This window comes from Xiphias gladius, chromosome 18 (genome assembly GCF_016859285.1).
Source record: "Xiphias gladius isolate SHS-SW01 ecotype Sanya breed wild chromosome 18, ASM1685928v1, whole genome shotgun sequence".
NCBI classification, from domain to species: Eukaryota; Metazoa; Chordata; class Actinopteri; order Istiophoriformes; family Xiphiidae; genus Xiphias; species Xiphias gladius.
In genome coordinates, this window is record NC_053417.1 from 19,108,932 (window position 1) to 19,176,501 (window position 67,570).

The 67,570-nt window shown below is 39.2% G+C and overlaps 2 protein-coding genes across 2 annotated transcripts; one reads left to right on the forward strand and one right to left on the reverse strand.

Moving 5' to 3' along the window:
* Positions 1-792: 792 nt before the first annotated feature.
* On the reverse strand, positions 793-47,046 carry slc12a5b (solute carrier family 12 member 5b). The gene is made up of 26 exons (XM_040152823.1): positions 46,992-47,046; positions 21,158-21,261; positions 20,820-20,960; positions 18,030-18,176; positions 16,942-16,996; positions 16,717-16,847; positions 15,454-15,701; positions 15,163-15,374; positions 14,908-15,075; positions 14,122-14,220; positions 13,929-13,986; positions 12,260-12,434; positions 11,284-11,402; positions 11,059-11,157; positions 9,952-10,071; positions 9,583-9,687; positions 8,497-8,665; positions 8,168-8,363; positions 7,688-7,857; positions 7,403-7,534; positions 7,118-7,225; positions 6,756-6,872; positions 6,265-6,467; positions 5,975-5,989; positions 5,756-5,889; positions 793-3,960 (listed from the first exon to the last, which is right to left on the reverse strand). Exons 1-26 carry the CDS (start codon positions 47,044-47,046, stop codon positions 3,869-3,871), a joined length of 3,372 nt encoding a protein of 1,123 aa, XP_040008757.1. The 3' UTR covers positions 793-3,868.
* A 16,047-nt stretch (positions 47,047-63,093) lies between these two features.
* Positions 63,094-65,314, forward strand: LOC120803852 (intraflagellar transport protein 122 homolog). Its single transcript, XM_040152825.1, has 5 exons — positions 63,094-63,127; positions 63,873-64,010; positions 64,283-64,447; positions 64,698-64,873; positions 65,177-65,314. Exons 2-4 carry the CDS (start codon positions 63,927-63,929, stop codon positions 64,722-64,724), a joined length of 276 nt encoding a protein of 91 aa, XP_040008759.1. The 5' UTR covers positions 63,094-63,127; positions 63,873-63,926; the 3' UTR covers positions 64,725-64,873; positions 65,177-65,314.
* The last annotated feature ends 2,256 nt before the right edge of the window (positions 65,315-67,570 follow it).

Genomic DNA, 67,570 nt, shown 5'->3' on the forward strand with positions numbered 1-67,570 from the left:
CTAAATAGGCATGCCCCTTCATCCCTGTCTAATCTTCTTAAACCTTATATTCCATCCAATGCTCTCTGCTCTCAGAATACAATACTACTACATAATTTCCTAGTTTCTTCTTAAAAAGAATCATAAAACGAGTGCTTATTTAATAACTGTAGCAACTAACACTTTCTCCATGTATGCTTATAATTAGGACCAAATTGCACTACATAATTTTTAGAAAAAATACCAGTTTATCTTTAGGGAAATTATGATGAAAGTTTCCAGGAAATTAGCTGGAAACTATTGGACTTGTAAAATAAAGTGTTATCAATTAACCTATAAGCAAATACTGTAAGCAAAGATGACACAGATACTTGAACTGTCATTGTTGTATTAAAATGATTTTAATTTATTGCATTTTGTGCCAACATATAAAATGGTTTCTTTAAACCATTACTTGTACATAATTGCATAAGACTTGGTGGAACATAAAACAAAGTTTGTTTACAATTTAAAAGACAATACAAACTGCCTATTTTATATCTATAAAAGCTGTATTGACACACGTTACACGTATTATCTCTAAGCCTAAAACCACAGATCTATTTACAAAATGTCCCATCTACACTTGATATTCATATTCAACTACAAACAGTGTCCTCACTTAACAAGTGTGCCCATAATGTCAGGTTCACACACACACACACACACACACACACACACACACACACACACACACACACACACACACACACACACACACACACACACACACACACACACACACACACACACACACACAGCATACAGGTGTGTAGTCTCAATTTTTACACTCTGGTTGAGGGTGACTCTAAAACTTCTGCAGACCAGTGACTGATATATGTACCTGCAGAACTACACCATCGTCCTATGAATCAAAAGTAAATACAGAACAATTCAGATTTAGAAGCGTAATGCTTGTTTTTTGTTATTGCTAAAGTTATGCACCCACACTTTTCAGAATTTATTCACCAAATATTTACCAAAGAGACATTGACCAAAAAGTAGACATATTGATGTGTGTATGATGATGTAAGGTTCTGTATATGCTACAGCATTAAAAACAATACATGTACACAATAAATCTGCACAACTGTACACATACATGTTTGGATTAAAGCTTCCATCGTAACAAAACTAAACGCTTTGTTTCCATGTGGATATCGTAAACAATGCACGTTCTGGTGCAAGTTAATGTACAGTGACTCGACTCCTACTGGTCACATCCAACAGAATGTTTAGTGTAGACATCTATGACAAAACAGCACATGTGCATGAATTAATGCATGTTCAAAAATCACCAAACCATACACAAATAAAAACTAAACATCCATGGTAGACACACACACACACACACACACATACACACACACACATACACACAAAAACGAATAAATGAAAGGTACCCTACTGGATAATCTGACTTAATGCATAAACCACGCTAAAACTGTTTAATATGCGCCTCATGAGATTCCTCTAAAATTCTTTCATTTGTAGTTATTAGTCTGTCTCTGCATTTTCTGCATATGTCTGCCTTGTCAACATCACAGCGAATTCCTTCACATTTTAAAATTGCGTGCATTAGTGTAGCAGCAAATGAAATAATAATAATTAAACATTTTGGAAGTTCTTATTTGCTTTCTTGCCTATGTCTGTGCAGTAATTATGAAGCTACAGTCAGCAGCCTGTAGATGGATTTGTTTACCTTTAAAGAGAGCCGTTTAGCTGTTTCCCTCTGTTTCCAGACTTTATGCTAAGCTAAGCTAACTGCCCACAGCTACAGCTACATATTTAGCATACAAACCACGTACATGGTATGAATCTTTTCATTGAACTCTCAGCAAGGGGGCAAATAAGTGTATTCCCCAAAATGGCAAATTATTTCTTTAAGACTGTGCACTCACCATGCATAAAACACAACATTTTTCAAATTATTAAAATAAATGACATTTGTAAATCTTTTTATCTGAACCGTACCATTAAAAAAAATAAATTATCTGAGATAAAAACATACAGCTGATGTGTAAAACACAATCTATTTTAGTGCCTCTGACAACTAGAAACATGTTACACTGGTTCACGTTGTATAATATCGTTTACAAACATTGCATAATATAAATAAAATCCTAAGATCTATTAACTTTTTCATTAATACTTTACATTAGATTGTTTTGATTGATAGTTTATTAAGTAGTAGAGATGCCTGGTCTGAAATCTGTTTAAATTTCACATTTAAATTTCAGTTGCTTTTTTTTTTTTTACCTGTCAGACTTTCTAAAAGAGACTTGGTATCAAAAACATTTTTACATCATACATTGGCACATTTTGTTTGCAAGTAATCATTAAGGTTTATTCAATAAAGAGTTGTGAAGAGGATTTTTATCTGAACCCAATAGTGAATACCAAGTGACATAACCAATTGTTTTTTAGAGATAAAATTTTTTTAGAGATAAAATTCAGATTTCATTTCAGAATCTACACCAGGATGTTTTTTGGGCATTTTCTGGGAAACATGGCTATACAACCCCAGAACCTGGGACGTAGAGCATATCAAACAATCGTTGGATATGCTCTATGTCCCAGGGGAAGGTGAAGGTAGATCATTTAAAGTGACCATTGCTGAGCTCAGAGGCTGAGTATATACTGTATTACAGCCTGTCATTGAGTCCATTCAGTCTATATGATCCTGTCTAACTGTGAGGGATAATGAAGTCAAACAATCAGGTTTGGGATCATGATAATCTGCATTAAATCATTTATCTTCTGACTTTAATTTCTGTCAAGCTGTCTGCAGTAATGCTGACGAATAAATAAACCGATAAATCCCTGCCATATCAACAAGGATGAGTCAGTGATTTGACTATTGTTCTCATGATGCTCATAAACTGCAAATTGCACATATCCCCCCTGCCTTTTCACAGACGGTGTAACGTTAGACTTAGGGCACTAAAATAAGTGCAAACTACTGGTAAATCTATTTGATCCAATTGGTCTTTGTCCATTTTGGGGATTTATATTCATATTGACTCCCACCTCTGACTTTTCAATACAAAAATGAATTAATCTGAATGTTTCGCATGAACATAGGAAGATCCTCATCAAGCCTTTTCCAAGTATGAATTAATATCATTGCTAGTACTCTAATATTATTATTTGTGTGCTTCCAACCATACAATGAAATACTAAAAACAGACCAGGACAAAGACAGACATGATTAGATGAATAGATACATAAATAACATCAATAATCAATTATAGCTAATAAGAAAAATGATAAAGGGAAAAACATTCCTCTTTTACTAATGACCTGGAACAAAAGCAAAAGAACAGAACGATGATAAAACATGTCAGAAACGGGGACAGAAATGTTTGACAGCCTTCCATTTTCTTGGGTTTCTATTATGCATTTTGTTTTCTAACCCCACATTCTTTATTTATTTTATTGGTCCGTATTTGCTTTTGTAATATCCATTGTTACTCAGCTTTACTATCTGTTGTGACCACAGTTTGATCAAAAGGAAAGAACAGTGAAGGCTTTTAAGTCTTATTGCAATGATTACATTGTTTGAACAGTATGCTCCCCCCAGCTGTATATCCCAATAAAATAAGAATTTCAAACAAAAAAAGAAAGCCTTCCATTTTTCTAGGATATAACTCTTTGTGTATCCTAATGGTTAGAAGGTAACAGACACAGCTAGGTCTACATGAGTAGATGTCCCCTGGAAACACTGGAGTCGGAGCTCAACATGTGGTGGCAGGTGACTGGACGGGTGTGGGAGGATTTTCCGGGAACAATACAGAGAATGGAGAGGGTAGAGTCCGTGTGGGCGCTGTTAAAAGACCTTAAAAGGCCTTCAGGAGTAGATGGTGATGACCTCCCGTCCACCTCCACGAACCAAGAGGACCCGATTGAGACCCTCAGTGAGCACCTCAAGGAACTCCATGTCTGAGGGACAATCACAGTGAAGGAATCTAATTTTTTTTTTGTTATATACGTGACATGCATATGTAAAACCAAGCGATACGTTAATACAACATAGCAGTGGTTCCCAACCTTTTTTGTCTGAACCCCCCTCACAGCCCTGTCAGATGAACTCAAGTAACCCGACACATCATATGATCCAAACATGTTCATTTGACCTTTAAACTAGATGTTGTTTAACCCTATTAATTACATAAAAGTGGATATTTTTAAGATTTGTTTTTTCATTCTGTTGAAATGTCAGTGTTTAGCTGTTTGGTCAAGGTCAGTACGGTCTAGTCTGAATTCGTACTACAACCGCTGTGAGTGGTCAAAGCTGTACATTTCAACCATTTATCCATTACTTTTAGCCAATTATTTCAAGTGTTTATCCATAACTTTGATCTACCATAACCATTTATCCATTGCTTTTAACAATTTCAACTGTTCTTCCATTTAACATTTACCCTATGTCTTTTTACTCCACTACATTTATTTTAGTTGTTACTTTGCAGATTAATTAATTGCAGATTTTACATTAAAAAACACAGTGCAGTACATATATATATATATATAATTTACTGTATCAGCTACAAGGGCCTTTTCTCTGCAGAATGAATGCTTTTTACCTTTCAACACCTCTGCACTTCAACTGAAGCACACTTTTGAATGTAGCACCTTTTCCCGTTTGTTCTGCTTGCTGTTGCTATTGTTGCGTATAGTGGATACAATTCAAAAACTGGGGTCCAGATTGGTTCACACAGCCTGCTATAAATTTCTCAAGGTTATTTGGAGGTCAGATGACCTGACAGCACCACGTCCACCACAGATATCAGATGAAAAAAAGACCATCTTTGGTGCAAAGTTACGTTTGTTAAACAGCTCACAAACAGCTCAACCAGCTGACTTTCTGTTGAAGTAGCTGTTTCTATGGTGAAACTTTTCAAGAGCTCTGACGCTAAGTTATTAGAAAAATGATGCAGCATATTATGTTATTAACATTATTTACATTCTTCACTAAACCAGCTGATTTTACATTGTTAGACTGGAATCTAATTTATAACCATGAATTTAAAAAAAAATCTTTACACTATGTAATATAATGTATATTTTACCGATAATATCATTTAGAACATTTAGCTTATTACACAATATTAAGCGCAAACTGGACTATGTGTAATAGTGTAACTGACCAGTTGAATCTCCGCTGTGACTCTGTGTTTGGGATGAAGAAATTTTATTAACACAAATTTTGAACAGTCACTCAGTCAACTTTGGTTATGATATCAGATTGTTATAAACACATAATAAAACACAAACACAATCTGATCAGTCACCAGTGAGATGAGCAGCTGATCCCAGAGCTGTGGAGGAGAACTGATCAGTGGATGTTTGTCAGACGCTGCAGGCGAAAGTCTCTGATAGTCTTTCACGCTTTACGTTAGGTTATAAAACTGCTCAGATATTTGATAAAATGTAGGGGCAATGTAATCACAAACAGCGGGTGTCTATCCAAATAACACGATACATTCCCACTCTTGGTGTAGAAAGGGGGTTTAAAGACAAAACAGCAGGGTCGGAGCCCTTCCTTGTTGCTGAAATGCACGAGGTTAGCACTTTTCTTCAGTTGTTTTATTGTGTTTTGATTGTGTTCATGTTAAATGTTTTTATGCTGCATCGCTACAAAAAGAACTTCCTCTTGTGGCACAATAAGGATCTGAACTGAAGTGATCTAAATACATAAAGATAAATTAAATACAGCATGTAAGGTGTAGGATACAGTTTTCGTTGCCCACGCGGTTCTTTGGTGGTCCAGGCATGTTGAGCAGGACAAGTTTTGCCTCCTTGGACTTCTTCATGATAACCTCATTGAGCCGCATCGCTGTATGCATGCGCCTCACATCGATCTGGTTCCTGATGCAAGAAACATTAGGTCACACTGAGTTTCGTTTACAAATCAATCTCTCAGTACGTCTCGCTACAAAATGTTAATACTTACAGGCTCTCCCATTCCCTTAAGCAGTGTGTTTGGAGGAAAATAATGAAAATAATAATAAGTGAATTACAGGTAGGATATGTGCTCACATAGGAAACTGCATTTGCTGGTGGTTTAGGTTCAAAGTTTTGTTTGTCACGTGCGCAGGAACAACACATATCTCTTCAAACCCTGGAACATGGGTCGATATATACAAATATTTACCACTGAACCGCGTCCTTGTGTGAATGTCATGTGTCATGTCTCCTTCCTGTGCAGTATGCTGAGTTAAAGGAAACTGACAGGTGACTCACGGCTTCATGTTGAAGAGGTCTTTGCCCAGCTCTGGGTTCGCTGCTAAAAGGGTCTTCCCCTTGTCTGCACCCTTGTTGTCGGTCCAGGTGGCAGCGCCCCCTGCAGGCACAGCAGGGGATGTGGGGCTTGTGGGGCTGGTCGGTGTGGAGGCATTCTTACTGTGGATCAGCTGGACCTGTTTTGGGTCGGAGACAGCCACAGACTGAGAGAGGGACACCATGACATGACAGTGCGACAGGGTGAAAGAGAGGAAAGAGACACCTGTGAGTAAAGGTGAAACTCTGGAAGCCAGTGGGAAATCACTGGGCAGCCTCTGGGAAGAGTAAAACATTGCTGTGAGGGCTGCTTTTGTGATGAGGCGAAAATGTCTGTCACATAATAGTAAAAAAAAACGGTTGTGCCCAAGTTGGAGCAAAGAGAGACAGGTGTGGAGGGAACAAAGACAGAGGCACTGTAAATAAACTGGTTATTGCTTCGAGAAGAGCAGTACCTCCTCTTCTGGTTTTTCTGCCACGCTGGTTCCCTCCTCAGCACTGTGCTGGGAGCGCCACGTGGATGTGTTTTTACGTCGAATAGACCCACGGGATGAATCCGTAATGCTCTGGATCTGGATAGTTATAAAAGAAATAAAGAGATGGATAAAATAAAGGTTTAATTTGTAATTTCCCTGTGGAATTTATTCTGTCTTCCCTCAGATCAGTGACAACAAGTCCAGACAAAAAAACCTTATTATCATGAACCAATTTCCTGCTCCAGAGACAGAGTGATAATGACAACATGAAAATTAATATGTTCTTCAGTGGCCTGCGTTAAAACTAAAATCTCAGGTTTTTTGAAGCTTTTCTGGCTTACCTCCCTCTCCATCTCATTCTTGGTCAGATGCATTTGTTTGAGGATCTGTGATCGTTGTTCCATTATCAGTGTCTTCTCATAGGTGTAGGCTGAAATGTCACTGTCATGCTTCAAAGCGAAAAAACATTTTTCATGTGTAGTACAGGTGTCAAGTACTGAAACAGGTGTCATATAATAGTAGACAGGTTCTACAGATAAACAACTGGCTTTATCCCAGAAAAAAAACAAAATTTCCAAAGCAAAAATCCTCTCCTCAGATAATGTGTCAGACAGTGTGTCTCTTACCATCTCCACCACTTCTACCTCAGCATCGATGCGCAGGTGATAGAGGAAGGTGATGAGGTCTTTCTTCATCTGGATACTATTATCATCCATCTGAGCTACAGTGAAAATGCGCATCTTGCACTTCCTCCACACCTTCGGAACAAAACAGGAGCACTCAGAGATAATGAACAAAATGTTCTCGTTGTCCTTTTTAACTTGTGTTCATGATTTACGAAGAGTTTCCTCGGACGAAGTTGTATCAAACCTTCTCAAACGTGAAAAATATGAAAGAGTCTTGTTTCCAACCTTATGTTGACGCAGCAGGAAAGGCAGGAGCATCAGCATGCCTCCGTCGTGGACAATCCACCACACATCTATGTGGCCTTCAGTGAAGCGCTCTCCGTTGGACGGGTAGCTGGAGATGTTCTTAGGAACCAGCAGGGCCAGACTGGCCACAGTTGTCTCTCTAACCACCTCTGCAAAAGGATGGAAGAGATGGATTTGTTATAAAATATGAAGAAGGGCCTGGGAAAGCATTACCCCACTTCTTTTAATCAATTTGTTTAATTCATCACATTAAACAGGAAAGGAGAAATGAGTAAGATAAACATCTTACAGTCAAATTTAAAAGGCAGTTTTTGCCTGGTTCTTCTATAAATAGACCACTTTTAGCCATACATGCTCAACAATCCTCAATAATCAAAACCAGGCTACTCACACAAACCTAACATTCATTAACTAACATCTCTAAGATATCCATTGTTCCACCCATGACTGAAGACTTACCAATAAAGTTCCTAAATTGCTGGTGGTACTCGGGCTGTTTCCAGTTACGGGGCCAGCTGACCATCACAGTGTTGTGCTTCAGACCTCCCAGTCCTCCAACCTGGATCAGGTGGGACGTCCCATCTCGCAGGTTGGAGGAGATGACCACCTGAGAGAAACCCTTCACCTTCTCTGTCTCCATCAACTTACGTAAAGACTGCAGAGACACAGACAGGGGAAGACAGCTCTTACTCAGCCTGTCATTAAATAATTGGTAATTAAGGCAATATGCTTTCTGTGGTACACAAGTAGAGGAGTGTGTGTTGGAGATTAATTAACACTGGACGGACCTGGTCTGCCCTCTGGGCCTCAGTATAGTTGTCTAGGAAGGTTCCTTGAACTGCGGTACCAACGATGGTCAGACCCTTCCCTGCTTTCAGCTGATTGGTCAGAGACAGCAGACGAGGCTGCTCCACGTTCTGCTCGCCATCCACACTCACCAGAACCAGGATCTGAGGTCTGACAAAAAAGTAACAAAGCAGCAGGACAGTGAAACAAGACAAGCAAAAAAAACCAAAAAAAAACACACATGAATGCCACCTGGTCATTAACCATTTTAATATTATAACTCAAAACAAGCATCTCAAAATGTAAGCTTAAAACCCAACTGAAATCATATTCAGTCACCCCCTTCTGTAATCAAAAATATGTCAACATATTTTTTAAATTTGCCAGTAATAGTGTTTAATATTAAAAGAAGGAAAAAATAGGTCTTTAGGGAAATGCTCCTTTTCATCTCAGCTGGCTGGAGGGCCGTTTCAGCGTGTATTGCCAGCTGTAGCCTACATGTCAGTCTGTTGTTAGCTGTGATTTTGAAGAGTTAGGACCACACCTGCATCTAAATGGACCAAAATGAAATTTGCCTGTGTGTTTACGTGCTTTTTGATGTGCTGCAGCCAAGCAGCTAAATAGCTATCAGGCTTGCAAACTGATGTTTCCCCAGTGAGTGTTTGTTTGGTCGCTCGTTCGAAAAGCTAAGGTGCAGGACAAGATGTGTTCATGTTAATAAGTTAGATAAGACGGCGAGTTTGGCGGGAAATCTAATCTGGATTGTTGTTTGTCAAAGTCTGCTGTGTGGCTCAGTGTGACCATCTGCCCTGCCTATGATACACCACTGGTGCTGTTTCATGCAAAGTTTGACCGGCTATATCAAAATTACTTTATACAAATGAATGCAAAACTACAGGGCACCGTCATGAAACCAAAAAATATAAAATACAAGTTTCTCCCTTTTGGTTTCTGATTTTTTTTTCTCAAATGACAACACAGGACAAGTCATTAACAGAGCAGATATGAGTGTTGTAGCAGCCAAAAATAAACAATTAAATTTCAGTTGGACTGTGACTGTTTAAAAGTTGAAGATGGAGCTGACTGACCTCCAGTTCTTTGTGTGTGGCGGTCCCTCCTCCACCCTCATGAGAGCGAAGCGGGCAGCGCTCAGCGAGATGCCGCGTATCCCATCACCCCACTCCTTCTCCGCTCTGTTACACAACACATTAACGCTTTAGCCCATGATGTATGTGCCTACTGTATGCATTGCAATGTATAAATATATGCTTATCAAAAATTTGAAATGAAAGCGTGCCCAATCCATCACTGTCATAAAATTAAACAATAGCCACTGGCAGAAAAATTGAATTTGCTGAAAAAACTGTCAAGGACAAAAAGGGTGACAACTCAAGTTGGATTCTGCAACACTATCTTATCCTTGCTTCTGGTCCTAAGCTGTCATGATGATTACTTACCCACAGAACTCAATGTATTTGTAGATGCAGGTGGCGATGCCCATGGCGACTATGGCGTAATACCAGGAACAGATGAACATGAGCGACAGGCACAAACTCATACCCAGGAAAGACAGAGCCCTGTGGGGGACAGGACGTCACAAGTATGGTCTAATTGGGAATTTCTGCCAGCCTCACACCGCTGGCTAAGACACAGCAATGACCACAGCTTGCAAATGGGAAGATGTACATATAGTGTACTGCTGCTGAGGTAAGGCCAGACAGACAGGTGGATGGAGGGGAAGACAGACAGACAGACAGACAGAGACAGACAGTCTTCAGCTGCCCATGGTGATTCAGCTGCACACAGCACCGGTATCATCAACAAACTTAGTCTCACAGGTTCCTGCTGTTCCTAAGACTGATGCTGCACATTATCAACTGTGAAAAGACAGTATGTCTTTCGGCAGAGTTAAAGACTGAAAACTTTAACTCTTTAAAAAAACTTACTAATATTTTGGTATTATTTAGTAAAACTTTAACCCTCAAAATCTCAGTTTTTCTGCTAAATCAGGACTCCGTGGTTGTGGTTTAATCAGATTTGACTGACAGTGACCAAGCAACCCACCAACTTTCATCAGATTTTTATTCAAATGTTGCTAAATCTTGATTTCTCTCATGTTAAATAACCAAAACGGTTCTGACTTTGGCAGAAAATAGTGTTTTAATGTAGGATTCTATCGCTCATAGTAAGGAGCTGACTGAGAAGGTATGTTTTCAGGGTTTTTAATTAGTGGTTCTCCATTTTGTTTATCTCATATGCACATGCACAAAGACACACACACACAAGTGCATGTGGTTGCCTGTGATTTCACACTATTACAATAATCTACAGGTGAAGATAGTGCAGCAATGTGCCAGTATGGCAGTGAAACAGAAAACTGCAAGCTGGTAAACATGGATGTAAACTATGCAGGATTTCAAATACTTTTTAAGAAATCAGCCTTGCAGTTAGGTAGGAAATGAATATAACATATTTGTTAGACTTCAAGGATACTCATCAGAGCATGTTTAAATGGCATACACTGTATGTATGGAAAGTCTTTTAACACTGACACACAAACTGACCAGTGGTAAAACTTAAAGCGTGGCCTCCAGTTAGGCGTCCTCAGCAAAGTCTGCAGGGCACAGGCAAGATTGACAAACATGTAGCACATCAAGAAGAACCTGAAGAAAGACGGACAGAAGAAGGGAGAGAGAAAGACATTGAAGAGAAAAAAGACAGAGAGAAGTAAGACAGTGAGAGGGCTCTTCCCACAACAGTGGGTTGTATTCAGCAGTGAACATACTTACATGGAGAGGATGGGTGCGACTGCATCCAGGGAGGCGATGATGATGCCAATCTCACAGATGCTAGCGGTGAGCAGGAGGGCCCAGGTGGGCTCCCCGTTGGCTTTGCCATGCCCGAATACCTGCAGCAACACGGGAGGATAAAATCATATGAAACTTAACGGTAATCATTTATGTTTTTGACTCTGTGTCATGCATACAAATATGCCCAGCCGCGTGGACGAACAAGACAAATTCAACAACATTTACAAATCACTGATAAAACATGTACTGTATTATAATTAAGAAAACTGAATGAAAAGTAATTAATGAATCCATGTTGTCTTCTTTTTCTGACTTTTGAGACAAAGTTAGAAAAACTTCAACCCATATAAACTGAACAAACATTTAAATTTTTGATCATCCCTACACCAGAATACAGTGTATCAGTGTTTTGTCGAATCCTTTCAAGGAAAACTGACTCTTGAAAATTATGAAAGTAAACTTGTCCTACTTTCCTCTTATCCCAAATTACACAACTCATTTCTGAGTCTGACAGTCTTAATGGCCAGAAGAAGAATACCAGTTCTCAACTGTAAAAATAAAGATATCTGGCTTTTAGATACGCAGATAAGATGCAAGATATGAGTGTTAATATGCAAATTTGTTCTTAATGTTGGTTTTTGCCAAGATACTTTAAAAGCATTTTTCTTCAAACTTGAATAAAAGCTTAGTTTTAAGGGAGTCAACATTACAACATAATTTATTCCTGTAAATACACACATATTAGCCACCAAGTAATGTGATGTACTCCACATAAACATATTTAAGTTATTCTATCCTCTGCCATTTAATAATAATGTTTGTTTATGCAGCTTGCGGCTACTGCATTTACACAAACCTCCACATAAATTCTGGTGCAGTTGTCTGACCCTGATAAAACACTTTTCTGCTTTTATGACAGAGATGAAATTGAATGCTACTGAGCATATGGACTCACCCTAAGAAATGGGATGATGCCGTCCCTTGAGATGGCCTGTAGGAGACGCGGAGCTCCCGTCAGACTCTGAAGCCCGGCTCCGCAGGTGGAAAAGAAGGAGCCAAAGACAATGACCCATGGCGATGGCCATGCCAGTGTACCAATCACCAGGTTACCGCTGACCCCCTCACCAAACCTGTAGAGAGAGAGGTGAAGATAAAGCAACTCAAAGCTGTTATAGCACACACTGACATGGTCAACAGTCATTCCAGCACATAATGTAACTTCTACATATCATGTTCAGTGTTGACAAAAAGTGGCCTAGACTAGTTGCCCAGATTTTAATTTTCATTAAGGAGAACTATAATGAAATGGTTTTTTTCTACAAATCCTTTTGGATAAATGTTAAATGTTAAAAGTCTTAATTTTTATGAACGGACGGAAACTTTTACAAGAAACAGGAAGTATAAAGTTGCAGTGGACTCGGTGAGTTAAACTGTGGGCTACAACTTGAACCCTGTTTTTTAGTGTATATTTGTTTACATTTTGGAAAATGATGTATGCCGAATTTGCTATTAACAGTAACTATTTGCCATGTATCATTTAATGTACGGATAGCTATCATTGGATCACTTTGATACTGAAGAAAAGTTAAAAACCTGATGATTCTCAGGCAAGCTCTGGAGTTATGAGGAGGTTCTTTTTACTATGATTTCCAAGCGGGTTTATGGATGTTTATTTGCGATGGACATCTGAGATAATGATATCCTCGTGAAGTGTAAGTCACACTGAATCTGTAAATAAGTGCATCATGTTGTAGTTTTTTAGATGGTGGTGATGATGTGAAGGGGATGAAGGAGACACCGTCTTGATTGCATATAAAGGTTTATTACAAAGAAGTGCAACGTCAAATCAAGCCTCTGCAGATCTGCTTGTGAGAGGGTTTGAAGCCAATGAACAAGTCTGAAAATCAGCCTTGACCCCCGACTCTTGAATAAGGCTGTTTTTTTCCTAAAAACTGTCACTAACATATGGTTTCGGTCACAAAGCATTGACTTCCTTTTCCAAACTGTGAGGAACCCTCTGAGGACCTTTGACCTAGGGCCTCTATGGAAACACAGCTCTACATTTGTAAACATACACCTCAATGTTTTCACTGAAATTTTTTTGACATAATTAAAAGATTTATGTAGGATTTATGTGCTGCAGCTAGCGAAGTAAGCTAACATTAACTGCAAGATTTGGTTAAAAACCGCTGTCACCAGCTGATTTTGTTATGTTTTTAAATCCTGCAACGAGGTCTTAAATATGCACATGATGGCTATATGCATGATATGTTGCTAAAAAAACTACATGACATGGGCAAACAGTCAGCATATTCACCATCAGGTGATTGTTCTTTCCTAATTTTAAATAATTTATGTACCACCGGAAAGCTTAATCCATAATAATACATCATAATTTATTAGTTGATTATATTTTGTATTAATAATATGAATCTGCAAAGAAACTACTAACTAAAGCTGTCAAATAAATGTAGTGGACTAAAAAAGTACAATATTTCCCTTTGAAATGTAGCGGAATATTAGTATAAATTAACATAAAATGGAAATACTCAACCAAAGTACGGGTAGTCAAGTCAAGGACTTGAAATTTACAAATTTACAATTAAATTTACAATTAGACGTACTTGTCCCTGAGGACTACTCCTTCTATACAGGCACCAAACAGCACCACACAGGAAATGTCTGGAATAAAAACTGTTAAGGAATACATTATTCAGAATAGTTGACCCAAACACTATGATAACATGAAAAAGATCATCAGCAACCAGCACTTTCAGAGCCAGTAGCCAGTATCGATCTTAGCTCAGTGAAGGATACACACAGTAGAGGTGGTGGTGATGGCTGCAATGGTGCCAATGGGGATTGACTTCTGAGCATCCCGCAGGTCTCCGGAGCGGTTGGAGCCAGCCATGATACCTGTGAGCGGAGCCGGATGAAATCATCAGGAGGTTTTATGCTTTTACACTCGCATGGGAAGGTAATGTTTCTTTTCCCTTCTCTCTTCTCTGTCCACTGAAGTCATATCGCCTGGATCATGACATTGAATCAAGACAGATTGATGCAAACTGGAACTACAATTACTGCTCTATTTAATCAAGGATGAAACCTGAAGCCTATGTTAAATTTATGGCGATGCAGCAATATTTATGTATATATTCAGTAATAAAATTTTGAAAACAATTAACTTGATTTCAGTCAGCCAACTCACATGGATTAGATAATTATGTGAATGTAGAATATGTACAGTGTTGATGTCTCGGCTCTGACCTCGACAATCCCAAAAGGGACACCAAGTTCAGTACAGCAGAGAGTGGGGAGTCATGACACTAACTTCACCCCGATGCAACGTAAACTCGGAGTGTAATGGCAGACTCGAGTTGAGTGCCTCGACCAGCTCACAGGCTTTGCTTCATTTATGTTGCCCTTTTCTTAAACATGATTCACAAAATATACCACTATCACATTACATGTTGTCATTTGATCTAAGAAAATATCGATTAGAGCAGCTTTAAAGATAGTTTTGATAAGGACGGCCCCTCAACCCGTTGAGGACCTGCTCTGTCCCCGTCAGACGTCTCTTCCGTGGGCCTGTCTGATGCTAACCTGTGACAGATGGGAAGTATATCCCCACCAGCAAGGTGAAGAAGCTGGTGATATCGGCCAGGACATAGCGGTTGGAGCTGGTTGGGGGACTGTCTGGGTCGACGTCTGACGCAAGTCCACGCTTCTCCAGCATCATCCCTTTTTCCAGGTAGTTACCAAACAGGTTCTCTACAAGACAGACGAGCATGTGATCCTATTGTCATATTGATGAGGGATAGAGGGTATTGTCATTTACACTGATGAGGCCTCTCTCACCTGCCAGGATGCCACTGGTGACCCCTGGGATGCCCTGTATCTCTGTGACGTTGTTGTTGGTGAAGTATTCGTCACAAGTGGCATTGAGGGAGTCAGAATCACAGAAGGTCCTCCACAGTTTGGTGGTAACAGTTTCGTTGTCAATTTCAATGACTTTTGCACAGATGTCATATCCTTTCGAGACAAGAGTTCGATTCCCCAGGAGGCAGACGCTGCAAAGAAAGTCAACAAAAGCATTATTGTCACATACTCGGATTTGACGTCCGACCAGTGAACTAATGTGTCACTTACGGGAAGACGGGGGGGTCGATGGCGGTCTTGATGACTCCAGCATAAACGGCCAGGATGGAGAGGATGACGCAGGCCAGGAAGACCAGTGCCAACTTGTTAACGTATTTGACCCCCACAAACACCACCAGTGCCATTAAGCTCAGTACGATGGTGCCGTACACCCGCATGTTGTTGAGGAGAGCCGCCTCCGCCTCTGGCCCCTCCAGGCCCTCGATCTTGAAGATGGCTGCCTGAGGAATGATATAAATCTGAAAGAATAGAAAGATGGAAGGATAAACACGGAAGAAGGTGAGGTAGAGGGAAGGGAATATGACAAAGTGTGGTGGAGAATGGTGGAGAAGAGTGGAAGCACAAGGAAATAATAATAAAAGAATTGCAATGCAGAGCTGTGAGACTTTATTAATCCAAAACAGATTTCCATTTCATCACAATTAAAGTGTTAACTATGTATATGGAAAGTACAGGGAAAAGAAAGGAAAGGAAAAACTAAATATAAATAGAAAGGACAAGGAAATAAAGAGGAAAAACAATGAAGTAAAATTCAATAAATAAATAAATGTCCTCATTAAAATCATCACATTAACAATAAAATCAGTCTTGGGGTCTTTTAAATTCAAAATATATTATGACACCTTTAATAGAAAGCTTGAAATTGTGTGTATAATGAATAAACATCATACAGGTTTTTGCCCCAGGGCCCCTCAGGGGGTTAATCCAGCCATGATGATTTAATCGGGAGAATTAATTATTTGCTAATTATTTATCTCACTGTAACAGAAATGCCCTGTTTTAAAATACTCATTTTAATATGTCCATATTGTGTTCTTTGTTTTGCAGGGCTGACATTTCTGAGACCTTATTTCTTTGAAATGCTGTACAACCTAAATGACCACCATGACATTATGGTCTGTTGGAGGATTGTGTTGTCCTGCCACTGAATAAAAGCAGGACAAGATGTGACCTCACAAGGCCTGTTTCTCTGCAGGCATTTTGACATGTGTTAGCAGGACGGTCACACGTGTAAAACCAATACAATCAATGATGCACCTTTTATAAATAAGTATCTTTGTAGTCATGCCACTGAGGCAGCAGCAAACACTATAACAGAACCCTGGAACTGGCGCACCTGAAATCAACGTAGCCTTGTTTAATTAGTCATTAGTTACATATGTCAAAATATCTGCAGTAATAGAGGCCTATACAGACCGGGACAGCATGCAAAACAATAAACATGTGAGTTATTTGATAATTAAGGCAACTTACCAGCAGAATTTCGATGCAGCCAAGAATGTACATGGCACCTGCGAAAGTGGTTCCCAAGTAGAAGCAGATCCCAACGGCTCCACCAAACTCAGGCCCCAGCGAGCGAGAGATCATGTAGTATGACCCTCCAGCTGTGAGACACAAACACACAGGAGTCACTGTTCTGAACTGTTCTGTCGCACGCAAACACACTTCTGCAGTACGTCCCCTCGGACGTCTACTCACCTGGTACAACTCCATTTGTTGCAATGGCACTCATGGAGATGGCTGTGAGCATGGTCTGAAAAAAAAAAAAAAAGCACCACACAACAAAGGAGGGTTACAGGTCTCTGAGAGGCAGCCGGAGAACAGGTCACATTAAATATGGCTGACTGCGAGGCCTCGATGAACGGAGGGAGCGGGCAGAGAAAAACATCCGGCAGCAAAAGAGTGTGACTCATCTGGTCGTGCAGAATTGTTGATCGCGGGGATGACTATGGGTGGTTAGGCACATACTGTCATTGCTTTTGTCTGCTAAAGCCAGAGGTGGAAAGGAAATTATTACATTTACTAATTACAAGTACTGTAGTTAAGTACAATTTTAAGGAACCTGTACACTATTTGATTATTTCTATTTTATGAGATTTTTATTCCGCTACACTTCAGAGGGAACTACTTTTAGCCAGTTTGTCCACCACTTTGGTTCAGCCTGAAATGTCTCAACAGCTATTGGATGGATTCCCCTGAAATTTCGGTACAAACACTCAGTTTCTGTCAGTGCAAACTGTAATAACTTGATAACTGACTATTCATCTAGCATCATTATCGGGTCAAACTTTCAATTTTCCCAAAATACTTTGTTTTATGACCAAAAACCTTGCAAGACTAATGACATTCCCATCCCATACTTATACGTTATGAATATGTGAGCATTTTATGAATTTCATTTTTTAAATGGGGTTGTTGACTGAGCAGCATATGACAGATTCCAACGGCAGAAATGTGGTAATGATGGTGGGATTAGTGGTTTTATTGGCGGTCTGCCTTATGCCAGGATTTACTATGCTCAGCATCTGTGCAATTCAAATTATAATTATACAGCCTGCTCTAAATTAAAACAGCCTGTAGTTTAATCACACACTCCCCTAATTGGGTATGTGTGTGCTGAGGAACCACTTTACATTGATATACTGTATACTTGCAGCTGAATGTTTGAAGCTCTATGGTACCGTATTAAATTTAACAGGCATATTTTAATGTAACATCTTTTAGTAGACGGGGGTAGTGTTGCACAACAAATATACGACAGCAGAGACAGCTACAGTTTTACTCACTGTGGAACAACACATGAAGACGATTATGAAGGAGCCGAAGACGCCTCCAATCCCAACCATCCAGGTCATCCGCAGGAAGAGGATCACCCCAAAAATATTCTGGATACATGGCAAGTACACTCCCATCAGAGTGCCCAGCTGTGGTGCCTGGAAAGCACAAAACAAAACGTCAAACCTGAAAATTATGAGTCAGATTTGTTGTGTCTAGCTCATCTTACCTTTCATGTAAAGGAATTACAGTGGGGGTTAAAATCTGTCAGTTTGCACTTTGTTGTTCAGTGTTTGTCGCCATAAATCAATTCTGCCTTTTAAATTCATGAAATGAGGTCCAATTCTGTCATTAGAAACAAAAGGGTTTATTCTTTTAAAACACAAATAGATGGTAAATCATGTTGACAAGACAACAACCTTTTGGGTCTGTTTTCTTCTACATAACCTCTTTGACAAGAAGTGGGAAGAACAATGTTTATTCTTTTTTATTCTCTTTGTGTCTGTCATTAAATGTGTTTGTACAACCACAACACTTTTCCACATAAGCCACTAAATACTCCTACTGACAATTTATTTTCATTTACTAGCTGTATCAATTTTATGTCTATGTGCATAAGTCATTTGTTTGCCATTTTTATCAGTAGGGCAGCCTATTATTTTACTGTCTTGCATACAGATAGATATAACTTTTAAAATTCAATTAAAAGAATTTCATAAACAGTATATAAAAAGATAATACAAAAAAATATTTGGGCTTGTGTCTGTCTATTTTAGATCCTCACTGTCTATCAGTTTACATCTGGCGATTTGTCTTTGAAGAATCAAGCAGGACAGGGCAACCAGAGTAAACAATAGTAAAAAAAAACTATCGTAAAACCCAGAGAGGATTCAGGTTATTGTATGGCTAACTCTGTCTTATGCCCCACTGAACAAATGCAGGATAACCAACATAAACCCTGATAAGGGAAAAGAAACGATAAGCCAGGAAACAAAAGGGAAATACAGACCGGTGTGAAAAACATGATTTGACACAACTACGTTAAAAGGCATTGAAAGTCTAATCAACAATCTTATTTAAAGTGGCAATCTGAAAGATTTCAGTCCTGGTTTATTTGGCAACACCTGTAGATACTGGAGGTAACAGCAATTGGGGTTTAATGCTAGGTCACAGAATTGTGGTGGCAGCAAAACAAGTCATTGTCATTTTATTGGAGAAGTCGGGCAATAATTGGCCTTTTTCCATCATTCTGTGAGCACCTGTGATCTGACATTATGCTGCACACGGCGTGCGTCTGTGAACAGAAGGGCACAGTTAAAGAAGCAACATGCGGGTGTACGGCACCATCGTACTGAGCTTAATGGCACTGGTGGTGTTTGTGGGGGTCAAATATGACAAGTTGGCACTGGTCTTCCTGGCCTGCGTCATCCTCTCCATCCTGGCCGTTTATGCTGGAGTCATCAATACCGCCATCGACCCCCCTGTCTTCCCATAAGTGACACATTAGTTCACTGGCTGAGAAGTTGGAAGTGTGCAGCCTGTCGCCTGCAGCTCTTCATCTAACAGCTCCCTGCAACAGTTCAAACTTATTGGCTGTCCAAAAATGCCCAAAATGACTGTTTTCTTGTTTTGTAGAAGCATTTTTGATGAACGATAGCGGTAAGTGCTAAGCTCACTGACAAAAACATTATATTTCCTGTAACTACTTCATAATAAAAGTGAACTTCTGTTTTGCCATTCAAATGCTTTTAATGATAAGCTGCAGCAGAGGGAAATATCCAGCCTGCATTAGTTGCAACTTAATAGATCACTTTTTTCCAGGAACGTCACCACAGACACCCGGTTTGTAATACTGCAAATATATAAATATTGCAATAGTCTCATCAGTGGGCTATAGGCTCAATCACCATTGTGTTACTTCATTTGATGATGAGGCATTTATATGAATGAAAGTCTTTGAGACTGACATGTTAATATTTGCTCAGTTCCCCATATTCTCTCTGGAAATCAGAGGGGTTGTGTAATAATAAAAATAAAATTCAGTGTCTAATCAATCTCCCATCAGTTCCCCAAGATCTCCATGATAAATGATAAATTGATATTTGAGTGTCTGGGGAAATATTGAAACTGCCATGTACAGTGGGGGGCGATGGGGGCCCCAGAAGAAGTTTTAGTCATAAATTGTGGTGTAGATATCCAGGGTGCACACAATCTTAATGACTTTGGTGAATGACTTTAAATAACTTTTTCTCCGCCATTAGGTCAAAATTTTAAATTTGGATTATGACCAAACACCTGCAATACTAATGACATTCCCATGAGCATTTAGCTCAAAACACCGCTGTGCCAAAGCTGAACTCACTGGGCCACTATAAAGCTTTACACTCTTAGTTTTGTTTGAAAAGTCATCAAATTAGAAACTCGCATTCATCCCAGTGTTAAAACTAATGGTGCACATCTTGAATCATTTTACACAAAATGTACATTTATTTGCTGGAATGTCAGCTAGAATGTCAGTTCTTCCATTAATGCAAAGTGTATAATTTACTGCATATACTATAGATATTAATGATTTGGCATACACTGATCGATCTCCTACTTCTTCCAGTTACAAATCCACCTACATGATGTTGAAACTTTGCAGACATAAATATTAAGAACACATATAACCTTTCCTCTCTGATGCCTGTCAGTTTCATGATATTTTTCTACACTACACCCAATAATATATAAACCTGCTCATCTGGTTCAAATTGCTGCAGGCTGGGGATGAAACGATCACACACAGTACTGAGCTATACCTTCACAGGTTTTTTAGATGGACGTGCCCCCTCCTCGTTATTCTCTGCCTCTTCGTGCTCTTTGCTGCCCGTCGGCAGGTTGGAGTAGTTGGCTAGACTGCTGAGCAGAGAGGAGACCATAGGACTGGTATCCATCTCCTCCTGCAACACACACACACACACACACACACACACACACACACACACACACACACACACACACACACACACACACACACACACACACACACACACACAGTCATAACACATCTGGAGATCTACTCAGGACAGTAGTAAGAACTGGTTTCACACTGATAATCCCAGTATGTTTGCTACTGCTTGTTGAAAACTCTGCCCACCTCAAACAGAGCCATGTTCTTGCCGTCATACTGCTGGCTCTTCTCCACACTGCTGGCTGCACTGCTGTTGATGAAAGGACTGCTCTCTTTTGGGTTCCCATCACCTGAAACACAGAAACTCCAACCAGTTGACTCCTCTTCATTCACAGCTGCACACAGACACATACCTACATTCCTACAATAAATAGGTTTACAACTGTTAATATATTATATTAAAATAACTTGGTCTTTATTTGGACTGAATAGGGCTGTGAACTATTTACTGGAGCAAAGAAGAATTCAATTTTGGCGGTCTAGTGAAGAATTTGATTTGATTTTATGCTGGAACTAGGAGACTTAATTAGAGACTCCAAATTAGACATTACTTTGGTAGTTGACAAAACTAGCATAACTGTTTTTGCAGAGCTTTTGACCATATCACATAATCTTTATCTGCATTTGATTAAGACCACATGAAGCTTGAAAGAAAGCAAGGAAACACTAGTTACACGGCACTTGTCAAAACAGGAATTACACAATGGAAGAATAAAAAGGAAAGGGGAGATAGGAGAGCTTGGAGTCAAGTTTCAGCAAGCTGGTGAGTGTAAGTCCAATACTCACCCTCTTTTAGCTCTTTTTTTGTTCTCTATCACCTCCTGAGGAAAATATCTCGCTCTTTATCTGCCAAATACTCCACTAAGTTCACCAGCTAGTTCTTAACCTGTCTGCTGTCTGGTGCTGGGCAGGTAGTGCACAGTGGGTTTTTAGAGCTTCTTCACTGACAACAGCTGCCTCCTGCTACTGACGAAAATGTGAGCGGCGAGACTGAACCAAAGGACTAAAGCTACAGGCTGTAAGCCCAAAACAATCAGCGGAAAGACACTAAAAAGCTCCATAGAGCAGAGAGGAGCTGCAGTATTGGATGATAAAGCTCTGTGGGTTTGTCACCACAAAGAAGCATTTTCACATTGCATATAGTGAGCAGCTCCTCTTTAATACAAGTCTGACAATCTTGTATTTATGTTTAGATTTCTGGCATTTAGAGACTCTTTTTCCTCACACCTATGACTTTTCACCATGGGACATCCTTCTATTCCCTTCTTATCTTTACCTCTAAAACAATGAGTGCAAAACCTGACGAAGCCTTGGCCTACTGTAGAATAATGAAAGAATTAAAATTTCCTCTAATATCTCAGAGTACAATGGCATTTAAAAGCCTGTTATTTGTCATGAAAAGAGCCGCATGAGGTGACGTTATACACTAATCTTCAAAGCAAAGACGAGAGTCAAATGGCAGCCAAACTGCTATCACACAGCATATAATCCTTTGAAAGACGAACTGCTCTCTTAAAGATGCAGTGCCTGTAAAACTGGATTAGAAAGCATTTCAATATTATGTCATTTTGAGTTTGCATGAAGGATTTTACCTTTTATCAGTGTTCTACCTGAACACTGTATGCCACTTTCCTCTGGAGTTTTGGAATTACTTTAAGACCAATGGTAAATCTTTTTTTTTTTTAAAGACAAGAAAACACCTTAATAGTAGTTCAGTTGCAGGAGAAGAAACATTTTTACAGCCGCTGTGTATTATATCAGATACACAGATAAAAAGCACAGCAGACATTAATGATGAACACTATCTTACCTGTTGTGATGAGGCCAGCCAAACTACATTTGGTAACATTAAGACCCACAGCAGGTCTCTTATTTCTGCTCTTAGATGTAGTTTAGATTATGTTGAACCAACCACCTGAGTATTCTGTAATCCACCACGATTTTTAAATCTGCATTTAAAGCTCATTTCAGCTCTTGGCTTAGAGTGAAATCAGCTTTTAAAAAATTGCGATTTAACCATGTTTTACTAAATGCCTTTGTGTGTGTGTGTGTGTGTGTGTGTGTGTGTGTGTGTGTGTGTGTGTGTGTGTGTATGAGGACTTCTCTCTGTGCAAGTTACTGGTATAGTATGTGTTTGTTTGTGACATATTTTGTACAGTATAAGTTCATATTCCTCCTTTTGACCACCGTACACCTGTCTCCTCACAGTCTGGTCCTTATTCTGCCTCTCAACCCTCAACAAACTGCTCCAAAACATTTGAATGTTTCTTACACAACCCAACTGCGTGTCAAAGTCAGCGACTAAGCAGTGATAGATCTTTGCTATTGGCCCTGAGATATTACCTATGGGATGGAGGTGTTGTTAATATCCTCCATTAAACAGCAGAACGGTCATACAATAATAAAAGCTGGACTGTATTTCCTGAGCTTTCAAATCTGTGTATTACATTTCCCAAATGTCAACAATAATCAACCATTTCCAAGCTGTACAAAAACAAACCTCTCTTCAGATTAGACCCCCCCCCCAAACCTTCACTGAAATCACTGATTGACCTCTGAGTGTAACCAATCAGAGGACTCACTCAAATTGATCTCCTGATCCATCACAGTGACAGATGAGGTTACAAAAGCCATCAGTCTAAGTTAACTTGCCATTGTGTTTTCCTTTATTTTGCGAATATCATATGAGTTGTGCTGCATTTAGAATTGTGTCAGTTACACTTCATAAGAAGGGCTATGTGCTGGGGCCCGTTTTCTCACAACACGTCTATGGTTTTATAACATTATTATAAAATGTTACCAATCTGTCAGTGTTACAAAGGTGTATTTTCAAAATTTTCACCACTCTGCACATGGTTGTGGCTGAGATCGTGCTCCCAGGAACAAAAACAGCATCTCTGGTTTCAACAAGTGCCCAAAAACATCATACATCTTTATCTTCAGGGGATGAACCCTCTAGGAGCTGCATGAACTATGAACATCTGGAACAAAGCTGAAAGCCAGTTGGTGTTGTTATAAAGTCTGCAGAGGAAGGAGGCCTGGTAGGATGGACAGGTAACATCGAACTTTAACAAAGAAGATGGCTGAAACATTATTTTAACTTAACAATGACGACGATCTTTCCCTAATTAGCAGTGTTTATTATTGTAACCACAATGACAAAGGTCCCCTAATGATAATGAAGTAGTTATTTTAATACAAACAACAATGTTTACAAAAACATAACCAAGTCGTTTTTGTGCTGTCACATCATAAAACAGATTTCTTTTTTAACAGACATTTGTAGATTTTTGGTTGGCAAAGATAAATTACATCGTCCTGCTGATGGAGACATCAGATCAAAAAACATTTCTACATGTCATTCTAGAGGTGTGGTGGAAGTTGCCTGCTAACACTGACAAGTTGAAGTTTAAAATATATTTATTTAATATAGGAGACAAACTTTATCACCAGACTCCAGATGGAAAAATAAAATTCCTTTTTATCGCATTTCAAAGAACAAAAAACAAACACACATGCACACGCACGCACGCACACACAAAAACAAGATCAATTGGCAAGAAGCCATGAGCTGTTCACATAAACATAAACTAACAGCATGCACAGGGATAGTATTACAGTTCAAGGAAAAGGGGCCTTTTGACATTGAACATCTAAAACATCTGGTTACACTTAACATGTTTCCTGCCAGTTCACATCCACAGAGAGCATCGAAAAACGAAGATTTAAGATTTTCATACATTGAGATCCACATTTACAGCAGATGCCCTGGCAAGAACTCAAGAAGGAAGTTGGTTTTCGCTCTCTTGCTGCACAGGTCAAAACACTGTCCTGAGCCACTTACAACCAATTAAACCTGCTCTTTACCCCTCTCTTAACAAATCCTCCTGCCCAGAGGGGGGGAAGAGGGCTCAGCTGTGTGAAACCTCACTGCCTCAACACAGCTGAGTTGGCCCCTTCTGAAATGCACCTCAGACTCTTTTTCTCCTGCAGTTCTACTTCTGTTTCCTCTGAGCACAAAGATATGGAATCAGCATTAATTGGCCCTCTGACATACACTGTGAAGACCTCAGAATTTCTGAGGTAAAGTTGTATTTCTCAGCCTAATAAGTTGATTGAGTACTTGTCAGTCACTCGATTAGTTGATTGTTTCAGCACAACTGGAGTTATCACTGATGCTGCCCTGAAGTTTTGCAGCCCTATTATGAGCACTGGATCATTAAGTGATTTTAGTTATATTTGTAAAATGTTTTTAAAACCTGATTCTGAATAACCTGTAAAGGAGGTCATGCTCCTGTGTTTTAACCAGGTCTGAAAATCTGACTACAGTGCTGCATCTCTCAAATACCCTGGGAATTCTTGCATTAATTTTAAGAGTTTCCTCCTGGTTTACAAAGCTCTTAATGGCACTGCGGTATGTATCAGACACGATTACTCTTTACAGCATGAGCCAGGCTGATCACATTGGTCAGTGCAAGGTCGTGTCAGTTCTACTGTTTCTTTTGTAATAATATAATAAATAAATTCGACAATATTTCAAATTGTCTTTAATTATTTTCAGTTTTTTTTTAGTGTTCTATTATTCTCTGTAGCACTTTGATGCATCTCTGCTCAGGATAGTTCACGTTGGGGTAATCCTGAACAAATTGTTTTTAAGAGATAGAACTGAGTCAGATACTTTGGCAGAGCTTCTGTAGGCTGTAATATCGAAAGAAAAAAATAATTTTGGTCTTGGTCTTGGTCTTCCTGAGGATTTCAGTTTGAGCTCATAAACGGCTAAAAGATTTGACTATGCGCTTATCCAAGAAATGTCTCAAAGGTGATCCTATTAAGCAATAATCCTGTCTATCTTTGGCATTTTGAACTACTGTTAGTCTAGATGAACCTTGTGAATTTGCAACATCACAGGTGTGATGAAATCGAGGCACATGCGATGATTTCACTTTGATCACACAAAACAGAAGAATCGCAGGCTGGGAGATCAGACAGTTTCAAAATTGACCTAAATAGATAGTCCTGCAAGTGAAGAGTACTAGGAGGTTTACTGGGGTGTGAGAAGTAGTTGTAAAAGCCTCAGAAACCTGTGTATATCCAGAACTGTCTTGTAAAGTGGCCAAGTAGAGCTACAACTGCCACACATTGCCACATCTGTGGAAACACTCAACAGTTTGTGTATCTGAACTGACGGGTCACTGTCAGGCTGATCTGAACATGTGAAGCAATAACACAATGTGCTGTGTCGACTTAGTCTTTAATGTGTGGGTCAAATCAGACAGCTCTGTCTCCTGAAAATTATGTTTATATGCAACTAAACTGCAACAGCAAACTCGTTTTGTAGGAAACATAATCGCTGGCTGGATTATGTTCAGCCCCTAATGGCTCAAACACTCATTTTTTACTCCATAAATTTGAGGAACATTCTGTATTCATAAATATAATTAAATAATTCAATTTACGGACTAAAAATCAACATCTCGTTTGTTTCTTAACTGATCAGTCTTTTCAATTTGAGAGCGATTTGAGGATCCAGTCTTATATGTTTTGTGTTCAGGTTTTTTTTTTAAATTGTTTTTTTTTACATTATGCCTTCCGCTAAGTCAACTGGAAATAAAGACTGCTGTGTGCCAGACAAGTAAAATTATAATAGTTATTCTTATTGGCTCAAAGAGGTAGAGATATCAGCATGCATGACCAATATCCAGTAACCATAATAAACTCATCAAACCTTAATGACATCCTGTTGGGAAAGTATTACAGTCCAGTTCAGGTCAGGTAAGCTCAGCCACTTCACTGTACTGTTTATGTGAAATATGTAACCAAAGGTTCAGGATATAAAAAAAAAAAAAACTGACATGTGAAACAAAGACAATCGTGTCTTGTAGAAATTATGTTAATGTTAAACTAATTTGACATAAACATAATGCTGTCTGGATTACCTTTTCTATTAAGACAATGAAGAAATTATGCTAATAAACTCAGCTGGCAAGTTACAAAAATGTGGATAACGAACATATCAGTAAAATGTTCACTAACAGTATATTTCATTTGTTTTCCACCTGAATATCTGATCCCTTTGATGCAATAACTACTCCTAGTGACTACAGCATTATTAAACTTTTTTATGGTAACGTAGAGGCACTCAGAGAACCTGGGTCCTAGAAAAATTTTGGTCAGGTTTAATACAGAAAAAGTTTAGAGACTTGATCCACAACGTGTTTATTTACATTCAACTTTCCCTAACCTTAAGCAAAGTGCTTTTGTTGCCTTAAATTCAGTAACGGAAGCCTGACTCCGCTTCTATATTGAACTATGACTTTTCTGGAGTTGGATTTCTGAGGGGAAATTAGTCCAAGTGGTTCTTTACGATGTTTGATGGAGATCTCCGTGTCGAGTTTATAGTCAACAAACACAAATGCCCTCTTTCTTTCAATAACACACTTGTCCCTGAAAACAAATCATTTTCTGATAAGTTTGTGACATACTGAAATGGTCAGCAGCTTTAAATGATTTGTTTGCTACTAACGGATATTCTCTCCGTCTACACCCCCATTTTAGCCTCAGGACTGACAGCCATGACTTATTGATAAGAAGCGATAAGATCAGAAAGATGAAGATCTGATGATGTTTATACTGATGCAGCAGGCGGACCTGTGACTGCGACTTGACCACAGTATGCAGATGAAAGGCAGTGGGTGGTGCAGATTTGTACCCTTGATGTGACATGGCTATTACAAAATGGACAGTTTATACCGGCTTTTAAAAGCTTAATAGGACGCGGGCTCAGTGGGATTATCCAGCAGCTGCTGGACGCCACAGTCACAGGCAGAAATTAACTCCTGCGTGTGAGAGGACTGCACCAATCGGCTGCACAGCAACCTCACAATTACATCAACCACACACACATACCTCAGGGGTGACACTGAGATGTGATGCTTTCTGCCAAAAATTGATTGATTTCAGTTTTGTCTCCATCGAGAAAGGAATGAGGACAGAATAATGAGTTAAGGAACGATTTTTAATTTTATGCACCAGGGGCAATATTATACAATGAACTATATGTGGAATGCTCTTGTCAGAAATATCCACTGTTTGTACTGTGTGTACAAACTATATATAATGTATATATTTGGTAATGAATTTGATACAGAACAGCTACATGCCCTGGACTCTGAAAGTGTTTTTAGCCATGCCAGCAGCATGGCTCCAGTGATTACAATGTTGGTCTGTTGTCTGTCTGTTTTTATACAGACATTCATGTTTCCCAGAGAGACATTTGGTGAAAGCCTTACTCATCGAGCATCATCATCAGGTCAAAATCTGAATTTTTTCTTTACTTTGGTTTATGACCAAACACTTGCAAAACCAATGACATTCCCATCAGCCTCAGCTGTACTTTCTGTTTGATGCTAATTAGGAAATATGCAAACACACTAGTACAATAAGGTGAAACATTGTAAGCATTGTTCCTGCTAAACATCCGACTGTTAGTTGAAGAGTGGATGCCGTGGCGTAGACTCTTAGTCTTGTTTACTTTACAGTATGATTTAATACAAATAGGACAATAGTAGATTATCGTAGCCTGACCTCAATGTCACTCACAATTTTCCCAGCAACAGGGCTGCTGGCCGGAATACAAGCCCCAAAGCCCCCGATGCAAAAGTCAAACCCCCAAGTGCCCCCCCCCTTAATTATTTGGATTTGTTCATATTTGTGTCCATGTACTATGCCAAAGTTTTTGGCCCTCACAAACTGAGGAGGCTTTTTAAATAATACCATGAATACTTTTTTTCATCAGTCAACTTCATACAAAGTTCAGTAAACAGAAAAAAAAAATAAAAAAAATCAAATCACAGTTTTGCTTGTGCACAGTTTTTTAAAGTACTTGGCAGGTACATTGGTCCAAGCACCTTGGAGAACTTGCTTGATCCCAGACTGACTGCCAGATGTTGAGATCAGGGCTCGGAGGGGGCCAGAAAACCTTTTTCAGGACTCCTTCTTCTTGTCGCTGAAGATAACTCTTTATGACTCTGGCTGAATGTTTGGGGATGTTGTCATGCTGCAACATGAAGGTCTAAATGCTGTTTAAAAGTCTTCTTCACACAGCCAGGAATGAAATTCTCAGGGGTAACAACAATCTCCTGTATTTTATTAGTTTTCCTTGACCTGATCATGGTGCCAGATGAAAAGTTAAGTGATCGCCAAAACTATTACAGATCATCCTGAGGGGAACATGAATGTCTGCACCAAATTTCACGGCAATCCATCCAATAATTGTTATGATGTTTGAGCCTGCACCGAAATGGCGGAGTGACCTACCATCCATGGAGATGGATAGTACACTGAAACTATAGGCAATTTCTGTAATGCTGTAATTTCCGTACAGTTTTTGAAATTGTTGAATATAACCCCTCCACTTTTGCTATAAAAGCATTCCAATTCTCAGAAAGAAAGCAGATTACCGGAGTGTCATCACTGCTACAGCCCTGCTCATAAACTTTAACAGTGTGTTGAAATAAAATGTACAATTCCCTCTCTTATGAGGTTACCCTCAGGTAAGAGCAGGTTAAACTGTAACTAAGGTGAGAAACTCTGATGCTGCCTGCCGCCACTTCAGGTAAACTATTCATTCAGCCTGTCAGTGATAAGATAAGGAGGTGGATGGGTATGGAGGGCAGCTATAAAAGTTTACCGTACATGAAATTACTGCCTCTTTGATCTGACAAGATGCTATTGACAGACTGGTTAAGCTAATGACAGACTTAAAGGGATTTATGAAGTCACGGGCTGCTGATATGTGGGCTAACATGTATAACATGCATTTATAGTCATGACTCAAAGCTTTTAATTCGGAGTATTGCTCTGTCTGGCGCACAGATGTAACAAACACTGCTCTCCCCCTTCTCCAATATTCTGTGGAAGTCATTCGATGTTCAAAAATAAACTGGAGCTTCATCAGTACTTGTAAACGCATGTTTGTAAGAAACAGGAAGTTGGCTTCTCGAAAGCAGCCAGACAAGAAAGTAGCTGCTTCATTTCCCCTACTAGACAAATTAGTTTTTATCCATGGTAGCAAAATGGACCTACCGATGACAAGATCTGTCTGTTAGTCAGTGCACCGCTTTTAGTCCAGACTAAATTTCTCAACAACTGTTTGGTGGATTGCCATGAAATTTTGTACAGACAATCACGTTTCCGAGAGGATGAATCCTAAAAAACTTTTCCTCAGGCACCACTGTCAGGTTCAAATTAGTAGGCTAGTTTTAAGTGAAATGTCTCGAAGACTGTTGACTGTTGAAATTTGTCAAAAACACTCATGTCCCATTCATGTTTGGATGAATTCAAATAGCTTTGGCCGTCCCTTAACTTTTCATCTAGCGCCATCAGCAGGTCAAAATTTTTAATTTTTCCAAAACTTCGGTTTTAGCATTTAGCTCAAAGCACTGCTATGCTATGTATTCCAATTTGACTAGTTTTATTAAACTGAAAACGAATAAAATAAAGATTGTATCAGCATGTTAACACTTTCATTATGAATATTTTAGCATGCTGACGTTAGCATTTAGCTCTAAGCAGCGGTGTGTGCCTAAGTACAGCCTGAGTCCAGCAGTAGTAGTACCAGTAATAGTAGTAGAACCTACAGTAGTGAATTTAAAGGTTTTTCCAAAAATCTCCCAGACTGATTTTTTTTTTTTTTTTTTTTTTTTTGTTAGGCAGAAGACATTAGGCTGTTTAAATAATTTTTCCTCACATACAACATTCTTCTTGCAGGATGAATGCACACAAAACGAGGCTATCTTCTTTTTTTCTCAACCAATATGTCAAGTTCAGCAGCAGAAAAACAATTTCTTTTATGCTTAATGTTTTTCCAGATGTGCGACAGACATCAAAACAGCCATTCATCTTACTTACTGCACTTTATGCAAATCAGTTTTAGCAAATACCCCCAAATTTGTGGTGACACAATTACAAACAACAATCACAAACTTAAGGAAGTTTAGTAAATTTTGTCTAAGTCTTCAGTAAGTAAGTCTTGTTTTGATAGTAAAGACAAAGAGAACTGAGGAGAGAAATCAATGAACTGTAAGCCATTACTTGCAGTAATTACGGCAAGTTGTAAAATCTCAGTGGTTCTTTCATGTCAGCTGCCTCATGTGCTATATTTGCACAATGCCTTGATGTTTGTGTGATGGTTACATATAATTTTATCACCAACAACAAATCACCAGTCTTAAGACACATGAACACATGTTCGTACATTTGAGAGTATCATCAACTTGTCAACAGGTCTCACCATTCAAGCCAAAAAAGGAAAAAAGGGCGGCAAAAAAGTGCTGTAAATCTAGACCAGCCTCGGCATTTCCAGATGTGAAGCTTTGTTTGTGATAAACAAAATCAGTTTAAAACTTCTGCTTCGCTAGCACATACCAGCATGTTTGCCAAAGAGAACAGCACTCATTTACTGGTGTAAATTGGCATTCCCTGCAGCCAATGAAACCACCATGTTCCTGTTCTCATGTTTGTATCCCAGCAGAGGCTTGGAGTAAGAAGATGCAATATGTCAGCCAACACAACACATACAAGTGTACTGTATACGGTGTATGCAGGCTGTGTATAAATACAGGAGGTAAAGGCTGTACACAAAGATATTTGCACTTGGCACTTTATACAGATTTTACAATCTGATTGCTTCACCTGTTCAATCCACAGCAGCTTGTCCCATACGGTGGAGAAAGATGTCCTGACAGCCAACCCTGCAATAATGAGTTGAAGCTGCAGAAGAGTCACCCCCACTGAAGAATATACAACAGTTTTCTACTTTATAGTGTTAATGAGATATAGTGTGTTATTTAGTGAAGTGTAGAGGTGCTGGATGGCAGATTTTGTTACAGAGCCTGGCTAACTTTTTCCTCCTGTTTCCAGTCTCTGTGCCAAGCAAAATTAGCTGGATATAGCTACATATTTACAGTACAGACGTGAAAACAGTATCAATCTTCTCCCTTAACTCTTAGCAATAAAACCAATGAGCATTTTTCCCAAAATGTAATACTTTCCCTTTAAACCCGCAATAACTGAACTTTGGCCACTTGGGGGCAGCGGGAACAAGCTGTGAACACAACACTGACATATCATCTTTTAAGTTGATGGTGAACTTGTTAGTAAATAGTTGCTTATTTACACCTCAAGCAGATACAGAGCAACATTATCATTCCTTTTGAGTCTTGTTTCTGGCCCCCTGGCCAATGTAAGACCAACATTAACTCTCTTTTGTCTCTGTTTTTGGTTTATATCAACTCCTGAGAGAAATATCATTTGGGTCTTTAGCTATGTTAAAAAAATATAAAAAATAAAAAAAAATACATAAAATATATAAATTATAACTGCTTTAAGTATTAACCTGAAATGAAGGCTCAAATTATAAATGATGGGATGAAAATTCAGTTTGATCGAGCCAGCAACAAAACTGGTCCTAAGCAACTGAAAAGGAAGAGAGTTTGTAGATTAAACATTGTCTCATGACAAAAGCAGTAAAATACTGGGTACCCCTACTGTGTAAGATCTTAGCAGTGAGGTTACTTCCTTAAAACATACTTGTACTATTAATGTTTGGGAGCTTGTACAGACATGATCACAGACATACTCACAGTCACAGTCTCAGACGCTGACGGAGACAGATAGTTTACACTGCTCCAGACTGTAACACACCATTTTATCTGAGTGAGACAAAACAGAGAGCAGATCTGTGCAGAAATCTTCGTAGTTTTCAGCTGACGTGAACTTTAAAAGTTTTTCTATGTCTCCACCACACTGCTACCCTATTGTAAAAGCTTATCTGATAATATCTTAAAATTGTCAATTTCAGTCAATTTTGTGGTACCACTCATAAGTTGTCCAATCAAAAGCACTTGCAAAAGAGAGGATAAATACATGTTTTGAGTAACAAAAAGAGCAAAAGTCTTCATATCTTAATGACATTGTTTTTTAAAGGTTAGGCAACTACAATTACTTGGTTACGGTTATGGAAAGATTATATTCCTGGTTAAAAGAAATAATTGTGGACTTTTGGAATGTTAACCCGTCTTGGGTATTTGGTACATCCACCAACTCAGTCATCTTAATAGCAACCACTTTTTGCCGTGGCAGGAGAGTTTCATGCCAATGGTTGCCGATTGAGAACAAAGCTGGTTCTAAGCCATATGAACAAACAACCTACGCTGTCGATTTTCCGTTGAGGACTGTCTCAAAAGTGAAAACTTAATGAGGTTTCTGGTTTGTTTGGTAGTCTGTTTATCCTAAGTCAGTGTGGAAGACAGATGAGTCGTCCATCCCCCTGAGCCATACATGATGATAAAGATCAGCAGGGCGCAAGTTCAGGGCATGAAATAATGACGGCTGTAGATTTCTACTGGACTGAACTGCACTTTAAATCGTAATTATCTACAACACTGAAAGATTCCTAAAAACAACAAACATTATGGTTTTGTTTTGTTTTGTTTTTTTGTTTTTTTTTGATGCTCCCAAGCAGGATTAGAGCTGCACACATTAATGGAAAGAATCATGTTGATTCTAGTCAGATGATTCAAGAATGTTAGACAGTGAAGCAACTTTTCGCCTTGCATCATTCGCATGGATTTGTTTATTCGCCCAACCATAACCCTAACCCAATTAGCCAATGTACCAACCGTATGTTTACTTTGAGCTAACTAGCAATGGATCCACCTCCAGTCTCTCTTCTTTTATCTTTCATGTCTGTATGTTAACGAAACATCGTTCATAAAGCCTCGGATATATGCAGATTTTTTGCTCAAGTTGAAACATTCCCATCTTGCGTGGATGCGTCTTTGCTTTGAGTTGCACAGTGAGTGAATTTGTGTCTAATCACCTCTCCATTGACTTTGAATGCACCACAAAACCTCTAAAATTTTCTTTTTGCTTTGTCTGAACACGCAGTGAGTCATTTAATAGGACTCATAAGACAAGGACAAGAGTGTGGGTAGTAGATTTTTTAGTAGTCTTGTGGTAGTTCTTTTTTTTTTTTTAATTTTGATTTGTTTTGACATGGTACAAATGTTTCATATTTCAATGTAGTGTTAATCTTAATAGAAGTAATAATGATATTTATTATATACAGTTCATACAAAGATGAACAAACTGAAACTCAAAGTGTTAGCTTTACATTACATCACTGAGCAGCAGAGGGAGTGAAACTGTGGAATAGGCAGGTAGAAAAACAACCCCTACAACAGACCTCAGCTACTTTTCCTATAATGTCCACATAGCTCATTTGTTACAGGTCAAAATTAGAAAAGCAAAGGTTGAATCAGCAAAGACTTTGTAATGACTCATCGGTATTTTTTGGATGGAAACAGATCCTGAAGCCTAGCCAGAGAGCTACCATGTATTCTCCATGTTTTCTCCTACAAAGGGAGCATCAAATGATTCATCCACAGCCAGAGCACTGCAGGGTGTACAAAGGTCAGTGAGGATGATTTTATCACATGACGTAGCGCTCAGGGATCCTCATCATGTACTAGATCACTTTCCCTCACCTTGTTGTCTCCCTTTCTTTCTCCCTGTTTTTCTGTGTCCTTTGTTGTTTCTGTTACGTAGTTTGGCATTGGTGGGCGAGCAAACAATAATGAACAGATGCAGATAAAGGCAGAAAGCCAATTTGGCAGAGTGTGAATCGAAGCAAAGGCTTTGTAGATGGATTTAAGACATCTGACAGGGTTGAGAAAGTAACAAAAAAGAGTATGTGGAGATAAAGATGAGTAAACTGAGGGAGGGGGGGAAGTTAAATACAGACAGGTGTTTGTTGTGATCGACTCGCCATATGGCCCCATCAAAAAAACAATCCAACATTACAGCTGTAAGTAGGACGACCACGAAAACTTGGGACATTTCAGGAAGGAAAAACTGGAAATTCTTATGTTTGTCACGATACTTTTACCTCATGTGTTCCCTTTATTTTTAAGTGATGCACTATACACTGGGTTATACATGTACAAGGATGCCATTAGACCTCTGCAGAAGAAGAGGACGGGGCAACAAGATGTAATTAAAAAAGAACCAGTCAAACCCCAAAAAGTGAAAGAAAAGTGCTGAAAACTTAATGGAAATATGGCGTGTCTGTTTGTTTCATGAATTATTATGAGGAACGCTACAGCCTCCTCATCGCTTCTTACAGATCTAATGTGTTGGTCTGCCACTATTTTTCTTCCCTTCACTGACGTCACATGTTTCATGTACGTCAGGATTTATTTGCTAACTCTGTTTCCATTGCACTTTGGCACATTTGGCTTTTATTGATACACCAACTTTTCCACCTCAGCCAAGTGAAAAAACGTTTTTGCAATATTTTGAAATTCTTTTAATTTTCCTCTGTTTCCACTCAGTTTTTTTTTAAGCGCTAATCGAAAATGTGCATAAATACAGGTGGCTGGAACGCCACCTAACAACGTGTTAATGCATCTCTCAAAACTTTCCCACTTCCCCACCTGTCTAAGACACTCAGCCCCAACCTCACTGATTCCTACTGAAGATGTAAGTCTTTAAAAACGAGTCAGGAATATATACTGTGGTGTTCCTAAAAGAGCTGGGCACCGTAGTTTGTAACAAATGTTAGTCAAACTAGAGTAAACAGATGTATTTGCATTTGTTGGGGATTATTTTCAGATGCACATTTGGTGCTCTGATGAGTGTATCCAGCAGCAGGATGGTGTACGTGGGATTGACTTAAAATAAACTACAGCACCCATGTCACCCAGTGCAGAGGGGTGACTCATTGATGTGTTTTTGATAGCTACACAGGCAATAATTGTTTGCGGCGTAAATTCATTTTTACGCCGTAAATTCATTTTTTCTTTTCATGAAATTTCTGAACAGAACATAAATGTAAAATATCACCAGACTTATCCTGTAAGTACTGACTCACATATATCTCAACTGACTATCAGCTGACACATTGTTTTAGCATTAACTCAGGTTTTAACAACATTAACACTGGACAGTCTAAATAAAGTGAGCTCATTAAGTATATTTGAACACTGATGACAGACAGTCTGTGATGGGAAAAGATGGGATGTTTTTCCTCCACAGACTGGTGGATGTGACTGGACTGCTATGAGCGGGCTGTGGGGGTTGGGGGTGGGGTGGTGGTGGTGGTGGTGGTGGTGGGGGGGATTATTAGGAAGGAAGGATTAGACCACACTGTATTTCATAATCTCCAACCTTAGAAGACTGGGTGGGAAATATGTTGTAGCTCTATGGGAAGATTATAGGAGAGCTCTATCACTGTTCCCTCCTCTCTTTCTCCAGTTCAATTGCTGTCCTTAACAGGACAGTGAGGGCACTGGTCTTTTCTCCAAACACTTAAAAATGACTGGTGTTTACATTGTTTTGACAAGCGACCTCTTGCTGTCACACAAATACTGACTGTCTTCTCTAGGTAGCAAAGGCAGAGGTAGCATGATATTGTTATACTGCTGCAAAAAGTCTCAGGAGGTCAGAGCGGACACACACTGCCTTGACCTCCTAGACACTGGACACGCTTGATGATGAAAGGTGCTATGATAAATATTTTTATAGTAACAATGGATCAAATGACTATGTGTAATGTGAAGGGAGTCTCTCATAGTGACCATCCACTGATAATTTCCCATCAGCTCCACAGAGACTTAAAGTGTCTTTCAACAAATTGTTCAGGTTTTACTATAACACTTTTATATCTTGGAAAAAAGTGTGCAAAACCAACCAAAAAAGCTGTTGCGCTGCTTTTTTTTTTTTTGGAGCAATTTTATGGATCATTTTGATAAACACTGACAAACAACTTGTCTTTTAGGTATGAAGACTTGCTGACTAATTTTGTTTTAATGATTCCTCCTACAAATTTTTCAAGACAGGAAGGTGATTTCACATAAACTGACGAAAAAATGTACTTAGAACCAAAAATTTCAAAAGAAAGCGTAAAGGCAACGTATTGGTGGGAAGCTGAAGCTTCATTCATTATGTTAGGCCTAATTTCAGCCCCTTCAGTAGGATTTCACACATTAACCTGACACCATGCAATGACAAAAATGCAGTGATGTTACATTATCTACTGTAGGTTATTGAAAGTTTTTATCCAACGTACTGAGGAAATGTGATGTAGGTGGTTATAATTTTAAATAAAATGTACAACATACATAAATTAAACACAATGAATTGGAGCATTCTATATAAATGTGCACAAGATGTCAAGACCTTCTTAATACAACTTCACCACTTTGACCTTCTCACTCTATATGGATTAAAGTCAGTGTCTGACACACTCATTTATTTGGTGTTTAGTAATTGAAGAGCCAGGACAACACTTAGAGGATTACTGACAATCGCTGACATGGTTTATCTGCTCTGAGCCAGTTTATTAAAACTGTACATCAGATGAGGATACATCAGTGAAATTACCAGGAAAAAGGAATATTAAAATCCTTTATATGGCAGGAGGGCAGCTTTACATAATTCAGCGCTCCTGCGCAATGAGATAATACCTGACCCTCATGTCCACTACAACTCAGCCATAGACACAAAAGATGAATGAAACACAGACTGGACAGTTAGCTGGTCTGTGTAACCTGGACTACAATTCTGTGGCTACACACACACACACACACACACACACACACACACACACACACACACACACACACACACACACACACACACACACACAAAACCAAACAAAATGAACCAAACAAACAAAAATTGAAAGAAAATCTGAAAATGTTCTTAGTTTGTTGTAGAGAATGAAAGAGACAGAATGAGATGGAACGACTAAAAAGAGACGCTAAATGAACACTGTTTCATAATCCATCCATGCTGAGAGGGTTAAGCTTTAAGTAATTGCTCTTGTTTCACTGATTGGTTTCCTACTGTTTATTACAATACAATCACCATAATCATAATGATGCCACTGCTTCTGTTACTATGGTTGATACTAACAATGTGATGATATAGTAATGGGTGACATTTTTTTCCTTCTTTAACCTACATCAATGATACTGGCAAGGACAATGAACCTGCATTAGGAGGAGAAGGAGGTTTTGTCTGCATCATTCATCCGCCTATGTTAATGTGTCAGTGGCCCATCTCTCTGGGTGAAATTACAATGGTGGAAACTCTGCATTAACGTATGGGCAATCATACAAATTGATTCAAATTCAAACACCAGTGGATGAGCTAACGACATCTGGCAATCAGGTTAAACCCATATCACTCGACTGTAGTTATGTTAGAATGGGCGGTAGGTGCGTTCCTAGCTGACTAACTTTGAAGGAATGGTTTGACATTTTGGGAAATAAGCTTTCTCGCACTCTTGCTGTCAAACATGAAGCTACAGCCAGAAATAGGTTAGCTTAGCTTAGCATAAAGAGGGAACAGGGGGAAACAGCTAGCCTGGCTCTGTCCAACAGTAACAAAATTCAACTAGCAGCACTTCTAAAGCTCACTAATGAACACATTATATCTTGTTTGTTTCATCTGTACAAAAAACGAAGTGTTTAAACGGACAAAACCCAGGAAATAGTCCAGCAGAAAACCTACTATAAGACCACAACATTTTTTTAATCTTTGGTTTTTGTACGGAGTTAACAAATTAGATATAACGAGTTAATTATTGAGCTTTAGAGGTGCAAACAAACAAAATAACAGAGTGTGACCAGCCTTGTCTTCATAGAAGCAGTTACCCTCTGTCAAAAGTGGAAAAAAACCCAATTATTATCATAATTCTCATCTTGATCTGTGTCAGACAGCAAATCAACATATTTTCCAACCTGTCAGAGTATGACTTTAAGTAGAGTTAATTGATTTGCTCCCTGTCTGCTTTGCTCTGTCAGCCATCAATCATTCACCTGTGAGGTGGATCTGAGGGGATTATTAATTAACAGGAAATGAGTGCAGAAAGGTACATGTATGAGTATCTGTGTCACCAAATTATGCAAATTTTTTACAGACTTTTCTCCAATCTTTGACTTTGTTCTTGTGAATTACTGGACAATTATCCTCTTCAGGCCTATTCAAATAAAGCAAGGTCAGTCGGTCCACCACTGTGGTCCATGGTCCACAGACCATGAACCCTACCGACTTTAGTGATCCCCTGACTTTTTTCCAGGGCCACCATGATGTCGACATTAGTGGCTCTGCGTGAAATATCTTGATAGAAATTGAAAAGATTGTCCTAAAATTTGCTACACTTATTCAGGTCCCCTGATGATTATAGTGAGCAGTTACAGCGACCAAAACCTGTTTCAGTGTTCAAATAGGCACCTGATTATTGTTTTAACATAGCCTTGAAAAACTGTGACTTTAACACTGACTAAACTACTGGCATGTTTCTCTGGCTCTGGGACATTGAAGCTGCTTGCAGATGATGAACACAACCAAAAACACGTTTCCTCCATGTGTTGTGAGTGTGGGTATACTGTATACCATAGGTGTGTGCGGGTGTGTTTTATTTGTGAGTTTTAATAAAATAAAAATTTAATGTCTCAGTCTAAACAGCCCCATGAGGGCAATTCCAGAACATCTGCCCCAAGAGCTCATTTCGACCGACCAAAACAACAAGGACACAGACGACTAGCAGCATCTGCAGTCATCCTGTTGTCTGTGTGAAGAAGCCTTTAAAATAAATTGTAGTGCATCCAAACATCTAAAACAAACACTAGATACTAATACACTAATACATTCAAAGTCAAACCTCCTTCTCACCCTTTTAAAAACCATGAAAGGTTTCGGAATAACTAAGAAATGCTGGATTACTTGATAATGAACATTCAAGTGTAAAACAACACAGGATTATAATTCATAACTGAGATGGCAAAAGCATTCAGTTCTGTGATGTTGGATACCACCAAATGTCTCATATTACTTTACTTTGAATATTTTAATGAAAGATTTTTTCCTTTTTATCTGAAAACAATAGTAACAATGAGGAGAACTGAACAGTTTAATCCTGGAGCTCTTAGTTGGGATGCTTTCAAAACCATCTTGCATACAAAAAACATATGTTTTTTGTGCATGTGTATTTGTTTTCAACTATCAGTCCCAGTTTTTTAACAAAATCCTCACCTCTGACCCTGCACTACTCACACATGGTGTCATTACATGCTTTTTTAAAATCGCTGCCAAAAATTTAACATTGACATGACCTTTGTTTATCTCCTGCACCAGCTGCTCCAGATGCTACAAACAGTATATTAGTGGCTACAGCTCTACTGTAAACCCTGTGACACTACAGTACCGTGAACATGGAGCATGTGGCTTCTACATTTTACTGTACGTCTGATAGGTTTGACAGCCTGATGATACACTCAGATTGACTGAATGGCAAATTAAAGTTTGATATGATCCCATATAATTATGAGCTGAGAGTACAGGCTGCTGAGCAAAGGCTGAAACACTGGAAATCTGCTTCGTTTAGAATGGACAAGTCAAAACATCCTTAAATTGATTTCTCAGTGGGTTTGATTACCTTTTTCCAGCTTCATTACATTTGAGAGGATGCACTGATGTCAAGGCATTTCGCTCAGAACGTCATGTAAAGCACATCCCATTAGGGCTGTTAAAGAATATGCAATTTGTTATCAACCTGTATGTATTACCGTATCCTAATGCTGGACGATTACATGTCTGAAAGACACTAAGAAACCTGGTTTCTAGTTACTACTTTCTTTCTGTCAGAGAGGTGTCAGTTCATTGTGTTTCAATTGTGTATAACTTTACACACACCAAGCACTTTATTAGGAACACCATACTAATACTAGATAGGGCCTCCCTTTGCTATTCAAAACAGCTTCAGTTCTTCATGGTATGGATTCCACAAGATGTTGGAAACTTTCCTTTGAGATTCTGGTCCATGCTGACATGATCGCATCACATCATTTCTTCATATTTGTTAGCTGCACATTCATGCAGCCAATCTCCCGTTGAACCACATCCCGTGTGTTTGACTGTGTTCAGGTCTTGTGACTGGGGAGGCCACTGAAGTACACTGAACTCAGTGTCATGTTCATGAAACCAGTTTGAGACTTTTGCTTTGTGTCATGGTGCATTATCCTGCTGGAAGTAGCCATTAGAAGATGGTAAACTGTGGCCATAGAGGGATGCACATGGTCAGCAACAATACTCAGAGTACTGACATTCAAACAATAATAAATTGGTATTAAGGGGCCCGAAGTCTACCAAAAAAACATTCCCCACACCATCACCACTAACCTGGACTGTTGACAAAAGGCAGGACCTTACTGTCTGTGTGCATCAGCAGAAGTCAAGATTCATCAGACCAGACTACATTTTTCCAGTCTTCAACCGTCCAGTTTTGGTGAGCCTGTGCACACTGCAGCCTCAGATTTCTGTTCTTGACTGAAGAGTGGAACCTGATCTGGTTTTCTGCTGTTGTAGCTTCAAGGTTCGACATATTGGGAATTCTGAGATTCTTTTCTGCTCAGCACAGTTGTAAAAAGTGGTCATCTGAGTTACTGTAACCTTTCTGTCAGCCCAAACCCGGCCATTCTCCTCTGACCTCTCTCATCAACACAGTGATTCCGTCCACAGAACAGCAGCTCACTGGATGTTTTTTGTTTTTGGCACCATCCTGAGAAAACTCTGTAGACTATTGTTGTGTGTGAAAATCCCAGGAGATCAACAATTTCAGAAACACTCAAGCCAGCTTGTCTGGCACCAACAATCATGCCTAGGTCAAAGTCACTGAGATCACATGTTTTCCCCATACCGATGTTAAATGTTAACATTAACTGAAGCTCCTGACCTGTCTCTGGATTTTATGCATTGCACTGCTGCCACATGACTGGCTGATTGGATAATTGCCTGAATAAGTAGATATACAGATGTTTCTGTTAAACTGCTCAGTGGGTGTGCATTTCTACTCCATTTCAGGATGTTGCACTGTACTTTTTTTACTCAACTACATTCATATGACAGCTATAGTTATACTTCATATCAACATAATTTGGAAGAGTTTGTAATGACGTATCTGTCAAGTCACAAAATGTTCATACTGAATGTATTTGCAAAATTCTTTTTAACAAAATATTTAATTTTTTTCCCCCTACAATATCTGCTCTCACAACATATATCCACTTGTAGCAACTAAAGGAAAGATGGAAAGATTGTGGTCTTGGTTAGTTATTAAAAAAGTCAAAAGTATAGCTTGACAAACACAAGATTTTTGAGGCAAATACCGATTTACATATTTGAGAGTTACAAAAAATCCTATAATGATATATCAGCTGATACTGATTTTCTATTCACAGCCCATGTTTTAAACGTATTTCTGGCATTTCTGTACTTAAATTTCTTGAAATTTATTGGTTGATGTATACACTGTTACTTTTATATCTGCCATCAGCTAATTACAGCCAATATATTAACCTTGGGAATTTACCACCTATAGGCAACTCCACTTTGACTACATGCTACACACCATGATAATGAATTCTTAAAGGATACTCCAGGATGTTCAAAATATTCTAAGCAATACTATATACTATACTATACTATACTATACTATACTATACTATACTATACTATACTATACTATACTGTACTATACTATACTGTACTATACTAATGAATTACATGACCCAGTTAAAGGTGTAGACACACTGATATGGAATGAAAAACGGAATGGGAAAACAAGAAAAGCCAATAACTGTTTTCTACAGAAAACAAAGTGAACTTAAACATTTGTAGGAGCAAACCTGTAGAACCATTGAACCATTTATGACAAATACCTTTTTCATCCTCACAATCACTCCTGTTGAGCTTATTGATTAGACCCCATCCATTTTTATTGCGAATGAACAGCGTGCAGTATCCAGGGATCTCATAAATCTGTCAACTTGCCCTCTCTGTTAAAAGAGGCAGGAATAAAATAAGATTGTATTTCTATTCAGGTGTGATGCCAGCTTGGCTCTGACTCTGAGTGCTTAGTTCATATTGTGTTCACAGTCCACTGTGCCTGCCCTTGCACCCCAAATGCCACGTCATTATTCGCCCTTGTGGTGTGATGGTGCAGCTCAAATCGTGACCTTTAAAAAGCTGAAGGTCCTTGTCCCTTTCTTGTATGGTCTAATACACAGAAGAAGTTGAAATTCCTGACAAATACAGTGTCTCACTCATGCAACCATAGGTTTTTTAGTTTATTAAGATGTTAAGCAGTTAATCCAATATTTTCTCTTTAACTGTTAACACTTTGTTTTGTATTTTCTTTCTGACATCTCAAAGTCTGATTCAAGGTGTACCAGGCACAGTAATGCTGACAATCTTGCAATGTCAGTGTCCACAACTCAAAACTTTGTGCCCTAATGCTATGTTCTAAATTCTCCTCCTCTGGGTTTTTCATGGTAGATAAAGCATATTATTTATGAGTTTGTTTTGTTATTGCACTCAAACAGTGCAGGCAACATAGAACAGATTTATAGATGTGATATTAAAACTGATCTTAAACCAGCAGTTAGTTTCATTTTCAACATTATGTTGCTAGTAGCAACCACTGCTGGCAACATTCCATAGCAGCTAAAATGATGATGTTCCATCTGCCATTTTGTAAAATCTGTGACCAAGTAAATAATGACAAACATCTTTAACTCACTTTCTAAATGCCCTTGTTAAAACCGTAATACATATTATTCTTTCTTCTTGCTATTTTGTGACTGTTGTTTGTATTTTGAAATATTAAATTAGCTTCCATCAGTGCTAAGCTAGCTGTTATACTAGAGGTTGAAGACTAATGTGTTGCTAATATGACATACTGTTAACTGTTAACTTTTTGTTGGGCAAACTGTTCTATGTATTTTGCTCTGCTTATTTTTACTCATGATGACTCTCAAATTAATTACTGTGTTGTACGTACTGCGGGGACTTAAAACGAGACTGTAACTTTTGAAAACACAACTTTATTCTTACTAACAAAAATTCACTTATGTAGCTAGCGACCATAAGCGACTGGATATTAGTTAATGTTAGCTAGCACTAGCTAATAAAACTGGAGGTTAGCTAACTGGCTACCATAAATCCACATTCACGTCATACAGACTTACGGTTTTTACCAGTTTTCCCACTTAAATAGCATTCACGTCAACATGTTGTAACTGCGGCTTGGAAAGTTGAATATTTTTGAAAGCTCTAATCTCACTTGGCACTAAAAAGTCCATAAGTACTATATTAAAAAATGGGGTATTTTTAAACATCACACATCTAGCTCTGTAGTCAAACAGCTCAGCGTTATTACACTTTGTTCAATTTCTGTATAGCAGCCATTAAAAGTATTTTTTAGCTAACTTGCTTGCTAATGAGTAGGATATGACTTTCTTTGAAGAAATGTAGCCAATGTTTGTGTCTTTCTTCGCTTTGTTATTACATTTATTGATTGAGACAGCTGGATCTCCAGCAATAAGTGAGAAGCAGTAGCACAAGAAGACTGACAGCTGCCATCTTGATTTGTCTTTTTTACGTGAGTACTTGCAAGTCATAAACATGGGATTCTGTCCCATCATTACTCTCCCTTCCGCATGATGTGAACACGGCATAAGTGACTGGATGTTAGCTGATGGTAACTCACAATAATTGTGGTAGCTGATTTACAAAATAAAGCTAGATGCTTTAAAACTGACATGAGCAAGTTTGCTGACTTTGGGTTACTGTTACTATCTGATTATCGAAGGGGGCCAAGGCAAAAGTTAGATATAGTCTCGCTTTAATGTTGTTCTTCGATTGGTGATACTTAGCATGAGGGACAATGTAAGTTGTTTGACAGTTATTCTATACTTTTGTGACTCCAGCTTTCTTGTTGCTGTATTAATTCAATTTTACAATATCTTTGATCTAATTCTTATGGCATCTCTGCTTTTTCTGATGTGTAATCACTATCATTGACTTTGTTGTGTTATGTCCAATACTTTTTTCACAATTGCTTCCATAAAACTTCAAAGATCAACTGCTGTCTTCAGCCTTTAATGGGAGTCTGTTTAGCTGGCTGCATAGCTGTGCACCAACAGTATAAGCATGGTGAGGGAAGAAGAAAAAAAGCATTGTTTGGTTTAACCTACACAGTTTCCTCTTGTTGAGACGTTTTTTTCACTTTTCACAGAGGACATTCATAGCCAAGCACAGGCGTAAATAATAAAATTGATGACGGCTGAATTTAGCTGCTTTGGTTTTGGAGTCCTGCATTGTAGAACAGATCATTAATGTTACCAGTAACACCTGTGCTTTTTCGATTTTGCTAAGTCAAAATGTCTGCTGTTAAACAGGCCTATATCTTTCACTGTGAATTGAACATTTCCAGGCTTTGGTCTGTTCAAACAAACAAACAAACAAAAAAACACAGACATAAAAAAAAACCAAAAACAAACATTTCACCCTCTCACCAGAGGATAAAATGAGAACAGTGTCAAACTCAATATACTACTAGTTTCGGTAGTAGTTAAATACTTTCAAACAACAGGCCTTAGGGGAATACCATGTCAGCCAGTTGATACAATAGAAAAGAATAAAGTCCTCCAGAGGCAGAAAAGTTTTTGTCCTGCACATACACATTAGACTTTGCTGCACATGTGTGTTTTCCCAGATGGATCCTATTCAATGATGTGTTAGCAAAAAAAATCTACTAAGTCTGCTTACAGCCCGACTGGATTTCAGAATTTATCCTGTTGAATGTACTGTATGTTCACAGACATAGCCACTGAAAGAAGGGTTGAAAGTAACAATTTTTGCTATAGATTAATCCACTGGTTATTTTCTCTATTAATCAATTAATTGTTTGGTCTATAAAATGTTGCGAAAACATGTTGTGAAAAAAAATGCCCATCGTGTCTTCAATTTACTTGTTCTGTCTGACCAACAAGCGAAATCCTAAAGATATTCAATTAACTGTCATTTATGACAAAGAAAAACAGCAAATCCTCACATTCAAGAAACTGAAACTAGAGAATATTTGGCATTTTCACTCGACTGATTATCAAAATAGAATATTCTGAGATGTTTCCAAATCATGGCCAATCAATTAAATTTACCACAAGTGGACTCCAATCAAGGTGTAGAAACATCTCAAAGATGATCAAGAGAAATGGGCGGCACCTGAACTACTGTCATAGCAAAGGGTCTGAATACTTATGTCAATGTGATATTATATATAAAAAGTGAAGGGGTCTGAATTCTTTCTGAATCCACTGTATATGCACACAACACTCGGAGCCACACACTTTGACGTTTATGAAAGGCCGTTTTTGCTCCTGGGTGAGATGTTCTTGATGGAGAGAGACAAGAATGACTTTGAAAATGATGCTCTGCAGGGGCTGCGCTCAGTCCGCGGTAAACCTTCTTGTCTAGTGCTGAAAGTGTTTGACACGGACGTATGAATCTACCGGCACAAGATGAACCTCTGGCAGACCAACAGACCTACTGCACCAAATTCCTCCATCCCTTGACCAAAACAGCTAATACTGAAAAATCAGCAGTGAATCAGGGGAAATGAGGAAAAAAGTCTGAACTGGATGAGCAGATGGAGGTTGAAATATGCAACCCCAGGAGTTGCAGTGTGTGAGAGCCAAAGTGAAGGTGCTATGAGGTAGACAGATCCTTGACTGGAGCACATCCACTTGTTGTTTCCATTAATTTTCCTTTTTTTCCCCACATTCAACATGTGGAGCATTTGAGTCTAACCAACCTTTACGTAATACTCAGACATTAAACCAAAACTAAAAGGGTTTTCTAGTTCAAGAGTTTCCTCTGTCCATCTCTCCTCACAAACAAACAAAGCCAGTGAAAGGACCGATCATTTATCTCTGGATCACTGAAATGACATAATCTCATTTCCTTAACTTTCCCTAACTCACACGTGTGCGCTCACACATTCACCACCCACGCTGTCACTCGCACGCAGATAAAAAAATTGACACACACACACCGCCACGCACTCTGACACATGCTCCTCTCTCATCAGTCTGTGGCAGGTTTCGTCACTCACCCTGGCTGTTGGGTCCCCCCTCTCCTTCCTCGCAGTCCGTCATGTTGTTCAGCATCCTCTTCACCTCCTCAGGCTCTGCACACTGAGCACGGCTCTTGAGCTTGTTGCTGAGAAAAAAGCTCTGGGTAGGCTGGACCCAACGACAAAATATACGTTACTTCTGCTTCCTGCCGCCCCTTTCCGCTTGCCTCAGGTAGCTCACTTTAAATTAAAAAAAAGAAAAAAGAGAGAAGAGAAAGATAAGCTATTTTGTATCCTGTCTTTTACTTGTCTTGTCTGTTGCGTGATTCCCTCCGTCTCTCTTCAGGAGGAGGATGGAGAGACTGAGAGCGGCTGCAGGGGAGAGTTGATGATGGTGCTCGGTGTCACTCACATGCACGCTCTCGGTCTCTGTGCGCCACTCGCCCCCCAGTCAGTTTAAGCCCGCTGAATACATTCATCATGTATTCAGAAGGTATTATCCCTCTCTTCCTCCCACCCTTCCTCCCTCCCTCTTTCTCTCCCTCACGCATGTTCATCATCATCCATCTCATCATCAGAGAGAGGGATGGATGGAGAGGGATTGAGAGACACAGGAGATGCACGTTAGATGACAAAGTACTGCCTCCTGAGATTAAGCATCTCCTTTGATGTTCTTTTCAGATGGAAGACGAGATTCCATTTTATTACTGTGTATTCATTCCTCTTTTGTTGTTTTTCCCCCCACTCTGCTTTTTATTTTTTCCTCGGTCCATTATCTGTGGAAGGGCTGCAGGCTGCACTTTTATAATTCCGTGAACTTAAAATGCAAGCCTCTCACTGCTGCCACACATACTGGTGTGTGAGCATACTTTTGGTCTCCATCTTTTCATTTCAAATCTTAATCTAAATGAAAAAAACTGAAAGACAAGCACTTGGGTGCTGCTCTGAGTGACTTCGTAGACAGTAGAGGGAAACCTATTGTAGTTATGCTGCATCCTTTTAACATTTCATCTCTAACTTTTATAGATTCTGGTTAAAAAAAGAAAGGAAAATTAAGTTTGCATTAAAAAGTTGTGTCAAATGACCCACACTTTACCTTCTACTGACAGTTATATCAATTTTAAACATGACAATGTTTTACCATGACTTAACCTTTCTGACTATAAGTTAGAGATCCATCAATAACTTGTAATTATTGCACAAGAGGTCACTGAAAGAACCCAGAGCTCCAGTGAAATTGCAATTTGCGAGGAAGGAAGCCTCACACAGCCAAAGAGAGGCGGTTTATTGAACCGAAAGGACAGATTTGTGAGAGGAGAAGATGAATGAGAGGCAAAAATGGTGATGGGGCAGAGCTGATTAATTGGGAAAAGAGGAGAAAATAGCGAGAAGATCGAGGGAATAAAGTAAAGTGAGGAGAGGCTAGATGATGAGGCAATAATGGAAAAGATAAAGAAAGAGACATTCAGGTGGCTGTTAAAGACTAAAAAACTGCAGGTCCATGGATTATACAGTCTTGTGTGGTGCATGTGTCATCCCACACTGAAGTTTAGAGAGCATCACTAATCCACACCACCTGCCTAGTGATAAAAACATCATGGCCAAAAACACAACTGGCATTTAAGGCATGTAATGGATGAAAGGAGAGAAAAAAAAAAGCTTTTTCCAAACCATTAGTATTTGTATGCTTGACATTATGTCACAGTGAACTGTGTGCCCATCTCTGGTTAGATGATCTCTGTGTTTTTGGCAGATGTTCAGATAGACTTTATCCTCACTGACTGAAACCAGCTACAGACTCCATCATGCTCACTTGTGTCCCGTCGTGGTGCTCAGGCCTGTCTGATATCTTAAACATAATGCATTCTTCAAGATCCACTGTAATTACTACAAGACACATGAAGAAGCTGTCATGATATTAGAGTGACAGGAAGATGAAGGAGGAGAACTGATAGAAGGAAGGCAATTATGGTGAAATTGGTAGATTGGTAGTAGATTGAAGCTGGAAGATGGTTACCGAGTGGGTCACGAAAGGGACAGAAGTAATTTATAAGGATATTGGAGGCATTTTAAGCTATAATCGAGCATCTTACTCTACTGAGAGAGGCACATTGAACTGGTGACACATGGAGAAGATAGACTATATGCTAGACATGAAATTAAAGATTTGCATGAGGTGGATAAAAGAGAAGATCAGGGTTATCAACACCACAAATTACTCAAAATTTCTTTTCCATACTGCAAACACCCCTCAAATGGCCATTGAATACCAGATTTAAAATGGAACAAGTTCCATGATACCTGGGTTTTGCAGTACGAGCCGTGACACTTTACTGATTTTTATTTATATGCAAAGCCCATGTTGGAACATTGGGTAACACTTTATTTTACGGGTCCGCAAATTCCAATTTATATTTCAAATAATCACCTAAAAAGTTTCCCGGAAAGAACAATATAATTTGGTACTAATTATAGGTAATATAGATAGATTGATCAGTTCATACACATTCAGTTATTTTTAAATGGTAAGCTAGCACAACCTTAACACTGTTATTCAGAGGAAAGCAGGTGGCTCCAAAATGTGAAATGTGTGAACAAACAAACATTGATTCAGCATAAATGAAGAAAAGAGTAATGAATATCGGGGTCATGTTTTTTCATTAAATATCACTTGCAAGTCGATAATAAACTTGACTTTACTATTGACTGAACTAACTTATATTACAGTCTCAGAACTTTTTCTCTATTTTTCCTGTAATTAGTACCAAATTGCACTGTTTTTTCAACTTTCAAGAAATTATTAGGAAAGAACAGCCCTGTAAAAGAAGCAATATCGAAAACTGTCATCTTATATCTCATGTTTTCTGCTCTATAACTCTGGCCCCAATTTAACCAGTATCACCTAAAAAAAAAAAATAAAAAATAAAAAATCACAAAAAACTTAAATATCCCTCTGTAACTTCATGAATAATCTCAATATTGCTTTAAATGAGCCTGTACCCAATTTATTGCCTGTTTTTCTGTTCTATTAAAGACTTTGTTTTGTTTAATTTCTGAGTGTACCTGTTCAGAGGGCGCTATAAATAACAATCAATTCCTAATTTCTACGTGTGATGGAAAACTTCTTTAAAAAGTTGATATGTCCTTGTTGCTGTCGCTAACCCCAAGTGGCCAGGAATCTGCTAATTATGGTGGAATTTAATTAAATTTCAAGTACAGCCCCAACTCTTTATCTCTGTCCCTATAATGCTCTAAAATTACATGCACCATACAATGTCTGCAATATAGGCTGTAGGCTGCATGTACATCCAGTATGCGTGTGGCCTAACCCACCATTACCCTGCCCTGTCAGTGAGTGGGCTGTTGGCTGGGCTTTGATTGGCAAAGAGCCTGAGAGCCCTCTTCATCTGGGCCAAGCGGCTTTAGCTCTTAACCCACGAGCACCTCCCTCCCTCCCTCCCTCCCTCCCTCCCTCCCAGCCCGTCTGACCTGCTGCTGCTGCTACACATGTGCCTCTGGATACTAGAGTTTACAAACTAATTCACACTTATGTTGGTGTTCATAACCATGAAAGCACATGTAACACACATGTATTATCCACAAAGAAAGCACAAGCACACAAACACGCTTGCATGCACACAGACACAAACACAACAGAGTGAACTTTCTGATGCCCTAATCCTACAGATTAAGGCCATGGAGCGTTGGGCTGAAATCCACTTTTTCTTTTTCCTGATCAAGCACAGGGCCTGCTCTGCTGCTCCTTGTTCTTTATTCGGCTCTAGCAGCTGAGCACTGAGCTGTTGTCTAACCCTTGTCACACCTCTTCAGCTGAAAAAAATCTTTACACCAGCTGTTGACACAAGGAAACAAAAAACAGACCATTTTATTCAGTGTAGTTGGCTGTATTTAGATAAGCAGTTTAATCAGAGCTTTTGTTAAACACCTATCTATTTTGAGAAAAACTCAGGGACCAATATCACAAGAGAATCAATGATGGCAAGTAAAGAATCTTTACTATAATCTTCAGAAACAGGCAAAGAAACCAGGCAGGCAACAGTACAAATGGCTAGCAGGCAGAATCATAGTCAAAACAGGCAGGTACGCAAACTAAGGTCTGGAGAACTTGGCAACCACCCAACTAGCGATTGGAAATGGAGGCATACACACAGAGGGGGTGATTAGGTAAATGGAAACGTGTGTACAGGAGCGGAGAGGCCAACAGGCAGGGAACCGGGCAGAGGGGAGTGGCTGGATATGAAATGACATGAGAGTTAGTGACAATGAACTGGCAGAAACATAGATGGCATGTGAGAACCATGACAACACCAGTACAACTCGGCATTTACTCCAGTATGGAGTAATTCACATCCAATACAATATCTACAACACACACAGCACAACAGTAAGAGTCGTGTTTTTAGCCACAGTAGACCAGTCCAGAAGGAAATATCTCAACAACTAGAGGATGGACTGCCACAAAAGCTTCTACAGACATTCATGGTTCCATGAGGATAAATCCTACGGATTTTGGTGAATCCCTGACATTTTATCTAGTGCATCCATGAGGTTCACATTTTTGATATTCTGTGAAATGTGTAAAAACTGTTTGACTAATTGTCATGAAGTTTGGTACACACATTCATGTCCCTCTCAGGATGAATTGGAACGACCCTGGTGATCCTCTGACTTTACATCTAGTGGTATCATCACTTTTTGATCTTTCCATTACTTTTATTTATAACTCAATACCTGCAGAACTATTGACATTCCCATCAGCCTCAGCTGTGCTTTGTGTTTAGTGATAATTAGTCAAGTCAATTTTGTTTGTATAGCACCTTTCATACACAGTGGTAGTTCAAGTTTCTTAATATTGGCATAAAAGCCAATGATCAGCATGATAAAATCATTTTAAAAGATAAAGGGAAAATAAGGAAATACAACAATTAAAAATGAGCACCAAATAAGCACACAGACACACACAAACACACACACACACACACACACACACACACACACACACACACACACACACACACACACACACACACACACACACACACACACACACACACACACACACACAAACACACACACGCACACACACACACACACCCATTTGATGCTTGTTTCCATCTCTTCATCTCCATCATGAACATCGTCATCAGTGACCAACTTAAACCTTTCTTTTCATTAGTGGCCATGCTGCAGCCATAGACTGTACTGTCTGGAACACACAGAGCTGTTGGTGTTGAAGCTGACAGAGTGCAACATGCAAAGTTCCCATAATGCCTACAGGGGCCGCTTTGTCATTATTGGCAACGCTGTCCTGGGAGATTTAAGATTTACGACTGATATAGGGCTCTGGGAGCAGTCGAGAGGACGGATGAGAGACAGAGCTAGTCTGAATCTGTCTCCAAGCTTGACTCTGCCAGGAAATCCAAAGGCAGATTTGATCTCTGGTCCTGTCATCCAAATCATCTGTCTGTCATCACTAGCATTCAACAACAGGGAGAGAGATATATACATATGCCCCTCCTGCCCCTGCCACCTGCCAAACATCCATCCTCTCAACCCTAAAAGCACTTTAGGCACAACCACTGTTAGAGGAGGATTCAGGCTTGGCCATCATTTTAGACTTATCTATATTTCAAGAAGCACAGATTGATAATATAACCTGGTACCCTTGTACCTGGTTTCTGTTAGTAATGTTTTACCATTTTTAATTTTTGCAGGTGTCAAATATTAAGATACGAAAAGTTCTTTTACTTTAAAGGAATAGTTTGACATTTTCGCTTTTTTTTGCAAAGAGTTAGATGAGAAGATTGAGACCACTCTCATATTGGTCCATTAAATGTGAAGCTACAGCCAGCAGCCGGCTAGCTTATCTTAGTATAAAGACTGGGAGCAGGAAGACTAATTTTTGTCTTGCATTTTTAATTTTTTTTATCTTCTAACCATTTTGAGGCTGTGGCTGTACAGATACCATGGTTACAGGTGTCTTCCTTGTCTATGGCGAGGCTAGTGGAAAATGTGCCGTGTTCTTTAACACTGTCCCCATGTCACTCTGCTCTTCAGTAATACAAAAAAACTGAGTCTCCTCAGTATCTGCAGTTATCGCTCTCTGTCGATCCTGCTCACCCAGCATTACCAGAGCTACCTGTGTTCACCACCGCTCAACAGCAAATCATTCAGAAGGTGGACTCACTAACTTGTTAACTAAAATACTGTTCAGTGTCTGGGTTCAGCTTGAAAGGAAAAGCTAAACTGTCGGATAAAATACAGTTGACATTTCTTTAGCGAACATCTAACGGACGATTTAGATGGACCACCGACATTAATCCTGGAACTCCTTTTGAGTGCAACACGAAAGATAGCCAACTGAAAGTAACGTTACGTTCAAGACCGGCATGGTGCCTGCATTTTTTTTTTAATTCTGAACCCAAAGTAACAAAATCTGCCTAGCACCACCTTTAAAGCTCACTATTTAAAATGATATATCTTGTTTGTTTAACCTGTACAAAACCTGAAGTATAAAAATGACAAATTGTGGTTTTATGGGGGGTTTATGTGCTGGACTATCTCTTGATCTAGGAGCAGTAGCTTCCTGAACTCTTGTCATCAAGTATTTCTTTGAGTATGAGGTAGCTTACCTGCATTGCTATAATGATATCTATTTTTGAGCAGCTCTGAATAGGTGTGAAATTATAAAATAAATGATTGATGAATAAAAAAAAACACACAATCTAAGACACTAAAATCCTTATGACTGGAAAGTCTGACGTCAAAAGTTACAGTGACTTTTATGAGTTATTACCAAAGCCAGTTTAACAGTAATACAGCAATTATTCATAGACATTTCAGTCAATTTTATAGCAATGTACACAACATAAAAAGGCATACATTTTGGCATGGCGTGATTTCGTGGTTTGTGGTAATGAGGTGAGGCTGATGTGATTAGAGCATTGCAGAGAGACATGAGAGTCTGACCGCAAAGATCTCAGAGACAGCACATACCATCTGGCTCACAACGGTAACTAAAGTAAACAGAGAAAAAACAGTGATAGATACAGATGGAATAAGAATTATCTGAACACATTCATACAGGCATCATTGATTTAATGCATGCAAGACTTTCCACGTTATCATGGAAGAACAGCCATATCTTCAAGGTTTAAAGTTGCCATATCTGATTTTTTTTTTATGGGCACTTGGGTGCAGCGGAAACAAGTCGTGAACACATCACTGACATTATAATTAACATTTAAGTTGAAATGGCGAACTTGTCAGTTGCCTAGTTTTTACATGTGCAGCAGACACAAAACAACGTTAGCATTCACTTCGAGTGGAGTTTCTGGATTCCCTACATCCAATCATTTTCAATGAAGAAAATGTTTCGTTTGGCAAAGCATCATCCGATTTATAAGACAATTACAATGTCTAAAAATCTCTGTGATAGATACATTGTGTACACTACAACAATTTAACTTAGAGAGGATCTCGTGTTACAAAATGAACGTAATAAATAATAAAGTAATAAAGTACTGCAACATCCTGATGTAAATGATCCACTGCTCTGACTGCATCTGGAAATGTTCTTGTATTTCCATATCACTGGTCATAGAGATGGACCTTCGACAAAATCCACATTCAGGACATTCCATGTGCATGTCTTCACATTGATAATAAATAAAGATACTACGCTACAAATAACTGAAGATGACGGGCTGACACTTTCGTGATTTATTAATTGGACTTTCACCAAAGCGATTTCTACTGCCTCTCTTTGGGAAAGCCAAAGAAAATAGATGATAAGGGGATGGAAGAGAGGGAAGAAGTCCTAGTAAATGAATTATGCAAAACAATGGGAGATAATCATGCTGACACTTTATGTCTCCACCTCACTTACAATGTCAATATATTTGCATGTGAGCAAGACACTTTTTTTGTTTTGGGCAATTCTCTTACAGTGATGCAAAACTGCAACTGAATGAACACAGTTGTACTTAGAGCCCACACTGGCAAGTACTGCCCCTGAATCCCTGATGCAGTGTCATGTGGAGCAGTAACCCTGTGATCTCAAATGTTTTGAATTTTCTGTGTCGTATGGCTGTAGCCTTTATATTGTTTTATGGTTTTGCCCCCTGAATGACCCCAGTTAGATCTTTGCCATAGGGATTCTACAAGATTGGCCCCAGGGGCTTCAATAACGCTAGGGGGTCACTGTATTGAACAGTATGGATTTCATATATAGGTATAAAGTATGCTTTTTTAAAAAGGTACTGCGAATGCGAGAGAACTGCATTTAATGAATTCAAATGTCATACACCAAGTCACTGGATGAAATGTGTTTGTAGAGTTTGAAAATCGGAAGCAGCAAATATATTTGTTTATATGACAAAATGATAAATGGCAATAGAACAAATAATAATTCATTATACTGTAATTGGATCTTGTGACACTGAGGCTGACACAGTTCCTTTTTTCATTTAGATGTTTTAACTGATTTGACTTCTGTCAATTAGCTGTGAGAACCGTATATTTTCCTTGTCGGTAACACTGCTACTATGAGTCAATATGAAAATCCAAGACAAGTTTATCTAGTGCTAGATCATAAGCTCAACTGACTAGGAGTTGGGTAGCAAAGAGCAGCTAATAGATGAAAATAAGCAGGCAACATCTGGAACAGATCAATAAATGCACTCCCATGTTGTAGAGCGCCAGATGGATTTAGTTATATTATGGGACTGGTGGATATAGATATGCATACAATTACTGTTCAGGGATCTGTTTAAAGTCTGTCTCTTGTTCTCATTACCTAATATTTTAATGGCACTCTTTTGGTGCTGAAATCTATAGAAACTTAAGATACAAAATTTCCATTTTAAATTCCAATAATGATACGTCATTGTGTGCTATATCTAAAACATGTCTATTGGGAAAGACAAATGACTTTGTCTGTGGTTGAGTGGCAGACGAACTGTATGGTTTTATGGTTCTTTTGTCTGTTTCGCCTTTCACCTCCTACGGTATGTGTTTTACAGTTAAAGGATTAAATAGAAATAGACACTGCAAAGCAGCTTTAAAGGAGCTGATGTGTTTTGGCTCATAGTCCAACTTTAGTGTGACCACGGGGCAAGATAGTGAGATTACATTTACATTATATTGAACTATAGTGTCTCCACATTGTGCAGATGGTGCTGAATCTCTGTCCTCAAATAATCTTCCATCCATCCCCGATTCAGCCACATCAGTCCCACGAGAACATAATCGGCCCCTAAAAATATTCTGAATTGATCTGCCTTCGTCATAAATTTATTTTATGGTTTTTTTTGTGTGTCCCTAATCAAAGTGGTTAAGCACTTTTGGTAAGGAAAAATGTCAAATCGTGTAATCCTTTCTAGCACCGCAATCCTCTCAGAATGATGACGTACTATAGACTGTCTGATGGATCAGTGTCTGGCAGCACCATCTCCTGCCTTCACTCCATGTATCCTCAAATGCCTGAAGTGTAGGTTGGTTGAATAACATGCAGGTATTGCTAGTCTTACTGTTAGTGTTAGTGTTGTCATGCTTTGAATGAAAGTCCTTCATCTCTGGGAATAATTTGACAGAAGCTCGGCCAAGGAGAGTAGAGATGAGCAATACAAGTTAATCCCAACCAATTCTGAAGGTCATATTCCTTGCAGAGTGTATTTAAACCCATGCAAAACTCATACAAAACTTACTACATGTCAAAATAAAGATATCCATCATGTGAACACAGCACCTATTCCATAAGGATTCTATAGGGTATGAAATCCTGGACATTTAACCACATTAACCTAGGTCACGTTGTATATTTCATGCCGTACTTTCCCAGGAGCCCTTCAGAAGATGAAGGGACCCTGTGTTATGACTGTTCACTCCCCTGACCGGGGTCTCCATCCATCTTATCTTTACAGCCTTGGTTGTTATTACAATAGCCATTGGGGACTGGGTCACCTTTACTCTATAATCTGCACAGCAGTGCTTGAGACCGTAAGAAGGGAAAATTCCTTTACACATTTCCACATTTTTACTCCACTACATTTATCAGCAGCTTTAGTTACATTACAAATGAAGAACATTGCATACAAAATATATGAAGAGCTAATAAAATATGATATTTTATTATAAATTAAACTACCCAACAATATATATTGGTATATAATAGAGCTAAAATGATTAGCTCATTAGACAACTGACATAAATTGTCAAACATAATTTTTTATCATAAAATTCCAATTATTTCATGGTTCCAGCTTCTTAGATGTGAGGATTTGCTACTTTTCTTTTTAATAATTTTGATTTATTTGTAGTCATTTTGAGGTTTAGAATATTAGATGGACAAAACAAGCATTGTGAAGGTATCACTTTGGGTAACAGTGATGGGGATTTCTCACTATTTTCAGAATTTTTTCAAAGAGTCATCCATAATGAAAATAATCATTATTTGCAATCCTATGTAAAATTGTTAAAAAGCAAACAAGCAACAGCAGTTGCTTGTAAAATGCTGTTTACACATGAAGACATAAGTAATAGTAATCTAATTATATAATAACAGTATAATACTCACAGGGAACATTTTTCTGCATTAAATAAGTTTACTTTTAATACTTTAAGTACATTTTCTTGAATATATTTCCATACTTTTAATTAAGTAACATTTTCAACGCAAGACTTTTACTCAAAGTATTTTTACAGTTTGGCATTGTCTGGAAGAAAAGGATCTGAGTACATCCTCCGCCACTGATAAATACAGTCACTGTAAAGCTCAGAGAGTTCAAATGCGGCTACATCACACACTGTGGCCTGAGATGTTCCCATTATGACCTCTGTGACACAGATCCAACACTTTTTGAAAAATGTATGGCTTTAAAAAGCATTGAATCGCAGGTGTCCTGGAATGGAATTCATTACTGTTTAGGCTAAGACGTAGGACGTAACCCTGTCCATACCACCGTTTCACCGCTTCAGAAATTTGTTCCTGCTGTGCTGGATGGTCAGCAACAGAGGGCGACACAGACTGTGTGTAAGCTACTTCCCCGGCTAATCGCTGTTGATTATTTGCACCTTTTTATTAGAATGATTCATCATTTTACATCAGTACTGTGCTCAGTCCTGGGTGTAGGTATAGAGCAGAGTATTATACTTGTCAGTTACGTGTCTCCTTTATTCATATCAAACTATCCGAGGATTTAGTCATGTTTATTTTTCTGTCTCGTTTTACATCAGCCTCCTGTGAGTTTCTGCCTTGAGGTTTTCACTGTTAAGCCCTCACGACAGCTCACTGAAATTTAAATTTGGACACTCATCTGGGTCGACTGTTGTGATTCACAGCAATCATACCCCAGTTAGCACTTAGACACCGTGAGATCTTCAGCTCTCTCTGTGTGAGCCACATGAGAAGTTCAAAAGACTGCTAGTGGATTATCAGATGCTATAAAAAAAACGGATGAACAAGATGAATATTTTCTGTAACTATATCTAAATTATTTTGGTTTTGTAATCCTCTCAGCTGTAAATTGGACTGGCAGTGATGCATGATGCACCTCAGTGATCCTGACGTAAGCACAGAAGAAGCATCACCACACGCCGGTTATGCAATCAGCAAGGCTCTTATCTAAATTGAAACTGATGCAAGTGGAGAAAAAAAAAAACACATAAAAACATGATCTAATATTAGACATGCAACAGTCATAGAGTGACTCAAAATTGCTTGTCTTCTTGATAGTTTTTAATGCATAGAAAGTTGTTTTAAAATATGGGAGGCAAGTGGCAAAACAATTGCAATAAATTTCCACATATTTTAAATTACTTCAAAGTTGAATGGTTTTATAGCTAGAAAAAGAATGTCTACAAGCCTACATGAATTGGGAATGGACTGCAGGCTTTACTGTAACAGGAAAAGTAAAACAATAATAATCTGCCACAATAAACTGACACCATATACACCAACATCATTTAGTAACAGGCCAGTTACTGCCAAATACAGATTTCACAAATGTTTATAAACATCTTTCCTAAAGACTGGCTTACAGCCTTATATAACCTCCGCACCACGTAGTAATCACAGTCATACTTTTGTGCAATGTTGCTGGCACAGCATCAGTAAACTCAGATATCTCCTCAGTGAATGGCTGTGGGGAGGAGCAGGGACCCCTGCTGTTCGCTGAGCTAAGTAGGGCCAGATCGCTGTGGGCAGCCTGGGAGGAAGCCAGTACGTGTGAATTATTGGGCTAGATGAACCCCTATGCTGCCAGAAAGATGAAATCCCTTTCAGATGAGCCCTCTATCTCTGTAGAGAGCAGATAACAGAAACCTGGTTTCCACGGCAACAGGACACCATGTCTAACATAGCAACCAACACAGTTGTCTGAAGGTGTTTTTCTTTCTCTTCGTTTCTCCATACTTTTTATTTTTTCTGCTCTGTCAGACACACACATCTGCTGCGAAATCCCTGGCAACCTACAAAACAATCGAAAAATTGCATAATTTTATAGGAACAGATGGAAAAGAACAGATAGTTAGATGAGAAGATTGATACCATTCTAATGTCAAGTCCAATAATTATGAAGCTAGAGCAGGGAGATAGTGTTCACTAATTAACATGTCAGATCTTGTTTGCTTAATTCATACAAAAACAGAAGTGTAAAAACGACAAGCTGTGGTTTTACAGTGGGTTATGTCATTGATGGATTACACAAAACCAATACAAACGGATGCAAAACATCCTCAAAGAGACACAAAATGGCCACAAAGAGATGCAAAACATCTACAAGAGGTAGAGCGGGTCGTCCACTAACCAGGAGGTGGGTGGTTTGATCCCTGGCTCCTCCAGTCAACATGTTGAAGTGTCCTTGGGCAGGATACTGAACCCCAGATTATCCCTGACGGCCGTGACGGCCATTATGTATGAATGTGTGTGGTATTGCAGCGTAAACCACTTTGACTGGTCGATATGACGGAAAAAGGGCTACATATGAGCAGTCTATTTGCCATTACAAAGACATGCAAAATGTTCTCAAAAACAACCACAAAGAGACATATAAAATCTACAAAGAGGCACAAAATGACACGGCTGTGTGGTTTGTGCTTGTTTTGTATTACTTTCAGTCTGGGTGTCTTGCTTCTAAATAGGAGGGTTGGGGGCCCTTTTAAATGTCTCAGGGGCCCATTGCGTCATAATTGTCCATGGGTAATGTGCTCCATTATTTCTTTGCACTGTGTTGGGACTTGCATCAAGCTAACCTAAGCTAAAGGGTACTGGCTCTTGCATCATATTTAATGTGTAGAGGAATGAGTTGCCGCCACTTCACCTGCCAACGACAGCTGCTCAAGTAACAAAGGACCAGTTGGAAAAAAACAACAACTCGGCAACTAATTAACTGGAACAATCTTCTTCAGTCCACCAGAATATTCTTCCAGTTAGTGAGGAAGTGTTGCCGAGTTGTTCTTTATTTGCTTCATATTTAACGGACAGATTCAACAGTGGTATTGATCTCGACGTCTTTTCTAACTGACAGCAAGAAAGCAAATAAGCGTATTTCCAAAAATGTCAAACTATTGCTTTAGAAAAGGGGACTTAAAGACGAATGAACTCGTATTATGTGAAAAGGGATAATAACCTCAAAACTAACCTTTTGAGACTTTTGAACAAATTTGATTTATCTCACAGAGAAGTGTCAGAGAGTCTCTGCAGCATCACAGCAGGTGGGACATGAGAAAAGGGAGCTTCTTTTCCTCAAAAGAGCATGCATTGCTTGCATGACAGTGCTTTAACACTTTATATATTGCTCTACTCGTCTCCTAGAAATTCTTGACTTCTGAGTCAGGCTCTCTCCAAAGTCAAACCTCAGTGTAAGAGGTTTGGAAAAGTTTTCCAACACCAGACAAACAGATGGGGATGGCTTCAGAAAACATGATGTGCACAGATGAGAGGGTCAGAAAAAACACTGTTCAATGACTGGAAAAAGAAGAAAAGTGGAGGTTATTTCTCAAATTTAACTGTCAACTGTCAGTGGACTTATATATACTCAATATCCTGTCAGTGGACTTATACTCATACTGCAACTTTATCAGAAGGTGGGCCAGACTTTTTTTCCTACCATGAATGAGCTACCTCCAAGCACAAAAAAACCTTTCATTAATATTAATGCACCATGTTTAGACTAAACCCTTTCTGTTGTCCTGACTCAGTGATTTACTATTTGTTCTCCTTATATTCTTGGAGGTCTTTCCTGACTAATCATTTCATCAAAACCCAAGATATTTCTATCCAACTCTGTGGATTCCTCTGGGAAACCTTGGGCAATACTGACGCACGTCTGCAGTGTTTTGCATGTGAGTTTATGAAACCAGGTCTGCATTAAAGGATATATGAATAAATTTTCCTCAATTTTTTTTTTGCATTTCACACACTAATATCCATATTCTCCAACAACTAAACTGGCCATTAAACTTCAGTTTGACAAAACTATAATCCATACTTCTAGGTTGTTATGCAATATCTCATAGAAATGCATAAAAGCAAGAAAAGCTAGAAAACATACTGCATAAAAGTTTCAGGCACTTGAAGTGAGGATGCTTCAAGAATAATGTCCTGAATAGTTTTTATCATTTCACTACATTCAAACCGCAGTAAAGAGAAAAAATTGAAATCAAATCAGTATTTGTTGTGACCACGCTTTGCATTTAAATCAGCACCAGTTCTCCTGCTTGTGTACAGTTTTTAAGATACTTGGCAGGTAGGTTTGTCCAAGCATCTTGGAGAACTTGCAACAGTTCTTCTGTGGATCTAGATTGCTCACCACGGAGACCTTGCTCCAACGCAGCTGAGGCTGTATAATTGCAGCTTCAGTTAAAGTTGAGTCCATCACTTTAAAAACAAAACAAAAACCTGACAAAACCAAAATTAAGACTCGGAGCAAATTCCGTGAGGAGCCTGAAAGAATTTATCACAGGAGAAATGTAAAAATTCCTTTGGTGTGGTGAATTCACCAAAGCGAAACACCACACAAAATACTGGGTGTTTGAAATAGATTCTTGTTACTTTTTTTTACTGTATCCATATTTGTTTGTGTTTAATCCAGTGTTTTTCATAAATAGGAAGTAAACCACTTATCAGGACATTCAGTTATCCCAGGACTTAACAATGCCGGTTTACATGACCTGAAAGTGGCTGGTTAAAGAATAGGACAGGGGGAACACTTGCCAAGACCTTATCAAAAACAGCTTGGAGCCCCTGTCTCAGGCCCCTGATCCTCAACTATTTCAGTGGAGCTGCTCAGCTTCCTGGTGTGAACAAAAATATGGGTCAAAAACTGTTGTATGTACTGCTACATTGTCGTCTCTCCAGCTGCCAGAATGGGACCAACGCCTGCTACCAACTTATCTTCAGTACAGTTCATGGCCTCTACAAGGATCTCTATGCTTACAGAGACAGCATGACTGATGTCATTGTCCAGTATCTCATCACTGAACAAAAAGGTGCACTTTTGTGTGCACAGGGCAACAGGAAATTGAGTTTATGATAGAGGACCTATTTTAATTCCACTCCAAATAATAGGTTGTATATGTCTTGGAGCATCACAGTTAGTGACCAAGGTTACAGAGGGAGTACTTTAGTAATTATACTTGAAAAGTAACTTTAATAGGGATTTCTTATAATGTTCCTGTTGTCACATCAGTCAAATCAACAGTCACCCAATTATTGTTTTGTAAGGGCAGGCAGCCTACTGTTTTTCAAATAGCGGATATGTAATTTTTGTGGGAAAGTCCAGCCCATTGTTGTCAAGTATTTTATTTACACATAAACGGAAGACCGTCAAGATAGTTTGTAGAGAGAATTTGACAGCAGTCATTCGACAGGATGTACTGGCTTAGATAATTAAACCTTCCACGCCCCCCCTTCACATAGCCACTTTTTCTTCCATTTCCTTCTTTCCCCAGTGAGGATAGAGTGCCGTGAGCTGGTGAAGAAGATCGCCATCTACAGAAACCGTCTTGCCATCCAGCTGCCAGAGAAGATCCTCATCTATGAGCTCTATTCAGATGACTCCTCAGACATGCACTACCGCATCAAGGAGAAAATTTGCAGGAGGTTTGAATGAAACTTGCTGGTGGTCTGCTCCCAGCATATCATCCTGTGTCAGGTCAGGAAGAAGAGTACCTTGGCCATAAAAAAAAAAACCCCCACATAATTCACAGATTGCGCAAGAGGCTGTAGAAACATATGAGCACATGACGGAGGCAGACTGAGTGAGTGTTCAGCCATTCACTACTAGCCCAAACAGTGCAGAGAAAATTGATAATATCATGGAATTGCTGGTTTCCCAGATGTTTCTGCCTACTTTGCAAAAGGCCTCAGCTGTGCATGTGCATGCTCTGTCTCTTTCCCCTTCTCAACCTTCTTCAAAGTAGATGAAGTGAGACAGTTGAATGAAAGGGAAGGAGCAGTCTGTTAAACCAGTGGGTGTCTCTTGGGGTTCTTCTCTGTTTTTTGTCCCTATGTGTTTGACAGATGCTCGTAGGGAGGAGGAGCAGCCATAACACAGAGGTTATTTCCTTTTAAATCTGTCTGTGTGTGACAGAGGTGCTTCAGATCTCTCTCTAACACAAATGCTCGTGTTTCATGGCTCAGACAGCTTTTGGGCCCTATAAATGGGCTGTGCATTGCCTAAGCAGCTTTCTGGCATTGAACCATACTTGGTCGTTTTTAACAGAACAATATCCTAAGATTTCTCAGACATTTAAAAGTGTTTTTTAAATAATGTAAACGGTGAGATTAACAAACTGTGAACTAATGAAAACAGAATGATCTGGTCATACTGAACCAGTCATTGCTTCATGTGTAATATGTAATTGTGGTCTCACCTTTTCCATTCTGCTCTGGTGCAGGAGAAGAGGCTCCAGTGCCTGTCCTTCACCAGTGTCAGGGAAAAAGAATGGGTGATGGAGTCCCTGATTCGCTACATCAAAGTGATCGGTGGTCCGCCAGGCAGAGAGGGCCTACTAGTAGGGTTAAAGAATGGAGCTGTGAGTATTTCAAGAAAATTCATTCCCATATTAAGTAATCTTAGAAATTTATCTCATGCTCAGAAGCCAATGGTCCAGGAATTTGTCCATTTTTCTTCTTGAAGAAGATGAGATTTATTGTATGTAGATGGGACTGCAAGTCATAAAATACATCCCTTGTAGAGTTTACATTTATTATAATTAAAGTAAAGTAAAGTATATGGATTTAACTAGCATTAGCACCGATGTTCTATTCTGATCGTGTTCTGCTGGTCACTGTTTTTGTGATGTAGATCCTGAAGATATTTGTTGACAACCCGTTTCCCATCACACTGCTGAAGCTGTCAACGTCAGTGCGCTGCCTGGACATGAGCGCCTCCCGCAATAAACTGGCTGTGGTGGATGAGCACAGCACTCTCCTGGTCTATGACATCAATAGTAAAGAACTGCTTTTTCAGGTCAGCTGGCAGTGGAGAGAGTAAAGTGTATGGCTGAGGAAGCTAATATGGCTGATTTTAAAATACATTTCAGAGTTGCAGTGGAGTGGAATAAAATAGAAATATGTGTGTGTGTATAATTATTTGCCTTAAGCACAGGTACATATTTTACTCATGTACTCCTGCCTGGTCTATGTTCCACAATCACCTCTAGACCATTTCCCCCACTGCCCACCTTTACCCGCCTCCTTTTCTTTTGCTCTCACTGTAGGAGCCTAATGCTAACAGCGTGGCCTAGAACACCTCTCTGGCAACGGGTACCTTAACATCAAGGCTAGCAACTTCCCTGTACACCAGCAGAAGATGCAAGGCTTTATGGTCGGCTACAATGGCTCTAAGATCTTCTGTCTCCACGTCTATTGCATGTCAGCTGTGGAGGTGCCTCAGGTGTGTAGCATGTTGTCAGCTTGTCCTATCGTGAAGGCAATGACAGCGTTCCATGTGGTCATAATATAGATTTGAGAGCACGTCTATGCCAGTGGCCGGTGTATCTTAAATATCATGGTACTTGCTTGTACTACAAAGAAAATAACTTAATTGGACTGCTTTGCTATTAGTTACTGAGACAAGTATGTGGTGAAGGTATGATTTTGTTGGTGGTCCTCTTCCTACTTATTAATTAATTTGCTGCTGTTTTTACACTGTTAATTTTGTAATGACTTTTAACGGTGGTATTTTTGCTCGGTCCAGTCAGCACCCATGTACCAGTACCTGGAGAGGAAGATGTTTAAGGAGGCCTATCAGATCGCCCGTCTGGGTGTGACAGACAGTGACTGGAGGGATTTAGCCACAGAAGCCCTGGAGGGACTTGACTTTGACACTGCCAAGAAGGCCAGTCAGACACACACAAATTGTTGTGATCGAGACCAGTTTTATCAGCCTTTTCAGTTTTTACTGCTTTTATCTTCACAGGACAATACAAAATTACAAGTAGCATTAACTCCTCCAAATGTGGTGATAGTACCTTGCCTGTACCTTAGCCTTATTCTTGGGCTTCATGTCAGCTGAAAAGACTCACCATCAATTAATAGTATGTACTTTACCCAGGCAGCCAAATATATACACTAGCGATGTCCATATTGTAACTTTTGAGGTAGGGTTTTCAAGAAGCTGGTTTCTACAAAAGATAACACAAAACCTGAAATTTTAAGAGGCTATCTTCTAAACTATTTCTTTTACTTTCCCATTTTCAGGCCTTCATTAGAATCGGAGAACTGCGCTATCTGGACCTCATCAATAGCATTGAGGTAATAGTAACTCTTCAGAAAAAGAAAAAAATTCTTCAATATAGTATAATGCCAAGTATTATCTATATCTATTCTGGCCAGAGCGGACATCATCAAAGTTGGACAAGGCTGAGGGGAAACAAGGGCCATCACAGTTATTGTCATCATGCATTTAATTGCTAGGGCTTTTCTCTGGGCTCTACTTCAAAACTTTAAACAAGGGAGGAACTTATATCCTTACTGACCTACTTCGGTCCGGTCCACACATATGTGCAAGCAAACATTTACATGCAGTTGAGCTCATGCACATTCCTTCGAAATATTGCATGCAGAGCAGAGGGAAGTCTTTGAACTTGGCTAGTGCCAGGAAAATGTTTCTGCTCTGTTCCCTTTTGAAAATGGTGACATACATCATTGAAAGTGTGCTTTCTTTCAGTGACAGGAAATAAATGTTTCCTGCTTTCTATAGAAATATTGTTTTTTCTCTAATTTTTATTATGACTGACAGTGAAAGAGTTTAGTGTGGGTTAATCAATGAAACTCATTGCACCAAGCAAACCAATAGTTTTTAGTCCCTTCCGCGTTGTTTTACTCATTGTGTGGGTGAACACGCATGTATAACTGGTGTGTGTGTGTATACATGCACGAGTGTTTATCTCTGCATCTATGCCACTGTTTGTGTTGACTGATTTGCAGGAGAGGAAGAAGCGGGGTGAGAACGACAATGAGCTGTTCCTGGCAGACGTCTTTGCCTACCAGGGGAAATTCCATGAGGCAGCCAAACTTTACAAACGTACTGTCCATGAATCTAGAGCCCTGAGCATGTACACTGACCTGCGCATGTTTGAGTATGCCAAGGTGATTCAATCATGGATTGACAACAACACACATGCATATGTACAGCATATCTTTGTATCAATACGGACGGTAAGACCTGGAAAACATTGCATGTTTTAGGGGTGTAGAACATATGTTTTTCTTCATCCTTTGCAGTTATGGCAAGTTGGGGCCCTGCACTGTGTTCAAACGCCCCCCCCTTAACGGTCTGTCTTTCATCTCCTCATATATCACCAGTATCTCCACATTTATCATCTGATCAGTGTACACACACACACACACACACACACACACACACACACACACACACACACACACACACACACACACACACACACACACACACACACACACACACACACACACACACACCCCTGTGCAGCACAAGGCTAACTCACACATAGTGACCATAAACCCTATTTCATAGAGAGAAATAGGGCGAGCGTCTGCTCTTATGTGAGCACTTTGATGAGGAGGTCAGTTGGAGTTGAGACAAATTCATGCTTTATTATGTTTACATGTAGAGGGACACTTTGATCATTAGCCTGACCATTGCTTTGCTGGATCAATGACACAGCCACGACTCGTTCATGTATATTTGTGTATGCTTATATATCAGATTGTCTGTGTATTTGATGTGGCTGCTGTGTATTCATGTGTCTGTGTGGCCATCTGGTCCTACAGGCTGTTTGTTTTAGATAGGATGGACACCGGAGGGATGTGTCTTCAAACTGCCCGCTTTGTTGGTTGACTCTCTTCCTCCTGTCTCGGCCTTAACCCACATGATTTTCTGTCTGAACCGGACTTCTCTTGCTCTCTGTGCAGATTACTTTCAGGAATCTACTTTTGATATTAACCATGTTGCATACATTTCTCGCTTGTCATCAGTCTTAATGAGGATTTTTCAGTTACCAATTGGTAGATTAGTAAGTTTGTAGCTGTTCTCTTTGCATGGGTTTGTTGGAGTGACCATGGTACAAGTCTTTCCCCGTCTCTGTCTTCACACATTCCCTGATGTCTC

Coding starts and splice junctions, on each gene's coding strand:
- slc12a5b (XM_040152823.1), bottom strand. CDS start 47,046: ATGCTGAACAACATGACGGACTGCGAGGAAGGAGAGGGGGGACCCAAC. Junction 18,177..20,819: donor CATCTAAAAAACCTGTGAAG/GTATAGCTCAGT, acceptor TGTGCTTTCCAG/GCACCACAGCTGGGCACTCT. Junction 7,226..7,402: donor AGGTAGAAGTGGTGGAGATG/GTAAGAGACACA, acceptor TTCGCTTTGAAG/CATGACAGTGACATTTCAGC.
- LOC120803852 (XM_040152825.1), top strand. CDS start 63,927: ATGGAGTCCCTGATTCGCTACATCAAAGTGATCGGTGGTCCGCCAGGC. Junction 64,011..64,282: donor TAGGGTTAAAGAATGGAGCT/GTGAGTATTTCA, acceptor TTTGTGATGTAG/ATCCTGAAGATATTTGTTGA. Junction 64,448..64,697: donor GTAAAGAACTGCTTTTTCAG/GTCAGCTGGCAG, acceptor CTCTCACTGTAG/GAGCCTAATGCTAACAGCGT.